The sequence below is a fragment of the Astatotilapia calliptera genome, chromosome 13 (genome assembly GCF_900246225.1).
Source record: "Astatotilapia calliptera chromosome 13, fAstCal1.2, whole genome shotgun sequence".
Taxonomy (NCBI): domain Eukaryota; kingdom Metazoa; phylum Chordata; class Actinopteri; order Cichliformes; family Cichlidae; genus Astatotilapia; species Astatotilapia calliptera.
Window position 1 is genome coordinate 30,621,970 of NC_039314.1, and position 72,089 is coordinate 30,694,058.

A 72,089-nucleotide genomic window follows, 5' to 3' on the forward strand; every position below is an offset into this window, starting at 1 on the left:
TGGATGTCTGGAGTTTTGATCTCCTCCATACCTGCTTCATACCCTGGAGGACGGGGCTGTGGCCCCCCCACACTCCCTAGCAGATCATTACATGAAGGAACCTTTGGAATGCAAGCATGCTGATCCACACAGGTATGCACACAGGTGTACACACGGGTATTCACAGACGCGGACTACACCTTTCTTGGCTGCTGCCTCAAAGCACATTGTGCGCTGTCTATCTTGCGTGCTGCACAATATCGTTTATTATTTAGTATCTACTGATATCTACTGCTAGCTAGTTTATTGTGATTGTCCCGTTTTTTTTATTATGTTGCTCTTTGCTGTTTGCTTTCTCTTCTGTTTTTTTTCTCCATACAGGTGATCCAGGTGTTTTGTTTGGGGTTTTTTTTTCCTCTCTTCCCCCCCTTCTCACCGTCTCTTCTCCCCTTTGGTTTTCTTTCTCTCCCTCTCTTTCTTTCATTCTTTCTCCCTGTCCTATCCCCCAGTCATGTCTGTCCCGTTTGTAGCAACTGAAAATAAAACAAATTCATAATTATAATAAAGGTCAATCAAATGGACCAATATGGCAAGGCCATGATGATCCACTTGGTAAAATAAATCCGCTTGGCATCTTTCTTGGCCTTAAGACAACAATTCTGATGCTAAAGATCCAAACGGGACACAAAAAAAGAAAAAAAAAATTGTAACATAAAATCAGACTAAATGTTTATTTCTTTAGATTGATAAATATAAAAAACATATTTGTTAACTTTAAGCGTAAAGAGAGAAACTATCTGTATTTCTTAATTGTAAATGGCACCAAATTGTATTCAAACTGAGCCACACTTATGGAGCTCCACAGTTCTCTTCCTGGTGTTTTGTTGACATCTCCTGATGTCCCCATGTCACAGAAACAGGCTCTGTGTTTTGTCTTATATGCATCCACAGCTGTGCCACCAGTTTACTCACATGGACTCTACGAACCAATCAGAAGCTTCTTCAGCTCAGAATGGAATCGTCTGGAGTTTCTTATTAATTAACAAACTTAGTGTATATGTACTCCTAAACTGGATCCTATGGATCAGGGCTGACGGGAACTCTCAAAGTGTAATCAGATTACTGTGAAATTATGGTTCCAGCTCCACAGAGGACCACGCTTTGTAGATTTAATCACCTTCTAGTGCCACCCTCTGCTGTGATTAGCAGAGCTGCCTCTAATAAACATTGTACACTCAAATCTACCTCAATCGTTACAATAAACGTTCAGTGATAATAAATAGAAGCTCTGTCTCTCTTTATTCTGACATTTAACTAATTCAAAAGATGTTTCAATATTTATCTAAAACAAAAGTTTACTCTAAATTGATGTTGTGCAGTAAAAATGTTTTATGTTTTCTCCCTAAAGTGTAAATATCTGGTTACAAATGTGAATATCCTGCTGTGTACTGAAACCCCTCTTGGGCTACGTCCACACGTACACGGGTATTTTTGAAAACGGAGATTTTCCGCTTCCGTTTAAAAAAATAATCCCGTCCACACGTAAAGGCAGAAATGAAGGAAAACGCTGCTAGGAACATGCCAAAGCAGCAGGTGGCGCTAGATTCCTAACTGTGTAGAAATGTTGGCCAATCAGAAGTCGGCGGGAAAAAGTAAACAAAGCTGGGGCATAGAAGCAGAACCGTGTGGAGGGACAGTAACTGTGTGTATATGTAAGCATTTAAACACTGCAGAGAGTAGAATTAACAGTAACAGTATTGTAGAAATTCATTTCACCGAAACAATAACGCGGCGCAGTGTGACGTCAAAAAAGGCGCACATCTTTGACGCTGCGTTTTCTCCATTTTTCTCGTCCACACGTAAATGCAAAAACTGAGTTTTAGAAAATATCCACTCTGCCCGGAGTTTTTAAAAATCTCCGTTTTCAGTGACCAAAAACGCCGTTTACGTGTGGACGAAAGGTTCAAACACATAGAAAAATCTGCGTTTTCAAAAATACCCGTGTACGTGTGGACGTAGCCTTGTTTTGCATAGAAATATACTGAACAACATACAAAGCATAATATATAAAATAACATTTACCTGAGTTTTTTCTTTGAAAGAAGCCTCTCATGTCCATTCTTATCTTTCAGTGCATAACTGAAACCGATTTAGTCGGGAGGGTAAGAACTGAGAATATGAAATAAACACACGTAAGCTAAGACTCTAAAAAAAATAGCATTTGTTCGGCTTTTCATTTCGCCATTTGTTGATTCACTTGAAGAGCAAGTAACGTAATATTAGTCTAGTGATCAGTGTGATATCAATCTTTCGTGATGCACCGTCATATTTACATTATTTGTACGGTATGAATGATTTGCTTTGGTACCTGCTCAAACTTAAGCTCTCCTTAGTATGGCTGGCTCCGTCTCTCCAACAGCGCACTCACAGGCAGCAGCTGCCCCGCCCCCTCACTCAGTCGCTTAGTGCCTGAGCTCGGATCATACCAATATCAGGGGGGGATTCACGCACAGTCGTAAATTCCCACAGTGTGCACTATGTGCTTCGAATATTGTGTGTACTTTTTGTTTTATACAGTTGTCAGCCAGACATCTAACTATGAAAAAAATTACACTCCAAAAGACCCCGGGCTTAAGCCCAGTAAGCCACCCCCACGCTCCGCCCTGCTGGGAACCAGTTACCAAGAGACAAGTCAGAAACAGATAGAAGACAAAAACCTAGAGCAGAAGCTAAGTAGGACTGAGGGACCATGACACTGCCTGCTTATAGAGTCCACCTATTGGTTCTTGCTAGTGATGGTGTGATGAAGCCCTGTGAATGTGCCGAATCTTTCCAGCCAAACTCCAACTTACAACGCCTCCATCTCACCTGCACCCGTTTTGCACACACCCTACAGTAAAATGGAAAATGACAAAGTTCACAGGTTGGGGTCAAATGCCAATCATACATATTCTCTCCTCTGTAATATGCTTTGTCAATATTTTTGATATTTATAATTGAGTGATTTGTATATATTAGTGCTATTTCTTGAATTTGTAAACTCTGCAATATGTTGTATTGTGTTGTAGGAACTGTAACCCACACAATTTCCTTAGGGACTAATAATGTGATCTGATTCTGATTCCTGATACTGAATCGAGCAGATCACACAAAGACCTGTTTGACAGCTCATTTGGATGTACTGACATCTACTGGTTATTCGAAGTACAGCAGCCCTGTTGTGATAATACATGGCTGTGTCCCAATTCAGAGACCGCACGCTTGACGTACGCATTTTCACCGCCATGCGACGACGGCTGTCTCAATTCGAAGTGTACTTCGAATGCGTATATATAATATAATATAATATATATATATATATTATATTATATTATATTATATATATATATTATATTATATTATATTATATATATATATTATATTATATATATATATAATATAATATAATATATATATATATTATATATATATATTATATTATATTATATATATATATATATATATAATATAATATAATATATATTATATATTATATTATATTATATATATATATATATATATATATATATTATATAATATAATATATATATATATATATTATATAATATAATATATATATATATATAATATAATATATATATATTATATTATATTATATATATATATATATATATATATATATATATATATATAATATAATATATATATATATATATATATATATATATATATATATATATATATATATATATATGCACTAGGGCTGCCACAAACAATTATTTTGATAGTCAACTAGTCACCGATTATTTTTGCGATTAGTCGACTAATCAGATCATCCATTGGACGTACAGCGTACAGCTTATTGCACCAGCAGCATCTGCTCTTATATAACTATCATTAGCTTACAGCTTGAAGTGTTTGTGCTAACTAAAAATAAAGACAAGATGGTAGTTTATTAATTTTTAATGAAATTTGCAGATTGTTTCGGTGAAGTTTAATAAACTCCTTGCTTTCTAAAATATAACAGGACACCGGAGTAAATTCTGGAGCATCTCACACTTCTGATAATCAGCTGTCTGCTTGACGTTTATTCAGCTGTGTAAAAACTATAACTTTAATCTCAGCCAAACCGATTTACTCAGGAACAAATAAAATACTAAAAAAAGCCAAACAATAACATTGTTAAGTTATCTAAGTGACTCATATATCATGTTTAACCTGAGTAGCAAAAGACGGCGGTGGGTTTGAAAACGATTTGCCGGGAGTCCGGTGTTCTCACGGCTCTAGTGACCTAGCCCCCGGCTAGCTATCGAGCTAGTGGGTAACAGACGTCTCCGAAAACGTCGGAGCGCTTTTGAAAATATGCGGTGTCCTGATAAACTGAGCAGATATTTGAGGTTTACACAGCTACATTCTCGCCTGAAAATATGTTAAACGTTTATTTTGTGACCCAGAAAGAATAATAAGAGTAACATTAAAACTAACTAGCTGCCGCCATTGTTGGAAACTGAGCTGGGCTGCGCTATGAATTCTGGGACACAGCTTCTTCTTCTTCGGGGTTTAACGGCAGCTGGCATCCTTGTACATGTAGTGCTGCCATCTTCTGTTTCAGTCCGTTATTACACTCTTAAATCCTGCTACTCATTCCTGCGTCCTTTGTGATCTTACAAAGCTTCAAACGTAGGACTGGGTATCGTCACTGATTTCTAGAATCGATTCAATTCCGATTCACAAGGTCCCGAATCGATTCGATCCACGATTCGATTTAATTCGATTTAATTCGATTCGATTCGATTTAAATCTGGGAAATTTTGACAGTCAGAAATATTATAATTCAGATCAGTACATTTACATATTTTTGTATCTATAAAAAGGAAGCTGACACTTGCAAGACTTTATCAAAGGTGTGAGCATCACAGCAGAGGCTTTTGTGTCAAAGTAGCTGAAGATAAAACACAGAAAAACATGAAGGTGATTTTCCTGGCCTGGATTTTATAAAAATTTTCTGCAGTACATCAAAAACGAAAGAAAACCATTAATCAACATATGAACATCACCTCTGAAGTTACAGCGGTTTTATTAGAGACATGGCTAAGCATTTTGCATTTTGAATAATATTAAAAAGTTTAAATTTGTTCAGTATTGAACAGCAGAAATGAGGTTTTCTTTTCGGAAGAATGTAAAAGGGAAAAAAACAGCGGCTGACAGCCTGTAAGCTACGGTAGACTTGTGTAACAAGCAAGCGAATAATGAAGAAAGGGAAACTGTTCGAGAGAGAGAGAGAGAGAGAGAGAGGGTGGGGGGGGGAGGGAGAGAAGTACAGAGAGAGAGAGCTGTGCATCGCGGTGGAAGCAAAACAGTAAAAGTCAGAGTGAATTCATGACGATGTTTATGTGAAGCGTTTGGATCTTCTTCTGCTGCTGGTTCGGTCAATATTGTTTGGAGAGAGATCAAACTAACAGCTTTAGAATCAGCGCATAAAGGGCGTGAACACAAAGCGCCGACAGATCAGAGTCAGCGAGCTGTCGGCTTTCAGCCCCGACCGTGAGAAAGGCGACATCTCACTGATTCTGATCCGCTGTGTGTTTAAGTCTATGTGCAGAATCCGTGTTCCTGCTCTCATTTACTGTCTTAACTGTTTGGTGGTTCTTGAAATTTTGTGAGATGTCACCAGAGATTCTGGCATTTCGGGCAAAATAAATTTATATTAAAAAAATCGATTCAGGATTTTAATGAATCGATTTTACGTTATCCAAGCCAGAATCGATTTTAATCGATGAATCGATTATAAAAACCCACCCCTATTCAAACGATGCGTCGACTATTAAATTCGTCGTCGACGATTTTAATAGTCGACGTAATCGTGACTAGTCGACTAATCGTGGCAGCCCTAATATGCACACAAGGGCAGCACGGTGGCACGGTGGTTAGCACTGTTGCTGCACAGCAAGAAGGTCCTGAGTTCAATTCCAACACCAGGCCGGGGTCTTCCTGTGTGGAGTTTGCATGTTCTCCCCGTGTTTGCGTGGGTTCCCTCCGGGTACTCCGGCTTCCTCCCACCGTCCAAAGACATGCAGCTTGTGGGGATAGGTTAATTGCTTAATCCAAATTGTCACTAGGTGTGAGTGTGAATGGTTGTCTGTCCTTGTGTGTTAGCCCTGCGACAGACTGGCGACCTGTCCAGGGTGTACCCCGCCTTTCGCCCTATGACAGCTGGGATAGGCTCCAGCGCCCCCCGCGACCCTGAAAAGGAGAAGCGGAAGCGAATGGATGGATGGATGCACACATAAAACCTGAGATAATGAATTTTCATCAGCTTCACTGAAGCTTCAGGTATTCTAGATCTTTGGGTTATTTAACTCTCCATATGTGAATGAAAAGCAGATATTTTGTTAAGGCTTGAACACACATTTGATTGTGTTATTGAAATTTTCTTTAAATGTATATGATAAAAAAGACGAGGATTGTTGGCCCCTGGATGCTTTTTTCCACATGCAAACAGAGCAAGTGTGGGTACAGGTGCACAGTTCTGTTAATGGGGTCACACTATTTCAGCAGTCAGAAGGTAGTAATAGGCCAAGATAAGCAGCAGTGCTTAAATATATTTTTAAAATGTGTAAATGTTCATAATTTTGGCATTGTTTACATTGTTTACAAGAATGGTTTTTTCAGTTAGACTGGACTAGCAGACACTTCTTTTCTGACCACTAGAGGTCAGCAGGGAGTTAGATTTGTGTTTTTGAGGGTGAATAAAAAATCCAGTGCCTTGGATTCTTTTGTCTTTCCTACAGTTTAGATATGTTAGTAGCATAATTTTCTTATTACTGTACAATGCTGCTGGAACATGACAGTCAACTATGCTTGGTAATGAAAACACAGAAAGCACAGTGGTATAGGACTTCATTTATGTAGTTATCTTTTGACAATTCACAACTTTTAGACTTATGTACACATTTTCATGTATTTAAACTGTTTCACTTTCTGTATAAATTATATTTTAGCAGACTTTGCAAAACAATTCAACCAGCACAGCGTAATGACACAGTCTAAAATATCAGGACCAACTTGAGAAAACATCATGTTTAACATCAGGTAATATACAAATGGAACAAATGGTGACATTTAACAACATGCAGTTTGTTATTTGGATTTCTTAGATTGTGACTTACTGACTACAAAAGATTAAAAAAAGATGTATTTCTGTCATGTACTGTGTGTGGTACTGTGCACAACCCGTTTCTTACAGGCTGTTGTGTCTACAAGCTCTTGTTTCCTACTGAAAGGAAGACAGTTTATTCTGTGCATGTCCGATTTCATTTCACTCATGCTGGCTAAAAAGCCAATTTACAGAATTTACCACCCAAACTGTCTGCAGTAAGCATCTTTTAAAATATACATAAAAGTGCAGTAGCAGTAACAGTATCCACAGCATCTGAGGTTTTTCATGATCAAAGAAATAACAATTTGTTTAATATTTATTATTTCTATAAAGCTGGGTCAATCTCATCCTCTCATGTTTTCTTTGTCCCAACAAAGATCTTATCTAATTAATTGCTTCCCATTCCACATGCTAATGCTGACTAAACAGAATATGAACTTGTCAGTTGTAAGAAACTAACAACCTAAACAACCATCAGCTGCTTAAACCCAAAAAATGTAAAATGACACACAAAAGGGACAAACAGCTGGTGTCTGAGCTCCTTCTGGGACAATTATTTTTTCACTTGTATTTTGGTTAAGTGTAGAACCCAAAATGACTGGTTACAGTGAGGAGAGAAATGAAGTTTACCTTTCAGAAGAATTACTAGCTGGGCTTTATTTGAAAATGACCTGTTTTTCCATGACCCCAGAGGTCATTTGTATTTTAGTTTTTCATGAATATACTTTCCCTTCCACAGACAACATAATTAAAACGGTTATTATTTTTTTAAGTACAGTTGTGGTTACAATTTCTTGCAGTTGTGCACATCACTGCTAACATTTTTCATAGCACCGTACTCACCAAGATAATCAAGGTTGAAATCATGACTGACATAAAAACATATTTATTTGCTGGGTCGAGATAGAACAAGGGCACTTACCTAATGTACCTCAGGGAAACTGAAACTAGTATTTTAGTGTAGAACAACCATTGAAACTCTGTATAACACTCTCGTCTATTTTCTTACCCAATTATCAAACTAGGGTTGTTGGGAGTTACAGTCCGTTCCATAGGCAGATCTGGTCCATTACAGCAGGCCAAAGAGGAAATGGGTTTTTCAAATGTAATGACATTTGTCTTAAGTCTGCGTACCATACAGGTTGATTGTTTCCAACCTGTCTGGCTGTTTCACTATATGTATAGTCCTGTGATGTCACCATGCTCCCAGAGTAATACTTTTGAATTAGCACCCATGAAGTAAATTTTCTTACAAATCTTGGATATAAATATTCAGTTGACAGAATAACTTCACTCAGCTATAGCACACTGGGTACAGGTGAGGTGTTGTTTTGTTACAATGTACATACCAAAGGAATGAATTGGCTGTGAAGTCTGAGTTAAGGTACAGACAAAGAGCTGTCAAACTCCACCGAAGCATGTTCTAGACCACCGTAGCCATTCAGCTTCCGCAGCTTTAGCTGGTCAACATGGATCAGACTCTGGGTCTCTAAGACTGCTTCTTTCTTCGAGAACATCTGGCTGATTTCCATGAAGGTCTTGTTTTTGGTCTCTGGGATCACAATGTAGACATAGACGGCAACAGATGCACAAATGGTGGCAAACACTAAATAACAGTAAGCTCCGGCTGACATCTGGTGGTTGGTGTTGCAGGTAAATGGAAGAAAGAAAGAAAAGGACAATTGGTTTTAAATCAAAGGTGACCCATGTCACTTTGAGTAAACTGACATTGTGTATGTCAGAATAGGTAGTTACTCTTACACTCTGACGTTTCCTTGGACTACAGGGAGTAAGAAACTGAGAAGGATTTCTGAGGCATTCACAGTGATATATCGACTTGAGGGAGATAAAACAAAGCGTAACACTGCATTACTCCCATTATGCAAACTGAGCATTAGTTCTGAAGTCGAGCTCAGCCAGCAGCACATCAGCTCACGACTGCACCGGTGTCCTTCTGTCTTCATTTAGCAGGATCGATGTAGGCGAAGCACTTTGAAACCTAGAACTACCCCGGTCTCCTCCACATGCTGTTAGTGGCTTCACCAGTATCCTGTCTGCTGTCACTGACAGCTGCTCTATTCCATCCTGTGTGCTCCCCCTGATTTAACAGCTCCCTGACTTTATGCTTTTAATAGATTCCTTAAGAATCTATTAAAAGCATAAAGACCTAAACTGGATCCTGGATAAGTGGGTACTCGAGGACTACATCAATCAGTTCTCTGCATACTACGTTTGTAAAGAAATCCACGACCGTGTATAGCTTCTACCTGTAAGAATGGGAAGACGAATCCCACAGTGAAGTTGGACAACCAGTTGAGTGAGCCTCCTATGATGTAGGCTGCAGGTCGGTGAGATTGTTTAAACAACTCTGCCGTGACCAGAAACGGCACTCCAGCTGCAACAGGAAAAAGACAGGACTTACCAAACATCAGTCACACATTGCTGTTGGATGCTCTCGCAGCGATTTCATAGTGTTCACAAGTCATTTAGTCTCACATTTGAGACAATTTATAAGTAACAAACACAATCTGACTCTTTTGGTCTCTAGTTCCAAAGTTCTTCATCCTATAGCCCCAATTATTGATCAGGATAAGGCACTTTGTCCACCTTACATCCATATGCAGCTTTATAACATGCACCTGGATGAAGCCGGAGCATCCAGAGGAAACACAGAGATAACAGATAGTTTTTATTACAAAACTAATGTGCAGATTAACAGGGTGTGTGCAAGCAATTATATTATTTATGTTCATGATTTTATAATACATGTTCATTTATCATCTCTCGTACCAATACAGCCTTTGGGCCTAAAAATCCGCATATGGACACGAGAAACGTGTCAAAGAATGCATATCATTAATATTTAACTGTTATAGTCAGTAAAAACGGCTTTATTTGTCTCTCTTACAGAAGGTCCTAGAACCTAGAGTCAAATATACAGTCAGGGAACTTCAAATTAGAACATTTGAATGCATATCACTTTTATAAATAATTGCATTTATTAAACTTTTAAATGTCTGAATAAATGAAAATGTAACTAGAGCTGCAGTACAAAAGATTTTCAGAGACAAATTAGAGACAAATTTTTAAAGGCATGACCTGCAGAGGGTGCTGTTCAACCACTACACAGAGCAACCCAAACCTCCTGCAACTCACAGGTTACAAAAGAATAACATCACACATCAGCTGCAATCAGAGCAGACTACACTCACCTGTTTACTACTCTAGAAACTATTGTCATCCACCTGTACAAAAGCTTAAATTACATTCTGGTTTATATAACTCTTAAAACTCTTTTAGCAGCAATCAGTGATAGTCTGTTTATCTGAGATCATGCACGAGTCTCTAAACACACTATTGTTCATGGCTCTGCCCAGCAATAGTTCACATATAACCCATCCACAAATCCTGGCTAGTAAAAGATTCCAGTTTCCAAACACACGCGTTTAAATGGATATTAAACATACCAAAAATTCCAAAGGTTTCTAAAACATGTGGGAAAAAGAAAATCGTTTCGCCTGTAGCTGTATGAATGCCATGCCTGCTGACATAATGTTGTCTACTTGATATTAACCCTCTCCAGGCAGGCGTTGCCGATTTCCAACAGTTAAAAACTAACAACCTGATTACCCCACATACATATTTTATGAGTTTCTTTTACCACTGCAGGACTTGGTTGTGCATTAGCAACAAAAAACTTGAGCCTGAGAGGGTTAAAACCATTTAATCACTGTCAAATATGAAATGGGCAGCAGTTAGATTTTTGCAGGCAGCCACCGCTTTGATGCATCAACTAGTTTGTTTTTTGGCTCTTATGTTTTTATTTTTTCGTTTTTTGCTTCTGTCGACATCATGTGATAACCACAACAAAATAATACTTTGAACAGGTAAATCTGTTAATAGTTGTCATTTAAATGAACCAGTCCTTTAACATGCAGTATAAAGCAACTTGCCTGGGCCAATACAGAAGCCAGCAATAATGCCCACCACACAGCAGACACTGATGTAGCGCATGAATGACAAATGAGCCTGCAATGAGAACAAACAGCAGAACATTGAAGAAGTCTGACAGTATTTATGTAGCTTCTCTAAGCGAAAATGAGTCTTTTTGTTAAACACTGCTTTAAATATGTATTCTCTCTCTCACACACACACACACACACACACACACACACACACACACACACACACACACACACACACACACACACACACACACACACACACACACTTACCTGTAAAATGAGGGCCAGTGTTATCCCAGTACTGCAGATACCCATCATAGCAAAACCCCCAATCATGAGAGGCCTGCGGCCCAGCTTCTCTATAGTAAAACACTCAACAAGGAGAGACAGATGCTTTATTAGACACTACTGAGTGGAACACATGTGTTTGTGTTTCGACTCAAGGTGTGTTTACACCAACTTAGCATACAAAATGAGAAGCACTAGCCTAGCTCACCTTAGAAATACAGAGTCAATGGGCTAATGATGATGTTTAAAATAGCAGTTTGGATGGTCGTTAGGTGTGTCGCAATACTAGAGTTTCACATTTGATGCTAATATACAGGATACTTTGGTACCATAGGGGGGAAAATGACGACAACAACAAAAAAACATGCTGTTGCTGATCAGGGCTTCGTTCCTTTTGCTGGAAGCTGAATGTTAGGACTTGGAATGATGTCACTCCTCAGTTAACCAAATGTCAGAAGCAGCATGAAAGAACTTGTGGAGCCAATCATCCATTTGCACCACTGTGACAATCTGTTTTTGTTCCAACTTAAATGCAACATCATTTGAGTTGTTAAGGAACCTATGGCGTTATTTTTGTGCCACTATTCTGAGCGCATGTAAAAAATGTTTGCAGGTGCAAGTTTTGCATTTTGAGGAGAAATTTACTTTGAGCGAAGAAAAACTAAATTTGAATGAACAAAATTCATTGCTGCGTGCAAAAAGTGTATTGCAGTGTTTGCTATTATCCACACACACACACAACAGCAGCCCCTCTCGCTCAGTTTTTGCATTTGCGCTCGCTCACAACGTGTTTCTCGCGCTCTCAACATTTCTGCCCGTGTGCGCTCAACTTTCTGTACACCGTTATATTTGTGCCACAAAACCAGCCAATCACAGACTTGGATGCAAAAAAATCTGATTGGCTGTTTCCAGCAAACATCCGCTGATACTAGAAAGTAATATTAAATCAATTCTAACAACAGCTGATCAAGCTTAAACGTGCTGCTGTTGTTTAGCGCGACATCCGCTGGTTTCCTCTTTCTGGCGCAAAGTGGGCGATAAACAAGAGAGACGGGACTTGTGATCTTTGATCAGTTTCATGACTGAAGTAACAACAGGAGAGGGAGGGGAGAGAATGAGAGAAGAAGAAACAGCTGTGCAGCAAAAACACAGAATAACTCCAGCTTTGTGTCTTTTTCATTGTAGCTGAAGTACCACACAAACTGTTCCTCTTCCCCTCAATACGGATGTGTTAATCAGTGTTGGTCAAGTTACTTGAAAAAAGTAATCAGTAACTAATTACTGATTACTTCCCCCAGAAAGTAATCCAGTTACTTTACTGATTACTTATTTTCAAAAGTAATTAATTACTTAGTTACTTAGTTACTTTTTAAAAACACGATTTACAACCTGAGTAGCTGATAAAGTGATAGATCTTTCAGCCCAATTCTACTTTTTCTGCATAATCCATCATACAAAATGTAATCAAATGGAAAAGTCTCTTTTTAAAACTTGTTTTATTAGTTTTAATCTTTTAACTTTATGCATCAAGCAAAAATTTAATTATCTGCAACATTCTCTGACTGGAAGAAATTAGTTTAACATTTAACAGCGGTCCTGTTGCTCTATTTTCACCTGTAAAGCAGGAGTGGGGTAGGCGGAGGTTTACCCTGGTACAGGTGTGCCGCGGTCAGTGGAAGAATCCGTGAGTTTCTCTGTGAGTTTCCCATTACGTCGTAGCTACTCGGTGCTTGTTGGAAGTTTAGGGGTTTTTTGCTGTAAAAAGAAGTTTTCTTCCCACGCACAGCGGACACTAATGTTTTTGTCACTTTTTATGGAATCAATTCAATTCAATTCAATTCAATTTTATTTATATAGCGCCAAATCACAACAAAAGTCGCCTCAAGGCGCTTCATAGATACAGAGAAAAACCCAACAATCATATGACCCCCTATGAGCAAGCACTTTGGCGACAGTGGGAAGGAAAAACTCCCTTTTAACAGGAAGAAACCTCCGGCAGAACCAGGCTCAGGGAGGGGCGGCCATCTGCTGCGACCGGTTGGGGTGAGAGAAGGAAGACAGGATAAAGACATGCTGTGGAAGAGAGACAGAGGTTAATAACAGATATGATTCAATGCAGAGAGGTCTATTAATACATAGTGAGTGAGAAAGGTGACTGGAAAGGAAAAACTCAATGCATCATGGGAATCGCCCGGCAGCCTACATCTATTGCAGCATAACAAAGGGAGGATTCAGGGTCACCTGGTCCAGCCCTAACTATATGCTTTAGCAAAAAGGAAAGTTTTAAGCCTAATCTTAAAAGTAGAGATAGTGTCTGTCTCCCGAATCCAAACTGGAAGCTGGTTCCACAGAAGAGGGGCCTGAAAACTGAAGGCTCTCCCTCCCATTCTACTTTTAAATACTCTAGGAACAACAAGTAGGCCTGCAGAGCGAGAGCGGAGCGCTCTAATAGGGTGATATGGTACTACAAGGTCATTAAGATAAGATGGGGCCTGATTATTTAAGACCTTGTATGTGAGGAGCAGGATTTTGAATTCAATTCTGGATTTAACAGGAAGCCAATGAAGGGAAGCCAAAACAGGAGAAATATGCTCTCTCTTTCTAGTCCCTGTCAGGACTCTTGCTGCAGCATTTTGGATTAGCTGAAGGCTTTTCAGTGAGTTTTTTGGACATCCTGATAATAATGAATTGCAGTCGTCCAGCCTGGAAGTAATAAATGCATGAACTAGTTTTTCCGCGTCACTCTGAGACAGGATATTTCTAATTTTAGAGATGTTGCGCAAATGGAAGAAAGCAGTCTTACATATTTGTTTAATATGTGCGTTGAAGGACATGTCCTGGTCAAAAATGACTCCAAGGTTCCTCACCGCGTTACTGGAGGCCAAGGTAATGCCATCCAGAGTAAGAATCTGATTAGATACCATATTTCTAAGATTTTCAGGGCCGAGTACAATAACCTCAGTTTTATCTGAATTAAGAAGCAGAAAGTTAGCGGCCATCCAGGTCTTTATGTCTTTAAGACATTCCTGCAGTTTAACTAATTGGTGTGTGTTATCTGGCTTCATGGACAGATAGAGCTGGGTGTCATCTGCATAGCAGTGAAAATGTATGCTATGTCTTCTAATGATACTGCCTAAGGGAAGCATGTATAATGTAAACAGAATTGGTCCTAGCACTGAACCCTGTGGAACTCCATAATTAACCTCAGTGTGTGAAGAGGACTCTCCATTTACATGCACGAATTGGAGTCTATTAGATAGATATGATACAAACCACTGCAGCGCAGTACCTGTAATACCTACAGCATGTTCTAATCGCTCTAATAGGATATTATGATCAACAGTATCGAACGCTGCACTGAGGTCTAGCAGGACAAGCACAGAGATGAGTCCACTGTCAGAGGCCATAAGAAGATCATTTGTAACCTTCACTAAAGCTGTTTCTGTGCTGTGCTGAGCTCTGAAACCTGACTGAAACTCTTCAAATAAACCATTCCTCTGCAGATGATCCGTTAGCTGTTTGACAACTACTCTTTCAAGGATGTTTGATATGAAAGGAAGGTTGGAGATTGGCCTATAATTAGCTAAGACTGCTGGGTCTAGAGATGCTTTTTAAGTAAAGGTTTAACTACAGCCAGCTTGAAGGCCTGTGGTACATAGCCGATTATTAGAGATAGGTTGATCATATTTAAGATCGAAGAATTAATTAATGGCAGGACTTCTTTGAGCAGTTTTGTAGGAATGGGGTCTAAAAGACACGTTGATGGTTTGGAGGAAGTAATTATTGAAGTTAACTCAGAAAGATCAATTGGAGAAAAAGAGTCTAACTTAATATCAATGGTACTAAGAGTAGCTGTAGATAATATTACATCTGTGGGATGATTATTGGTAATTTTTTCTCTAATGATAAAAATTTTATTTGTGAAGAAGTTCATGAAGTCATTACTAGTTAACGTTAAAGGGATGGTTGGCTCAAAAGAGCTCTGACTTTTTGTCAGCCTGGCTACAGAGCTGAAGAGAAACCTAGGGTTGTTCTTATTTTCTTCAATCAGTGATGAATAGTAAGATGTTCTGGCTTTGCGGAGGGCTTTCTTATAAAGCAGCAAACTATTTCTCCAGGCTAAATGATGATCCTCTAGATTTGTGACACGCCATTTCCTCTCCAGATTACGAGTCATCTGCTTTAGGGTACGTGTTTCAGAATTATACCACGGAGTCAGGTACTTCTGATTTGAGGCCTTAGTTTTCACAGGAGCTACAGTATCCAGAGTCGTACGCAGTGAGGAGGTGAAATTATTAACAAGATAATCGACCTCTGTTGGGGTAGCGTTCAGATAGCTGCTCTGCTCTGTGTTGGTACAGGGCATTGGAGATGATAACAGTGGGTGGATTATATTCTTAAACTTAGTTACAGTGCTTTCAGAAAGACATCTACTTTGATAAAGTCTACTCTCCACCGCTGTGTAATCAATTATTGTAAATGTAAATGTTATCAGGAAATGATCAGACAGGAGAGGGTTTTCAGGAAACACTGTTAAATGTTCAGTTTCTATGCCATATGTTAAAACAAGATCTAGAGTGTGATTAAAGTGGTGGGTGGGTTCTTTTACATTTTGAGAGAAACCAATTGAGTCTAATAACAGATTAAATGCCATGTTGAGGCTGTCATTTTTAGCATCTACATGGATGTTAAAATCACCCACAATAATTATTTTATCTGAGCTCAGAACTAAATCAGATAAAAGGTCTGAGAAATCAGACAGAAACTCTGTGTAAGGCCCAGGTGGACGATAGATGATAACAAGTAAGACTGGTTTCTGAGTTTCACAGCTGGGGTGGACGAGGCTAAGCATCAGGCTTTCAAATGAATTAAAAGTCTGTCTGGGTCTTTCATTAATTAACAGGCTGGTGTGAAAAACTGCTGCCACACCTCCCCCTCGGCCTGTGCTTCGAGATTTCTGGTAGTTAGAATGACTCGGGGGTGTTGATTCATTTAAACTAACATAATCATCCTGCTGCAACCAGGTTTCTGTAAGGCAGAGTAAATCAATTTGTTGATCAATTATTAAGTCATGTACTAACAGAGACTTGGAGGAGAGAGACCTAATATTTAATAATCCACATTTCACTGTTTTACTCTTTGGTTCAGATGTGGATACTGTATTGTTCTTTCTTTGTGATTGTTTATGTTTAAGTTGTTTGTTGCTGGTTTTTAGTTTGTTTTTTGTCTTTTTGGAAGCCGACACAGTCTCTATGGAGATGGGTTTTTGGGGGGGTAGCAGGAGGAGAGAAGCTGCAGAGAAGCGTGTAAGACTGCAAGTCTGCTTCCTGGTCCCAACTCTGGATAGTCATATTTTGGGGGGTTTAATAAATTTGTCCATATTTCTAGAAATGAGAGCTGCTCCATCCAAAGTGGGATGGATGCCGTCTCTCCTAACAAGACCAGGTTTCCTCCAGAAGGTTTGCCAATTATCTATGAAGCCCACATCGTTTCTGGGACACCACTCAGACAGCCAGCAATTTAAGGAGAACATGCGGCTAAACATGTCACTCCTGGTCTGATTGGGGAGGGGACCAGAGAAAACTACAGAGTCCGACATTGTTTTGGCAAAGTTGCACACCGATTCAATATTGATTTTAGTGACCTCCGATTGGCGTAACCGGGTGTCATTACTGCCGACGTGAATTATGATTTTACTGAATTTACGTTTACCCTTAGCCAGCAGTTTTAAATTTCCTTCAATGTCGCCTGCTCTGGCCCCTGGAAGACAATTGACTATGGTTGCCGGTGTCTCTAGCTTCACATGTCTGAGAACAGAATCGCCAATTACCAGAGTTTGACCCCCGGCGGGTGTGTCGCCGAGTGGGGAAAAACGGTTAGACACATGAACGGGTTGGTGGTGTACCTGGGGCTTCTGTTTAGGACTATGCTTCCTCCTCACCGTGACCCAGCCGCCCTGATTCCCCAGCTGCTTGGGACCTGCCGGGGAACAGCTAGCGGGGCCTACGCTATTTTCGGCTGCACCAGCTACAGGGGCCTGGCTAGCTGCGGGTGAATGAAGGGTGCGAAGCCGAGTCTCCAATTCAGTAATCCTGGCCTCCAGCGCTGCAAATATGCTACATTTGTTACAGATATCATTACTGCTAAAGGAGGCCGAGGAGTAACTAAACATCTGACACAATGAGCAAGAAAGTGCAGGAGGGACAGGTGAAGTAGCCATGGTGCTAATGAGTCGGCTACGAGCTAAGCTAGGCTAGCGAGACAGTACAGAGACAGTGAGTGAATACTTTGGCTATAAATTAGGTAGTGAGTACACAGAAAGTGTGCTTCGGAGGAAGCACGTGAAGATTATACTATGAAAGAAGAATGTATTTAAAAGTTGTTAATTAAATCGCTAAGCAAATAAGCTACTCAGAAACACCACTGTGTTTGAGCAGGAACAGGAAGTGATACTCTACCACAGAGCGAGCGAACACCAAGTGACAGCGCCAAACTCAATCAAACTCAAAGTAAGGTCAGTACTTCCACGCTTTAAACGCTGCACGCTCATACTCTCTCTGCACTCGATATGTGATCCATTGTTGATCTGCACACAGCTGTTGTCACGAACGGCGCACTCACTTACGTCACTGTCGTGAGACATTCTCACAAAAAATCACGGTTTTAGTAACGCAGTAACGCAGCGTTCCTACGGGAAAGTAACGGTAATCTAATTACCATTTTTGTAATAGTAATCCCTTACTTTACTCATTACTTGAAAAAAGTAATCAGATTACAGTAACGCGTTACTGCCCATCTCTGGTAATCACAGATTGTTCCCCAGGAGCCACTGTGATAGATTTAAACTCTTCCAGAGCAGCGAGTCGACCCAGACCCAGCTAATCTGATCTGAGGCTCTAACAGAAGAGAGAAGAGCGTGCACAGCATTTATGTCATGTTATTTACACCAAACTTTATCATTTAGACTCATTTTGTCAAACACGACTGTGCGGTCAGCTGGTGGGTAACAGGCATCTCCGAAAACGTCAGAGCACTTGTGCAAATATGTGATGTCCTGATGAATCGAGCAGATATTTGAAGTTTACACAGAAACATTCTCGCATGAAAATATCTTTAAAGTTTATTTTGTGACTCAGACAGAGTAATATTTCAAACTCCGCCACTCTGTGTTCCTCCGCGACTGCCTCGTTTGAGTTTTGGACAAATGCATTCTGGGATATTGCATTTCGTCATTTCGAGCTGATTGGAGACCAAAACAGCCAATCAGATTTTTTTGCATCCAAGTCTGTGATTGGCTGGTTTTGTGGTACAACTATAACGATGTACACAAAGAGTTGAACGCGCACAGGCAGAAATGTTGAGAGCGCGAGCAACACATTGCGAGCGCAAATACAAAAACTGAGCGAGAGGGGCTGCTGTTGTGTGTGTGTGTGGATAATAGCAAACACTGAAATACATTTTTTGCAGGCAGCAATGAAGTTTATTCGCTCAAATTCAGCTTTTCTTCGCTCAAAATAAATTTCTCCTCAAAATGCAACACTTGCACCTGCAAACATTTTTTACGTGCGCTCAGAATAGTGGCACAAAAATAACGTTGCTGGTAAACTTTTCTCAGACGTTTCCAGTTTCAGTTTTGGACATAAGACTTTTTAGACAACAAATATTAGTATTATGCTATCATGTGATGACTGTGTATTCGCATTAACATATGGGCAGTATGATAAACTTGCTTCCTTGCTTAGCACTGGTTAGCACCATTGCATGCACCAGTTTTTTGGAGCCATTCTGTATGGAGTCTTCATGCACTCCTACTTCCTTTCACAGGTCAGAGATGTGTTATGTTAATTGGTGATTCCAAATTTTCTGTTTCATATACATTACCTATAAAGGCCTATCAACAACTGGATTTTCACCATTTGACCATTTGTCTGATAAATACTTGCAGCAGCATTTGCAGTGTTGTTGTCAGCTACTGTTCATGTGTTCAGCTTTGCGCCACCTTGTCTGCTGCAATGCAGTGTGAGTCAGTGTGTGTCAACTGGAGGACGATGGTGCTGTTGCTATCGACACTGTTGCAAACTAGTACCTAATGTGATGGACTGATTCTTATATAGTGTTTTTCTGATAAACTCGAGCACTCAAAATATTTTGCAACAATGGAAACAGCTAGGCAAGGTGTTTCTCTCAGCTTAGCTTAAAGGAGGGAAGCAGGCCCCAAAATCACTTCCTGATTTCAGTTCTGTACATGATGAATATCTGTTTTTGTGGAAATAAAATGCAATACAACACTAATACAAAGGTAACATCAACTGCTATATAATTGCATGAATTCTAATTTGTATGCTTACCCCAATGAGTCCAGCAATGATCTCTATAATTCCTGTTCCTGCTGTGGTATACTGGATCTCTGGAGCTGGAATTCCAGCATTTTCAAAGATGCTGTTGGTGTAGAACCATATCTGTGGTGAAAGAGAAATGCAGGTAAATATCTGACAGTCAGTCAAGGTGTGATTGAAATGCTCACTTCCATATTTAATACAGTGGGTTAAAGACAAGTATTGCATAAAGTGTATGGAATATTTCTACATACACTGAACAAAAATATTAACGCAAACTTTTGTTTTTGCTCCCATTTTCCATGAGCTGAACTTAAAGATCTGAAACATTTTCTACAAACACAAAGGAGCCATGACTGTCAAATATTGTTCACAAATCTGTCTAAATCTGTGTTAGTGAGAACTTCTCGTTCGCCGAGATCATCCATCCCACCTCACAGGTGTGCTGATTGGACAGCATGAATATCGCACAGGTGTGCCTGAGACTGCCCACAATAAAAGCCCACTCTGAAATATGCAGTTTGATCAAACAGCACAATGCTACAGATGTCGCAGCTTTTGAGGGAGCGTGCCATTGGCATGCTGACTGCACGAATGTCAACCAGAACTGTTGCCTGTGAAATGAACGTTCATTTCTCTGCCATAAGCCGTCTTCAAAGGTGTTTCAGAGAATTTGGCCGTACATCAACCGGCCTCACAATCGCAGACCACATGTAACCACACCAGTCCAGGACCTCCACATCCAGCATGTTCACCTCCAGGATGGTCGACCAGGTGGAGACCAGCCACCCAGACAGCTGCAGCAACAATCGGTTTGCATAACCAAAGAATTTCTGCAAAAACTGTCAGAAACCGTCTCAGGGAAGCTCATCTGCATGCTCGTGGTCCTCATCGGAGTCTGGACCTGACTGCAGTTTGTCACTTTAACCACCTTGTGTCAGGTTTCAGTTAACGGACTCAGGCGCAGACCGGGACTCCTTACAGGATTTACAGATTTTATTTACACAACGACACCAGGTGATGCTATTTACAAAGTGCTGGAGGGAGGGGAGGGGGGTCCAGGGCTCCGGGGTATGTGAGGGAAAAGACGGGAATCTGACGCCCTCCAAAGGCTCTCTCTTCACTCCCCACACTGGGGAAACACCATCCACTCACTCGTCCACGGGATGACAGGCCGGCTGGGAAAGGTCCGGGATAGATCTGTACACAGAGATTATAGTTAGAGGCGAACAGACGGAACGAACTCACAGATCCTTATTTACAATCTACTGAGCGACTGACGCTGATAACTCAACGATCCAGCGACGAGTGACACAGTGCTGCTGTCTTAAATCGGCCTTGTGATTATCCCGATAGGCAGCAGGTGCGTGGGCCAGGGGCGGGAGCCCATAATGAGCATCACCCCGGCAGGGGAGAGAGAGAGAGAGAAAACATGTTGCCTAATACAGAATCAGCTGGTGAGGCACAGGGACCATGACACCTTGAGTGGGCGAATGCTCTCATTTGATGGCGTCTGCCACGTTGGAGAGGTGTTTTGATGACAGATGTTTTTACTGTGCAGGGCAGATGGCAGACAGCTTGTGTGGCGTTGTGTGGATGAGCAGTTTGCTGACGTCAGCGTTGTGGATTGAGTGGCCCATGGTGGCGGTGGGGTTATCATTTATCCATGACCATAAGCTCATGTTACAGCATGATAATGCACGACCCCATATTGCAAGGATCTGTACACAACTCCTTGGAAGCTGAAAACATCCCAGTTCTTGCATGGCCAGCATACTCACCAGACATGTTTGGGACGCTCGGCTCGGCGTATACGACAGCGTGTTCCAGTTCCTGCCAATATTCAGCAACTTTGCACAAGTATTGAAGAGGAGTGGACCCACAATCAACAACCTGATCAACTCTATGCCCAATGCACACCATTTACCTCACACAGGCAACACATCTCCATTGGATGTGTTGCACCAGATACTGACTGGTTTTGCGACATCTGTAGCATTGTGCTGTGTGATCATACTGCATATTTCAGAGTGGGCTTTTATTGTGGGCAGTCTCAGGCACACCTGTGCGATATTCATGCTGTCCAATCAGCACCTTGACATGCCACACCTGTGAGGTGGGATGGATGATCTCGGCGAACGACAGATAACACAGATTTAGACAGATTTGTGAACTATATTTGACAGTCATGGCTCCTTTGTGTTTGTAGAAAATGTTTCAGATCTTTAAGTTCAGCTCATGGAAAATGGGAGCAAAAACAAAAGTGTTGCATTTATATTTTTGTTCAGTGTAAATCCCTAACAGTTTTGGTCTTTATTATTTTACAAAAAATTAACAGATGGAGATCTGGAGTTTATTCTTTAGTGTTGAAGTTCTATTTATTAGCTCTTCATTTAGAAAACATGTTAAAAGTGGCCAAATCACCAAAAATGTAAACAAATGATGATGAATGCACTTCAGCAGCAATAAGTGTCATGGAAAACTACAGTAATCCTTCCTTGGTTAAGTAAAACCCCTCTACAACATCAAGAGCACTCTTAAGAAGGTTGGCATGTCATTGTCAAACTAACACCTTGATGCATGTAAATACAGAAGGTTTACAAGGTGCAAAACACTGGTCACACTCAAGAGGATACTTTACTAAAAAATATAACTAAAAGAGCCTGCACGGTTCTTGAAAAAAAATCTTTGGACAGATAAAATCAAGATTGGCTTATACAAGAATGATGGGAATGGTATGGAGAAAGAAAAGAACAGCGCATGACCTGATATACACCACATCGTGTTTTAAACATGGTGGAGGCAATATGGTGGCATGGGCATGCTGAGACGAGTAGCAGGGGGAACTCTGAAGCGTAAATAGCTACACTGCTCAGATTCAGCAAAATGTTGCAGATCTGTTTGGACAGCACTTCACAGCACAGGGATAATGTTTGTGGCACTGTCCCTTTGCTTTGAAGAAGCAACCCAATAGTTTCTCAAAGTAAAGACACAGGATATTGTTCAGGTAAATAGGTCACCTGATCTCAACCAAGTAGAGGATGCTTTTCAGTGACTTAAAAAACACGACTTAAGGCAGAAAGTCATCTTTACTGTCTACAGTAAAGGCACTACATCAGTCATTTTGTTGAAGAAAAGCAAATGACAAAAGTAGTCCGTGCAGTCAACTTGTTGTATTTTTTTTTGTGTGGTTTATTAAAGAAAGGAAATTGGTCATTTTGATTAAAATTATATATATATTATTAGGTTAATAATAATAATAATGATAATAATTTCTTAATAATAACGTCTGCTACAGAACTGCAATACAGTGCACAGAGAAACTCCAAGGGCTAAATCTCAGAGTTCTTGTTTTCAGTTCATAAATGTAAAATTAAAAAACAAAACTGAATATTTAGCTTTGAAAGAGTCACCAGAAAAAACACTAACAGGAAAAAGAACATTGCAGTATGTTTTAGCTTTAGCTGCTGAACAAACCACGAAACCTCTGGAAAAATGTTGCTTGGACAGATGAGACCAAAGTGAAGATATGTGACAATAATGCACAATACACAGCAAAAACACCTCATAGTGCTTTGTAGCCACAAGACCCAGGCACTTTGTAGTCACTGAGTAATCCATAGGCTTGTCTGAATACCAGAGTATTGTAGAGTCAAAGGTGAAGTCATCTGTCCAACAGCTAAAGCTTGGCCAAAACTGAACAAACTAACAGGAAAATAATCTCAACAGCAAATCTAAAACAGGACGGCTGAAAATGAAAAGAATCGAGGTGTTGCTATTGCAATAACACAACTTTTTCAGCTAATATTTTAAAATAAGTATCATGTGATATATCACATTTTTGTTCATCGGAAGTTGTATTTACCTTATTTAAGTCCTTTAAGACCAGATTATGACTTATTATGATTATTATTTTATTAGAACTGGAATTTGCTTGTAAAAAAAAAAAGGCAAAGCAGGCCATTAAGGTTATAATGACAATGGTTTTTAACTTTTTTTTCTTTAAAAAATAAAATAAACATAATTCAACAACAAAAAAATCAACACTATTAACCATATAACCATTAACCTTTTTTTTATATGTAAATTTTTATGTAAATTATTGACTCTCCTCAATTGTGCAGTTATTTACCTCTTTTTTTTAAACTTTTTTTAGAAGAAGTACACACACACACACACAAACACACACACACACACAACATATATACAAGGCATTTACCACTCTGATATCTTTTTTTTTAACATTGGTGACCATTCATCCAGAGACCGTTTTTAACTTTAGTCTTTCAGCAGTTTTTTCCACGACATAGACGGCCGTCAGACAGTTTTTTCACTCCTTCATTAAGATCACATTAAAATACATTACTAAATTAAAATACCTCCCCTCTGTAAACCTTTACCTTATCGTTGTAGAGGGGTATGTGTGTCCCTGGGATCCCAGGGGGAAGCTTGCTGGTGGGCGTTTTGCCCCCTGGTAGGTATCCCATGGGAAATTGGTCTTGGGTGAGAGACCAGACAAAGAGCGATTCAGAAAACCCTATGAGAGCCTTAAGGGAACAGTTCACACTGCCCAGGATGGGGTTACCGCGACCAGGGCACTGCCATGGAGCCAGGCCTGGGGGAGGGTGAGCACCTAGTGGCCGGGCCTTAGTCCATGGAGCCTGGCTGAGTGCAGCCCAAAGATGGGGCATGAGATCACACTCCTGTAGGTCCATCACCTGCAGGAGGCACCGTAGGAGTCAGGCGCAGTGTGTGTTGGGAGTCGGACAAAGGCAGAGACCCTGGCGGACCAAAACCCAGCTTCAGAGGTTGGCAATGGGGACATAAAACCTGAAGGGGAAGGACCTGAACTAGTGTGAGAGGTGACAGATTGAGAGGTACTGGCTAGATATACTGTAGTTGGGCTCACCTCAACATAGAGCTTGGGCTCTGGAACCAATCTCCTGGAGAGTGGGATGGCTGGTTGAGGGTGCTCCACCTGGGGACTTCTTACTGGGAAACTTCAGTGCTCATGTGGGCAATGACAGTGAAAGCTGGAGGGTTGTGATTGGGAGGAACCAACCAGTCGTACCTGATTCTTTGCACAGTTCTCTTCTGCAAACCACAGTTTGTCCATACTGCACACCATGGTCAAACAGAAAAGTGTCCATAAGTGTACATGGGACCAGACCTCCCTGGGCCGTACGTGGAGGATCAGCCATGGCTGCATGTTCTGGAGGCTTGGGTGAAGTGAGAGACTGAGCTGTCAGCTGATCACCACTTGGTGGTGAGTTGGATTAGGTGGCCAGTGGAGGACACTGGACAGACCTGGTGCACCCAAACATATATGGAGGGTGTTCTGAGAACTCCTAGCAGAGGCCCATGAGATCATCAACTCTCACCTCCGGCAGAGCTTTGACAGGATTCAGAGAATGAGGACACTGAGTGTCAATGGACCCTGTTCAGCCCCATTCCTGAGGCTGTTGCACTGAACTGTGACTATAAGCTGGTTGGTGCTTGTTGTGGTGGTAACCCCCGAAGCAGCAGAAATTACATGCTTACTCACAGCAAAGTGGCTTTTCCTGGGCTTTCTCTCCTGCAATTGCTTTGCAATGTCTAATTAGTTCTTGGTATTTAAGAACCAGCTGTTTTCCACCAGATCCTTGTCACCATCATGGTGACCGTGATTCACAGTTTATGTTTTTTGCTCCGTAGTACTCTGTTCTCATTCATTCCCTTGTTCCTTAGCAATTCCAAGCTCACTAACATGCATTCCTTGTAAAGTTTGAAGAGCACTGTCAGTTTAACTTAACTGAGTCAAACTGATAGCTGCCACTGCTTTAAAAACAAGGACACACCTGCTTTCCCACTTTCCACTGAACCACTCACCTTTCCTCTTGATTTCTGCCCATTCGCTGTAAACCTTCTGAAACATACTGTAAATCATGCAAGATACTGTCTCCAGTTTCACCATGGCCACAGTTAACTTCTCCTTTCATCTCCTACAGACACTCAGCTCTGCTCTGCAGATTGAGTTTTTTGGACAGAGAGGACAGATGGTTTGAAAGAGGAGTGAAAGAAGCATCTATGTCCACTGTGAGCGACCATCTTTGAACAGAGGCGGGGGTTTACGACACCAACTCTCTGCCATCTATAATCCAGTTTTGAGATCCCTCCCCAGACGCCTTAACGCCCACTCACATCCTGGGCCATCTGACCTCAGGAATTCACATGATAAGGTGGGGCCAGGTTTCACAATGAGCTCACCCGAAACTCTGGCTGATTGGGACCCACACCCAGTTTCCCACCTTGGCTCAGGCGATTAGAGGATCATCAGGGGTCCTTTTGTCCCTCTGTGGGGGGAAACTCCCACTAGGTTTATATCTGGGACTCTCCACCATTTGACCTTAGAACTGAAGAAGCTTCTCGGATGAGAGGTGAAACGTCTTCAAGCAACTTAAAGAAGTCCAGACGCTTTTCTTTGCAAGCTCCTTTGACTACGATGACCTGGATGACTGAGAACCTTCACAGACATACTGAGTTTTCTGTTTTCCAGCCTGAAAGTTCAGAGTTTTGTCTTGTGCAGGTTCACTCATTCACATCTTGGCGTTTACAGAGCCTGTGCCTGAGTCTGCCAACTTAAAGACTGTTAATTGTGCTCTTGGAACAGTCCTCTCAAAAATATATATTTTTTGTGTGAGCTGTGTGGAGGCTTTTGCTTCTCCCAGAGTCGAGTGCCCCACTAATCCCTGTCTGAGCCTGGGGCAGAGGTCTCCATGCAGCCAGCAGACTCTATGCTGTCAGCGTGTGAGTGCGAGCGCTTCAGCGCCAGAGCCCGTTCCACATGGTCTCCACATTCCAAAGATTCCTCAGTCTGGGTCATTGCAGTCCCAGACTTCAGTGGACTCCACACTGCCATGAATCCACCCAATGGCAAGGGTTAAATGCCTTCCGCGTAAGATGAAAAAAGCAGACAGGACTACTGGGAAGTCAGCAAAGAGAGATGGCAAAGGAAAAAGTTTATGGGGAATTGTATGTGAGGCTGGACACAAAGAATAACAAAAGGATTTCTATTCAGTGGCTAGAGAGGGAGAGGTCAAGCTGGGTGTGCAGCAGGTCAGGGTAACACTGATTACATGGAAATGTACAAATGAGTACTTTGAAGATCTGATTATGAAAATGATGAAGACAGAGAGGAGAAGGAAGTGCAGAGGATTAGGGCAGCTAGGAAGAGGATGGAGGTCAAGCAGAAATCTGCACGGAGTATTATTTAATTCAATTACATTTCTATTAATTCAAATCAGAACAGCAGTCGCCTCATGGTGATATTTAGATATATACTGTATTTATATTGTAAAGTAAAGAACCTAAAATAATACAGAGAAAAGAGTGAATGCCAAGACATGATGTTCACAAATAACACTGTGATATGTAGAGTAGGAAGCAGGTAGAAGAGAGCGAGTCAGTAGAAGTAATAAATAACACATGAAAATGACAGAGAGACAGGTGTAACAGTGTAGATGTAACATCATGTTGGGGCTGGTCCTAACAGCAGTAGCTGCTTCAGGCTCTATTTGTGAAGAGCACATTAACTAAATAACAATGGTAGTAAGATAGTACTGCTGGGATGTCTTCTAACTAGCTAACATGAGCCTCATGAGTCATTTGACTTACTGCATTTTAAAAAAGGATTTTGTTGAGTGTTTAATGTTTTTTGTGTAAAACCTTTTTTTGTTTGAACAATTAAATGATGGATGAATAATAACGTATTTAGAAATATTTATTTAGAATTACACATATTATTTATTATTCGTTAAATTCTCACATGATTAATTTAATGTCTCACTCCACAAATTACGTTAAAAAGTCATTTGTAAATGAGTTTCATATTTTATATTCATATTTAACTGCAGACTTGCTGATCCATTCATAACATGCTTTATTTCAATGTGCGTGACTCTCTTGCTCCTCCATGCTTTAACACCTCAGCAGCTGTAAAAATGCAAAAAGGTTGATTTCTGCTACAACATCTACACGTGTGTATAACTATTTACTGTTCTTACAGCGTCGATGCCAGACAGCTGCATGCCAATGTTGATGACCACCACACTCAGCACCTGCCATCGGACCGTGTCATCCAGCATCAGTTTCCATACTGACAGTGTTTCCACTGAGAACAGGGAGCGCTGCTCCTCCTGCATCTCTTCAATCTCAGCCTGGATGTTACATTTAGCTCTGTACCACTTCAGAGCTAAGAGAAAAGAGTAGCGTGGTTATAGTGCATCGTTTAAAAATACACACACACCACATATACTTACCAATATATATATATATATATATATATATATATATATATATATATATATATATAGGGCTCAGAGAGGGCTCAGAGAAGAGCTCGAGAGGATGTGGAGGGTGAAGGTAACGGTGGTCCCCGTGGTAATCGGAGCACTAGGTGCGGTGACTCCCAAGCTAGGCGAGTGGCTCCAGCAGATCCCGGGAATAACATCGGAGATCTCTGTCCAGAAGAGCGCAGTCCTGGGAACAGCTAAGATACTGCGCAGGACCCTCAAGCTCCCAGGCCTCTGGTAGAGGACCCGAGCTTGAAGGATAAACCGCCCGCAGGGGCGTGCTGGGTGTTTTTTTTTTTTTATATATATATATATAGTGAACTGGGGAGGAGGACTGTGGTCTGAGAGAAACTCCCTGGATTTATGAGATTTACATATAAATAAAAAAATAACAATGTTTCTGTAATGATTGCAGACAGCTTTTGAACTCCTCTGGGTTTCCACCTCAACACCTGAGAACACTGGACTTTCCCTGGCCTCAGTCAAACCTAGAAATAAAATCTTGTTCCCTGCGACTCTGACTTCCTCATCAACATGCATGTTGCATTTCCTGTTTATTAGTGGAGTATTGGTGATCTGAATCTTATAAAACAACGACAGCTGCACCTTTCAACCTGCCTGTATGTCTGAGTCACATGTTCTAACAGTTGTGTGAGATTTTTGGTTGAGAAGTCTACGACACGTAACACTGGCTGGTTTTTAACATCTTTTTTTTGATAAATAATATATACTGTAGCTAGGGCTGGATCAGGTGATGCTGAATCTTCTGTTACTTATGCTTCGAGGGGCTTCTTATTACATCACATGACTAACCAGTGTGTGTGTGAATGGGTGGATGACAGGTTGTGTAAAGCGCTTTGGGGTCCTTAGGGACTAGAAAAGCGCTATACAAATACAGGCCATTTACCAGGCCATAACATGCGTCAACGTTTTCGAAAGTCTCCGTTTTCACTGTCCACACTGCGACGCGAAAGCACCGTTTTCAAATGCGTGTGTTTTCGAGAGCGTTTTCCAAACGCTGCGTTTTCCTTGAGCAAAAACGGCTTCTCAGTGTGGACGGGCGGCCAAAACGGAGAGAAAACGTGTGGACGTAGCCTTCGTGTCATCTGCCCGTTGGTGAAGCGATTGGCCAGAAATGCAGTATTTGACATATTTGTTAGGGTTCATCACACCATCACTATCATGTGATTGTAGCTGCTACCTGAGCATCCCTCTCTGGCACGCCGGCTGCTGTACGTACCCGGGGCTTCGGTCACCTGACCTTCCTAGCTGTTACAGGTCACATCCATGCCGCTGCTACTTCAGTCTGAATATGGTTGTTGATTGAGGCTGCTGGTCCTTTTGTTGTGATTGCCTGCAGATTATTTTCTCAGAAGCGTTTCCTCCATGGATTACTGGTATGTTCTTATTTTGTCCAATGAATTTAATTACTTTACTGGGGAGTAAACAGGTGAGTTTATAGGTCGTAGCTGCAGAAGCATATCGTTGGCCGTTTTTTATCTGGGACTCGAGCAGAGCAATTTGATTGGTATATACTTTTGTCATTTTTACCTTGAATGCAAATTTTACTACATATTGCAGGATGTTTGGGCCTCGGTGGGAGGCTCAGGCACAACCCACTGGATCTCTGTGGTGACCCAGAATGTTTAAGTCTTTGTAATCCCTCTTTTACGATTAGTTGATTTTGTGTTTTCTGTGGTATGCAGCTACTTTTGCACCCCTGGTTTAAGCTGCACCTTAGTGAGAGCTCATGTAAAGGTTGATGATTCTTCGGACTTCATCATCATCTGGCATCCCCACTAATAAGCCACAACTCTGAATCAATTACCAGTGTAGATGCAATTAAATTAACAACTTTTATTTGATGTCTGTTTTTTACGTAGCTGGCAATAAACTATTTATTTTACACCCTGAACCACATTTCTGTCCGAAGCATAACAGACCTGAGTGCCTACTAGCATAGTTTGAACTAGATATTCCCAGGGTGGCATTTTGTGGTGTCCTTGTGATTGTAAAGCTTTTAAGCTCCCAGTCACCACACCACCGTCTCAGTGTGTGTGAATGTGCCGTGCTCATTGGTTTCTTTTCCTCATCACACCCCCTGGCCACACTAACAAAGTGGAGCTTACATTATCACGGCTTCATCATCACTGGTGTCCAGTTCCAGCCTTCCACACTGTCAAACAGTCACACAGGTACCTTAGAGCTTTGTGAAAATTTCCTGGCTGTAGATTTTAATCAAGACTGGTTGCCTTTTCTCAGTTTTAAATACACATGTTACTTGTTTAAAACTGCGAGACCACCTCAATCCAGGATTAAAACTGACTGGTGAAAAGGAGGCTTTCTTTTCTTTTGAGCTTCTCTCTCTGTCATGGAGGTACACGAAGCTTTAAAGCTTTTGGTCTTGATAAACTTGATCCTTATTTTCTTAAAGTTGAGCCACTAACTGATATTTATAATCTTACCCCCATGAACAACAAGATTCCTGACATATGGAAAAATAGTTTTAAATACATAATTTTAATCTCATATATTCAGATTTTTTTTCTCAGAATATAGCACCCCTGTCCCAGCTCCATCTTTTTTAAATCAGGTCAGCATCTATTGCAGATCATTACTATAATACAATCAGTTCTACAGCTTTCTTTAAGCTGTCACACAAGCTGCTGAAGCACAGTAAAGAAATCAATGTCTCCACTGAACACTTCTGTAAGTCTAACCCTTCCTACAGACACGGTGCCGCTGTTTCATCCTCCAACCTAAATAATGTTGCACTAAAAGCAAACTGACCTCTGATGGTAGCGTGGATGTTGTGCTTCTCAATCAGCAGGTACCTAGGACTCTCTGGGAACCATGGCAACAACATCAGCTGGATGAAAGTGGGCACAGCAATCACTGAAAGAAAGAGGGGCCAGTGCTCCTCCTACAACAGTAACACAACAGTTATGCTTACCAACAGTAAGTGCTGAGAAAAACACCAGCAATAATTCATTAATAGCAACATTTTGGTTTGGCAACAAATCAGTCACAAGCCTTTGAACATGGGGGGACTACGTATAACATTGTCTTTGGTTCCTAAACAGCTTTTAGAGCACATTTTGTAAAACCTTCTGAATGTTTGAAATTGAAAGTCTTCAATCACATCTTGACTGTTTGATTTAAAGTATACTGTTAGCAGTGTATGCTACAGTCCAGTCCGCACGCAGGTTGCTTGACTACCTTTCCTAGAAGCTCGTGTAGACCGAGGATTTGGGCAACAAAAACTCCAGTTCCAATGAAGATGCTCGGCACAAGGCCAAGGAAACCTCTCAAGTTCTTTGGTGCTATCTCACCCAAGTACATTGGTACCACACTTAGAGAGATGCCTGCAAGAATAAGAGCAAAGAAGAAGCTTGTTATGATATTACTCTGATTCACTTTTAAACATTAATTTAATTGAAAATAAAGTATATAAAGAGTTGGGAATGAGGATGTGTTTATTACAGAAGAGGATTAGGGCCACTGGGGAAAAAAGAGTTTTTTATCACGGTGCTTTGCCAATATTTCTTCCTCTGCACACAGGGAATGGCCTTCCTCAGACTGGTGTGTGTGTGTGTGTGTGTGTGTGTGTGTGTGTGTGTGTGTGTGTGTGTGTGTGTGTGTGTGTGTGTGTGTGTGTGTGTGTGTACCTGAGTGGATTCCTGTGATGAAACGGCCAATGATGATCATCTCAGGTGACCCACATATCCTGCTAAAGCCCATGAGTAAAGCAGCAATAAACACCAACACTGTTGTGTTTACCACTGTCCCCTTCCTGAAAGTACACGTACAAAGCACATAAAAGTAAGTGACCCAGAGGTTTATGAAACAGCAAGGGCAATAATGGAAACCCCATCCCCTGATACACACAGTCATAACCAACCCAGGATCATTGCAAAATGTTTAATAGACACACCGGTTCACTGCGTCGGTTTCACACTTTGCCTCTCAAAAGCATGAAATGGACATGCATGCAGAAGCTGCAGTAATAGCAGAGGGAGACACTTCATTTATTCAATAATATAGGAATGTGTGTAAACAGGCATTGTTAGCACATGCTCGTGTAAATACATATTAGCTGCCCAGCTATTCTGGCAGTTCAGGACTCAGGAAGGTAGTGAATTTTGTTCACTGCTGATTTCTTGGTTTTAAGTAGCTTTCTCTGCTGGAAATGCAACTCCTGCATGTGTGTTCACTTTGTCAGGGTTCCTGGGTCGTTGACGCTGCATTTTCAGTTCATGTTCACTGTTTGTTTTCCTCATGTTCCATTTCTGGATTCATTATGTTCAGCCGTGTACTCACCGGTCTCTCATCATCATCCTCGTGAGTCACTGCATTTAAACCCTCAGTTTATCTCGGTTCAGCGTCAGTGTTGCTGTTAGGTTGTCGCCATATGCTCAGTTCATTCAGTCAGCCAGTCATTTCCTGTTCGTTCAATAAACACCAGCTTTCACCGCGAGTCCTGCATTTGGGTCATCTCTTCCTCTCCTCCACACACGAAACTCCCGACACATTTCATGCTTTGGATAGTGTGAAATGAACACGGTGGACCGGCGTGACTATTTCACGCTGATATCGGGTTGACACACATGCAAAAAGCTGTTTAAGTCCCAAATAGCCACAAACTTTGCTCATACGCTGTGATTAACCATAAATCTGAAGAATGTGAATGAATGTGAAGAAATTGATCAGCTTATAAATATGATTTTATTTTCATTTAAATGTAGACTGACAGGAATGTGGAAAAAAGGAGAAATGTGTCACCAACCCATCATCAGAGATGGGCAGTAACGCGTAATCCGATTACTTTTTTCAAGTAACGAGTAAAGTAAGGGATTACTATTGCAAAAACAGTAATTAGATTACCGTTACTTTCCCGTAGGAATGCTGTGTTACTGCGTTACTAAAACCGTGATTTTTTGTGAGAATGTCTCATGACAGTGACGTAAGCGAGTGCGACGTTCGTGACAACAGCTGTGTGCAGATCAACAATGGATCCTATATCGAGTGCAGAGAGAGTATGAGCGTGCAGCGTTTAAAGCGTGGAAGTACTGACCTTACTTTGAGTTTGATTCCATAAAAAGTGACAAAAACATTAGTGTCCGCTGTGCGTGGGAAGAAAACTTCTTTTTACAGCGAAAAAACCCCTAAACTTCCAACAAGCACCGAGTAGCTACGACGTAATGGGAAACTCACAGAGAAACTCGCGGATTCTTCCACTGACCGCGGCACACCTGCACCAGGGTAAACCTCCGCCAGGTATTATGGTGTTTTTAAAATAGTTTTGGGGGGATTTTTTAAGGAATTATATTGTATGTTGCATATATGAAATTTCAGCCCACACATACCTGGACGGTGCTAATGCGTTAACGAGCTAACAGTGCTAATGCGTTGATGCCGTGCAGTCCCGCGCACGGGGCGATCCGCGCTAACTCGCTAATGGAGATTTGCCGCGTTAATGCGGTTATGGCGTTAACGTCATTTTAACAAGATTAACACTGACAGCACTACTTATCATATGTACAGTAGAAACTGTTGTATACTTCTCAGTAATTAAGTTTCAAAAAAAATGAAGACGAATGTTTTACCTGCCATAGCGTGTGACCAGCATCCCCACAATGAGTGAGCCCAGCAGACCTCCAACCGCAAATACAGACACAGTCAGAGAGTACATGAGGGTCAGGGTCTCCTCACTGAGTCCTGTTCCATTGCGTCGCACCACTGTCTTGTTGTAGAAGTCCTTGATGTACTGACAGTGTGAGGAAGAGCACAAATAGGATGCATTTAAATAACAGACATACAAATAAGATCAAATAAGAATAGAAACAAAAAAGTATGAAAGAAAGACATGCATCCACCCATCCATTCATCCATGACCTGTACAGCGTCGACATCCTTCCAGCTGCTGTCTGCTGATCTCCCGCTCCCCTCACTCGTGAACAAGACCCAAAGATATTTAAAGTCCTCGCGTTAGGCAGTCACTTGCCCCTGACCCGGAGTGGGCACTCTACCCTTTTCCGGCTGAGGGCAATGGCCTCTCCACCACTGATGAGAGCACGTTGGCATAAGAATTAAAACCTCTTCTTTCACTTTGAAACAAAGAGCCCTGACACAGCTGAGGCGCTTCCACCAGCCACTGCTCTCTCGTCTTCCAGGAACACCAGGTGAGGCAGGTGCTGAAAGCTGTGAACAGGAAAGCTGCTGGGCTGGACGGAGTACTTGGTAAAGAACTTTGTGCCTACGCTGACCAGCCAGAGGGAGTCCTGACCAGGATGTTTAACCTCTCACTGTCACAGTCCACTATCTCTCCACAACCATCATTCCTGTGCCAAAGTCATCTGCTCCAAAGTGCTCAGTGACTACACACCCACTGCCTTAATGTGTGTAGTCATGAAATGTTTGGAGAGGCTTATGCTGCTATCCGGTCGTTAATTCTGACGTCACTAGCCATGTCTGGGTCTAAACTCCGCTGCAGGTCCATATATCAAACGATCACTATGGCATTACTGAGAGTTGAAAAACTGTCTAAAGTCTTTCATCTTTAATAAAATGATCAGCGTTCTGCTCTACCAGGGGTAACAATTGAGTTTAACATCCAGGCATCCATGAAAACAGAATTTATGACATTTAACGGAGTTAGAAGTTAGCAGGGAGTTAGCTCGCTAGCTCGCTAGCTTCTATCTAAATACAATATAGCATGTCCTGACTGCGGGGTTTTGGAAACAAATTAAAACGTACAGCTCTGCTATCACTTCCAGCATAAATGAAGACCAAAAACTAAACAGCAGTGACGTTTGTAGGGTTACTGAAGTTGGGCTAGCTGGTATATAATGATGTGCTACGTGACCACTAGCGACACAGCTATGTTAGCATAATATAAACAAGCTAACTTTTTTTCCACTCGATAAAAGTTACCGTGAGTGTTCTCGGTGGTCAGGAACAAATGTAATCGCATGGCAGGATGCTGTAAAAGGACCAAACTTCAGCCAGGAGAACAACTGAGATAATCCATCCACAATACGAGGTTAGTCATTCATATACTGCTGCATGGGCTGGGCTGTAGTTACATCCTAAGGTTTTAAAAACTGAGCTTAAATAAATGATTAGCGGTAATAAAAGCCGAGGGAGGTCAACAGTGATCACTGACTGTTTTAGGAGCTTTTTGAGATTAAATAGAAGAAAATACAAAACATTAAACATGTTAACAACACAAAAGCCATATTAAACGCAGACTACTTTAGGCCCGGAAGTAGGATTCGTCACGTCATCACTTAACGACCGGATACATAAAGGCCTGTCTTCCACATAACCGGGACTCAGGGTAAAGTCAAATGGACAGGGGACACCATTCCCACAGCCCTGCACACATTCCAGAGCTTTTGTTGTATCTCTTTTTTTAGGTTAATCTTTTTGTTTATAGTAATCCTGCATTTTAATTTCTATTAGCTTTACTGTCTAGTTTCTGTTCGTGATTATTATGTGTATTGTGTTTTTTCCTTTAGCGTATCCTGCCTTCAGTGTTTCCCTGTTACCCTGTTGGTGTTCCCTGTTTAGTTATTTCCTGATAGTCATGTGTTCTTATGAATTGCATTCAGTTTTTGTCCCATTTGATTAGTCATAGCTGTGTCTCATCACTGCCTATTTTAGACTTTAGTTTGTCTGAATAAAAATGAATAAATAAATTCTATTACTGGCTGCCATTGCACAGTCTGCTCACGTAAATATTTTTTTGGGAAAAGGTTTTTAAGGTCAGATTTTGTTACAGAAATAAAAATCATTTTAGAGCAGCTTGCTAAAGGTGGCCCAAAACGTTCCAAGACCCCCTCAATATACTGAGGTGGTGTGGGATCATATTGACAACAAATGTTTGAGAACTATTCATGAAGTCTAAAAGAAATTACAAGAAAGCTTCCCAAAGGGTTCAGGCTGTGTTAAAGAACAAACGGGGGTAATACCAAATATTGAATCAAGCTTATCAGAACTGAACAGTTTTTGCCTTGGATACTGTATTTCTGTGTATATTTGTACATTTCAATAAATAAATGCACAAATTTTCCATTTTCCATGCAAAATATAAGGAATCTATACATGTGTGAATTCATCAGATTCCTAAATACAATTCAGTAAAAAAAACCTGTGTTTGTATCATGTGGCTTCGACATCATGGTTACATAAGAGCAAGACAGACCTTCAGTTTTCACTCTGATATTTTGGAATTAAAGCCACAAGTCTTGTCTGACCTAAACCTCCTGATCATCAGTTTACATGTGCCAGCACGTGTTAGCGCTAACTTCAGTTTCCCCTGAACCATGTGTCACGTGCCGGGAAAACTGACAGACACATGCTGCTACTCGAGCATGAGCATGAGCAGCGTGCCTGGTTTTTCAACAAAGAAGATCATTTTTATTTGAGATTTTCATTACCCCCGTGTGAACTGAGACCAGCCATGGACCAGCATTTTCAAACCGAATATTTACTTGTAACAGATACGAAAAGATCTCTCATGACTAGCAAGAGCACTCAAAGACCAAACTCCTTTGGGTTTCCTGATGATCATTATTATCAGATATATTTTTCAGTCAGTAAAAGCAGCAGTTTATTTTGTGAGAAATATACAGATATCAGGTGCCAGCACCTACCCCTTTATGTGAACATTTATATTACTACATTCAGATAACTTTAGCTTGAGCAAGCAAGGTAACAGACCGAAGCTTCCTCTTCTTGACAGAGCTAACCACTGTTAGCTCAGATTCTTGGTTCTAACCCCAGCTGGGTTTATTCTCCTTTGGACCCTGACTTTTTTCCAAATGCTTACATTTTTGAATATCTAGTTTGTGTGTTTACATCAAGTTGAACAGTGCTGAATTAGCAAAACCAATCAGCTGCTATTATATTTATATTTATATTTATTTCACCTCTCTTAATGTGACTATCCAGAGACCAGGAAACAGCTTCTCTCCTCCTGTTACCCCCCCCCAAATAATTTAAACACTAAAAAACCCCACAAAGAAAGAACAATATATTATCCACAACTGCACTAAAGAATAAAGCAGTGAAATGTGAATTAATAAACATTAGCTCTCTCTCTTCTAAGTCCCTGTTAGTCCCTGTGAATTAGCAATTATTTGCAAATTGATTTACGCTGCCTTCCAGAAACCTGGTTACAGCAGGATGATTATGTTAGTTTAAACGAATCAACACCCCCGAGTCATTCTGATTGTCAGCTTCCTCAAAGCACAGGCCGAGTCTCTGATTTCTCAGACTTTTTATCTGATTTAGTTCTGAGCTCAGATAAAATAATTATTGTGGGTGATTTTAACATCCATGTAGATGCTAAAAATGACAGCCTCAACATGGCATTTAATCTGTTATTAGACTCAATTGGCTTCTCTCAAAATGTAAAAGAACCCACCCACCACTTTAATCACACTATACAGGGTGGGCCGTTTCTATGGACACACCGTAATAACATGGGAATGGTTGGTGATGTTAAAGTCCTGTTTGTGGCACATTAGTATATGTGAGGGGCAAACTCCTCAAGATGGGCGGTGACCATGGTGGCCATTTAGAAGTCGGCCATCTTGGATACAACTTTTGTTTTTTCAATAGGAAGAGGGTCATGTGACACATCACACTTATTGGTAATGTCACAAGAAAAACAATGGTGTGCTTGGTTTCAACGTAACTTTATATAACATAACATTTACATTCACAATAATTGATTACACAGCAGTGGGGAGTAGACTTTATCACAGTAGATGTCTTCAATTAATTCATGCTTGAGTCTTAAATATGATCAACCTTTCTCTGTTAATGGGTTGTACCACAGGCCTTTACACGCAGTAATTAAACCTTTACTTAAAAAGGCATTACTTGACCCAGTTTCTTAGCTAATTTAAAGCCACTCTCTAATCTGACTTTTGTCTGAAGATTTCTTGAAGGACAAGGTGTAAAACAGCAAACTGATCATCTGCAGAGAAATGCTTTATTTAAAGAGTCTCAGTCAGATGAAAGGCTACCAATGATCTTCTTATGGCCTATGTTTCTGAACAAAATCATTTTTAACTGCGCTGCTAATGTTCTTATATACAATACAAAATTGAAATTAAAACATACATTTAATTTATTGCTGGATGTTGTGATGCCCAACAATTATTGCAATGCAAATATTTCACGCAGAGATCACTCCTCGGGCTCGCTACTTGAAACTATTGGAAATCTTCACTGTTCACGTTTTCCAAATAAATGAACAGTTATAGTGGTAACGATCCCAGTCACATCTGCTTTCTTGGTGGAAAGCATTACTCAAGCTATCTGCCACTAATCTTAGTATATCTTTAGTATATCACCTTTGCGAATTATTTTAATACTCTGGTTCCAAACCTTTGCACTGTGAAAGAGACACAAATCCAACAACTGGTACATATCCCACAAATAAGTGTCCAGGCTGAACTATTTCTTCAATGATTTGGTTAGCTCGTTATACGTACAAAAGCTCTATGTGCTTACAGGTAGGAGAGGATTAACCTTCAAATTCAACCTGGTCTTAATGAGCGACAACGGATTCACAACAGATTCTTTCTTCACACATCAGCCACCACAGAAGCCAACGACTTCCACACCCAAATATTCTCTCTATCCTATCACTGTGATTGTAACGTATGAAGTATTTACAAAACACTGGGAAAATAAAAAGAAGAGGACCGTTTTCATAACAAACTTTATCACAATGTTAAAATGAGGGACTTCTGCTTTTCTAATTTTTGTGCTTGTTGTTCAGCTGCCAAGTTTAATTTGAATTTTATTGAAATGATCGTTGCTTATTAATGATGGTGAGTCTTTCTACAAACAAGCAGCAAAGCCCCATCTCTGCATGTCTGGAAATCTTTCTTAGTGAATGCCATTGATGTGTTTTGACCTTTAATAAAAAATAATCACTGATAAAATCCTGTTTTCAGAATTATGCAGTTCAGAGTGTGTTATTACAACTGTTCTTAATACATCTGCATTTTTAACAGAGTGTAACTTAAACATGTACAGAAGTAATTTCGACTTGATAGGATGACTTAACAGTCAGATGCCAGAACATACCTCTTCAATTTATTTAGATCCGCTGAGTCGGAGAAACAGTTTTCATGAAAACTGCGACATCAGAGTATGAGTCTTATTTTTATCTCGGGGTAACTGTGAGGGCACGTGCTCCCCTCCCTCAGACAAACTGTCGTTTTCAACAGAAAACACCAAAAATATATATATATATTTTTTTACAAAATACCAATACTTTGTGTTTCAATAAAGAAAGAATTCCAAGTGCACCAATCACACATTTACACATAAATAAGCTAACCAATCAGCAGTTAAGGGGGTTGTACTGGCTGACTGGTTAAACCCAATGGTTGTACCACAGCCCAAATGGACTGAACCACTACAGATTTAAAGGGGAAATGGTCCCAAACTTAGTTAAATATCAAAAGTGCACAGAAAAATGCAAACAAGTTAAAATTACACACAGCAATCACAGGAGCTATAAATAAAATGAATAAGAAAAATCTTTGTCCTTTTCCATCTTGGAAGCTGTGCCAGAAATGTTTGGATATCTATGTTGGCCGAAAGCGGCAACTTTGAGTGGCTGTATGATTAATCGATATTACTGGGACTACAAACTTAAACACACTGAAACCACAAAGCTTCCAAAACCAAATTCCTGGCCAGTAGATCATGCAGATTCATATGCAAGATCTGGCCATGCAAAATATAACGGCTGTTATAAACAAATGCACTTCAATAAGTTACTTTCCAGATGTGCGTGTGTGTGTGTGTGTGTGTGTGTGTGTGTGTGTGTGTGTGTGTGTGTGTGTGTGTCTTACCACAGCAGGGGAGTTTACCACAGCCAGATTGTACCCATAAAGCATAGAGCTCCCAAAGGAGGTAAGGAATGCCACTGCCAGCAAAGAGGCAGTGAGGTGCTGCAGACAGAGCAGGAGAGACACATGCAGAATATGATGGTGAGCTCACAGCTTCTTAAAGTTAAGACAAAACATTTTATACGCTGTGTGAATAAAAAAATCAGTTAAGTTTTAAGTTGTCATTTTTTCACCAACATTCATAAATCTCTGATTGTATGTCACATAAGAAAGTTGGCATGTTTGTGTAAAGCAATCAGATTAAAAACATCTTAAAAACAAGTCTTTCACACACACTTTCTTTATATTTAGCTCTAATGAGTCAGACTTTCTTGTACTTTCTGGAAGTCTTTCAGTGCTTTTCTTTGGACACCGGCTACTTTTTATTCATTTTCAGTGCACTCATTGCACCTGACTATCTTTTAGAGGACTGTGTGACTCTTAAGCTATTTAACACTGACTCTTGAATCGCTCAAGCACTGATAAGGCACCAAGCCTTTCCAAGAGAATGAACTGGTGTGTCTATACGTAACAGACAACTCACCAAATTACTCATTTAAAATTGTATCTTCAGACTCTGTGTTTCTATATCATGTTGTAAAAATATATATATAATGTATTACTGTCAGTTTGACAGGCATACAATTGTACTGTTGCACCAACAGCAGTTAAATGAAAATATTGATAATAATGATAATATTGCAAACGACAGATGCAGCACCAGAGAGATGCATTTGATCCATCTACTGTTCACCAAAGCTTGCTAAATTACACAAGAATAGACCTGAACATCAGTGCGATGGGTCTTATGGAGCGATCAGGTGCAAAAGTAGGTACGAGGTACAACAGATTGTCTACAACCATGTCTATAACATGATGCCGTGGCTCCTTTGAAGTTCACTGTTACTGAAGCAGTATAGGGTTATCTTAACAACAAATAGAAAAATAGTCTGGAAACATGGAAAGAAGAGCTTTGGACTGTTCTTCAAGAAGCTTTTGTGTTTTGACTCCTGGCTCCACCTGCTGCCGCACGGTGCTACATGACAAAAAGGGTTCAGACTGTGTTGAAAAATAAAGGTGGTTATTCCAAATATTATCTTTCAAGCTGTTTTTCCCTGTACATTGTATTTCCATGTATCCTGACACATGCTTCAATCAACCACCATACCTTTCCCATTTTCCTAGCAAAATATTAAGAAATGAACAGTAGCTTATACACAATACTACAGTATTGTGTGTAAGTCTTAACAAGATGTACAAAATCTAAATATCTGCAAATGTCTTTAACTGTATATGAACTTAACACAAAAAGTAAAGGAATTTGTGTTTAGTTAATTATCTTGTTGTAACAATAGCTATAGGCAATAAAACACATGTTTCAAAAACCTGCTTATTTCCCTTTAAATACAGCCACATTTGTAAGGACGATGACAATGTTTGAATTATGACCACCAGCCATAATAAATGGTTCGCTTTTGGTCAAAAATCCTGATTTTCCTTTGTCTGTGTTTGGGTCCCTAAAGCTTTATTTGGTGTAATATAGAAATAAAATTAAAAACAGATTCTTACAGCTGAGAGTTTTCATTGATTTTTTACGAATGTACGCGACAAATTAAATTCAGAATGCTTTCTGTTCAGTTATTAAGCTCGACCCACTGAAAACATTATTTTGTTTACTCAGTTTCCAAAAATGAGTAAATCTTGTGTCATTTATTTTTAAAAAAATAGCGATTTCTTTTTACGCAATAAATTTGTTTCAACTTTCAACCTCACTTAAATAATAACACTAAATAAATTATAAATAAGAAAGCAGAGGCCTCTTCTCGGTATGTCCAGCACAGGATGGGATCAGTCAGTTGATAGTTCTGCTTCTGTTTAGTGCCCGTCTGTCTGGACTTACCGAAGTGATTTTCCCCGACGGTGGAATTAAAACCTCCTCAGCCATTTAAGAAACGTGTCAGCTGGTCCCAAAAAGTAAAAAGAAAAATATGATTTCTCTACACTGCAAAGAATCTCATCTCCTTCGCAGCAGATGTGGTCAAACAGGCTCTCAACCACAGACTGAAGTATTCCAGGCTTTTTCTCCAATGAGCAGTCTGTTTGCCCCCAGTAACAAACCCACATCGTATCATCACATGATGGAGAGCAGCGTGACACAGTTGGAGAAAAGCCTGCTGGAAGCAATTAGCTCTAAGTCAATTCACTAAGAAAGAAATCGATGCTAGAGAGAGGGAAAGAAGAGGAGTAACAGAAAGGGAACACCAAGTCAAACAGGTTCCACATGTGAGACAAGACAGACGTCAAGAATGAAGGCAAAGAGGAAAGAGAAGATGAGAGACCGTTTAAGACAACACGCTTTCCAAAATAAACTCTGTGATCTGCAGTGCACGGCGTATATACTTATCGTGTCAGTAAAAGAGAACTGTCGGTATTTCTTCTGCATTTATAGGAACCACCACACAGTGAGACTGTTAATCTTTGAGTGCATTTGTCCTCAGTGAACCTTCCACCCCGCCCTACCCCCTGTAATCACAGTCATCATGTGCTCATAATTTTGGTTGTAGTTGAAAGAAGAGGGGCAGTGTTTACTGTGACCGTGAACAATCACCTGCTTTGCATTACACATTTCTTAATCCTGTGACTTTACCTCTATTGCTGTTCCTTGAAAAGCTGGTTTTGTTCTAAAATCCAGCCTCCTGGCACACACGAACTCTACTGCACTCATTAACTGCGATACCGCTAGATATCTCTGAAATTTGCCCGAAAGTTAAAAGAAGTTTTTTTTTGTGGTGTTGGATTAATAATAATAATAATGGATTGCATTTATATAGCGCTTTTCGGGGCCCTCAAAGCGCTTTACAATGCCACTATTCATTCACTCTCACATTCACACACTGGTGGAGGCAGCTACAGGTGTAGCCACAGCTGCCCTGGGGTGCACTGACAGAGGCGAGGCTGCCATATCGCGCCATCGGCCCCTCTGGCCAACACCAGTAGGCGGTAGGTGAAGTGTCTTGCCCAAGGACACAACGACCGAGACTGTCTGAGCCGGGGCTCAAACCGGCAACCTTCCGATTACAAGACGAACACCCAACTCTTGAGCCACGATCGCCCTAGGAAGGATTCGGAAGGATTCAGAAGAATTCGGCTTACTGTACTTTTGTACCTGCATGTTGGTGCAAGCTCTAGGTTACATTAGAACAGAAGGCATAGTAGAAATAAGGTTTGAGACAAAGAATTGCAGAATTATGAAGGTTATATGTGCCAATTTCTGTCCTTTTTAAAACATGCAAAGGCCGAACAGTGTTCTTCAAGTACAACACAAGTCTTCATGCTGTTTTAGTGCTTAAACAGAACTAAAAGTACACGTTAGGTGTGTTTGTAGGACAACACACATCCAGAACAGCATTACCACTTTTTGCTTTTGGCAGATTAGTCCTACATGAAAATCATTTTTAGAAGACAAATATAGAAGAAGACATAAAGTCTGCATTCATTTTTGACTCCTCCTGGAAACTTTTTTCATGACACGTGGAAATTCATTTAGTATTTTTAGCCCATTATTTATTTTATTTTATTTATTTCAGGTTTAGCTGGCCACACTGTCAGGTACTAAAACTACTTGAACAGTGTTAGCTAAGGGACTGTAGTTTTAGCTAAAACACACCTTTTCACCGTGGTAACCACTAAGATTACCACAGTGATTAGAAACTCATTTTCAACCCTTTCAGTACCAACTGTGACTCCTCCAGCTGACACACAACTTCACACCTCACCAACTGCTGAGTATTTAACATTCATTCAATTTTAGTTAACACTACACAGAACTTTAGGTTGAAAAGGTCAGTAAGGCTCCTGTTTCAAAAACACTGAAGTATTAAACAGTTGCCATAAATGTTAACCTGCTAGCACACATGGTAACATGAGCTATTACCTGACGATAGCAGCCATCTGTTGTAAGTAGCAGCTAAGAGACCGTAGAGAGATGAATAATTATGGCGGCCTGAGCAGGTGGCAGATGTAATATTGAGTACATTGTGGACACACAGAGAACAGACGGTTGCTTGCTGCACACAGCAGCAGAGGAACTCCAGTTGAACCGAGCAGAGAGTCCAGACTGTGGGAACGACACTCTGGGCGAGTAAATCTGGAGCAGACGAATCAGATGGCTTTCGGGCCTGAAGAGCTGAGTACGTGGAGGGGTGCAGACTAAGCAGAATGCAGCTGAATGCAGGATGAGAGAGAGGCTCCAGTCATTTTTGATTTTGTTGTAACCACCTGTGTGTTTATCATAACTAATACAACACTTTATCCAAAGTTCATTTTTAGCTTTTCCAAAATGCTCTTCTTCGATCATCAATCAATTTCAATTTATTTATAAGCACATTTAAAAACAACAGGTTGACCAAAGTGCTGTACAAAGTAGAACAAACAAACAAAAAGAAAACCTCAGCCACAATAATTAATTTGAATCCATAATTGAATTATGTAGCCGTGTTAGATACCGTGCTCTTTGTTTAGGTTTTACTTTCACAAACTGTAATGACATTACCCAAATATTTTGTAAAATCAATAAAACCATTAAACTTCATTTTCATTACTTATTTCATCCAATCGAACTCATAATTGGAAAAGAGAAATGTTGAAATTTAACAAGTTACCTTTTGCACTTCTTTGCCATTACTTCTGTTGTTTTAGGACAGGGTCAGATCTTCCCCGTGTGTGTGTGTAGATTGCTTTCCTGGGTATCTGTACTGAGTTTAGAGTCTCAGCATTACTATAACGACCCCGGTAAGCACAAATTAGAAGGACATTTTTAGTAAACTAGGAAAACCCTCCAGCAAAGCTTTTGCAAGCAGTTGACATGGGAACATTTTTTATTTGAAAAGTCAGACATGCTAGGAGGATTAATACTAACAATCTACCAAGAAATCAAAGTCTCTCAAATTTCACTAGCAATTAAATTCCTTGAGAAAAGCATTAAAGCAGCTATGTTTGCCTCTGTATGTGAAAAATACAAAAACACTTCAGAAAGGACCGTAAGTCATAAAAACTACTGATGCAGTGAATAATAACCAAAACGGGATGACAGGCACATGCTCCAAGCTGTGCTAGGCATGTGACACTTATCTAAACCAGAGAGACTGCAAACATCAATCGAGACCAGATAACACTCGATAAGGACAACAGAGCTGTGTGAGGGAAAGCACAACAGACTAAATAAACTGTGAAAAGCAGTAAGACTCTCAATTCAGTATTTTAATTCCTAATTTGAAATTTGAGTTAATGCAAATTAAAAAATGAATGAAATGAAGTTTTTTTAATAAAATGTTGGGCTACTTTAACTCAACAAAGACACAAAGTCTCCAGAACTCCAGAAGCAAGAAATGTCAAACTAATTTTACACTGTGGACACAAACAGCCTGCTTTGATCTGAAGTGGGCCAAACTAGTGAAACTAGTGAAAAACAACAACAACTTTAGTGTTGAGAAGTAATGACACATTTAATGTCAGGGTGTGGTGTGTGGCAAGCAGAATAGGGCCCAAGTGCAGGACTCGCAGACAACAACATAATGAAATGAATCAAAGGTGACGGCTTTAATGCTGTCACTCTGAAACCTGAAAAGAAATACAAAAACACTGAAACTAAGATCTACGAACTGGGAAACTATTCATAGGATCATTGTAATACATAAAACAATTTTAACAAACTTTCAAGTCAATTTTATTTATACAGCAGCAAGTCACTCAGAGACAGGATATTTCTAACTTTAGAGATGCTGCACAAATGGAAGAAAGCGGTCTGACATATTTGTTTAATATGTGCGTTGAAGGACATGTCCTGGTCAAACATGACTCCAAGGTTGATAAGGTGGGGCCAGGTTTCACAATGAGCTCACCCGAAACTCTGGCTGATTGGGACCCACACCCAGTTTCACACCTTGGCTCAGGGGATTAGAGGATTATCAGGGGGTCCTTTTGTCCCTCTGTGGGGGGAAACTCCCACTGAGTTTAAATCTGGGACTCTCCACCATTTGACCTTAGAACTGAAGAAGCTTCTCGGATGAGAGGTGAAACGTCTTCAAGCAACTTAAAGAAGTCCAGACGCTTTTCTTTGCAAGCTCCTTTGATTGTAGCCAATGCAATTTACCCAACAGTCGCTTACTCGCTTTCTTGTTATGATGGAAACGACTGCTTTTCACTTGGCTTGTAGGATCTGCTTTTATCTGATTTTATGTACTAATGGTTTATCTCTAGGTAAGCTAATTTCAAACTGATATTACTTTTGCCTGGAATAATAAAAGGGAACACTGTTTAACACAGTCGTTTGACACACGTAAGTTCTGCCACACAATCATCTCCATCACAGCACAGTTTTAGGTAAAATTCATCAAACATCACTATCTGTATTTATATGTTTCTACATTCACCATGTTGCCAAACGTATTCGCTTGTTGTCCTTCAAACGCGTTTGAGCTTGAGTGACATCCCATTCTTAACCAACAGGGTTTCATATGATGCTGGTCCACCTTTTGCAGCTTGAACCCTTCTAGGAAGCTTTTCCACGAGGATTAGTGTGTGTGTTTATGGAAATATTTGACCACTCTTCCAGAAGCACATTTTGTGAGCTCAGACACTGGATGACCTGACTTGCAGTCTCCAGCCCTAATTCATCCCAAAGATGTGCTGTCGGGTTGAGGGGGGGACTCTGCAGGCCTCTGCAGTTCTTCCACTACAGGCTCGGTCATCCCTGTGATCTTTATGACCTTGCTTTGTGCAATGGTGGTCACTGGAACAGGAAGAAGCCGTCACCAAACTGTTCCCACAAAGTGAGGCGCATCAAGCGTTAATAGCAGGTTTCACAGGAACTAATGGCCTGAGCTCAACTCACTAAAAATGACACCAGACCATAATCACCTCTCCACCAAACTTTACACTTGGCACAGTGCAGTTAGACATGCGCCTTTCTCTCAGCAACTGTCAAACCCAGACTCATCTATCGGCTTTCCAGTCAAAGAAGCATCATTACTCACTCCAGAGAACATGTCTCCACTTCTGCATCCAACATTTTGCATCATTCTTGGTGATTCAAGGCTTGGATGCAGATGATTGGCCATGAAAACTCATTCCACGAGGCTCTCTGTGCACTGTTCAGAAGCTAAGTTTGGAGGTCTGTAGTGATTGACTCTGCAGAAAGTTGGCAACCTCTGCAGACTATGCACCTCAGCATCCACTGACCCTGCTGTGGCTGAGTTGTTGACATCCAGTGTGTTATAATACCACTAACAATTGTCTGCTGAATATTTAGTAATAAGGAAATTTCACGATTAGACTTGTTGCACAGGTGGCATTGTCACGGCGGGGTACGCCGATGTGTTGTGAGCAGGACCCAGAAGCAGATACTGAGAGAAGAGTTGCAGGTGAACAAAAGGCGAGGCTTTATTTTGGCTGAAAGCAGCAAAAACCATGAAAACTAGACAAACTATGAAGAAAAGTGTGAATGCAATGAGAAACTATGAAAACTGTGGCAAGAATAACAGACGACCTGACAATGAAACACAAAAAACAGAGGACTTAAATACACAGGAGGTGATCAGGGGAAGTGGGAACACATGGGGAAACAGCTGACACACGTGGATGTACATGGCTGACAACTATACTTAAGTACGCTGATGTATTTAAAAGATTCTCATTTGGTAGTCAGAGGCCCAAAGGTACAGTGGACACGTGTGACCTTCGTCACTCATCCAAGTGACGAAACGTTTCTCCCACAAAACGCTACGTCCAGATGAACACAATCAACATGTAGCCTCGGGGGGCTGGCCAGGCAGACACAGGGAGCATGACAGATGTCTTTAATGATGGTGACATTGTCGACATGTCATCTGATGTACACGAGTACAGTAGTTTTGTGAATTTAAGGAGCTTGGAAAAAAAGGTGACTGGTATTCTTCTAGGTCCTGAGATGAAAACTGATTCCAGTTTGTGCACTGGAAGCGGTCCTATAGGTGTGAAGTTGCTTTTCAGGACGTTTGCTGTTTGCTGGATTGGAGTTAGAAAGGTGACAGGTGCTCTAAAGGTTTGAGCTCCAGATGTTTTTTTTAGGTGACCGTGGCTCAGGGGGTTGGGAATCGCAGGTTCAATCCCGGCTCGATCCCTGGGCTCTCTGTCCTGGTCGTTGTGTCCTTGGGCAAGACACTTTACCCTACTTGCCTACTGGTGTTGGCCAGAGGGGCCGATGGCGCGATATGGCAGCCTCGCTTCTGTCAGTCTGCTCCAGGGCAGCTGTGGCTACACCTGTAGCTGCCTCCACCAGTGTGTGAATGTGAGAGTGAATGAATAGTGGCATTGTAAAGCGCTTTGGGTGCCTTGAAAAGCGCTATATAAATCCAATCCATTATTATTATTATTTTTGAATAGCCCCAGGTCTCATAAGATAATTGTTTAGCTTTACTCATGCATCTGCTTATGACAGGCCTGGTCACACGTGACACACTCCCATCTGTGTCTGACCAAACTACCCGAATCATATCCGCACAGCCGATCATCCCTCTGGTACGTCCAACCTAATATCAGCATCTGAGCTCATGGTTCAACAAACTGAACTGAACAGTGTTTGTGCTGCTGATCTAGTGATGATTAGTTAGCAAAACGTTCAACAATGGACAGAAGAAGTCTCCTTAAAAGCAAATGAGAATAGGTGAGGTGGAGAAGGACCTGCCTTTGTTTGTTGTTGCAGCAGACACAGGGCATGAGATGTGTCTCAGATACAAACTCAGCTCAGTGAATCGGAGGCCTTCAGTGCTTTTAAACAGATTATTGTTACAGGTCACACACACGTCCATTTTGTCATGTTTGCCTAATCAAAATATTCATCACTCATAACAAAGTTGTTAAGAACATCAGGAGGACAAGCGATCACTAAAGGGTAAGGTTGTTCAGGCTACGGGAGTCCTTGCATCTGCTGTTGTGGTGTGTAACATCACATCGCCTGCTAGTTTGATAGCTGCGTCTCTGTCATGGCTCCATGTGATGCTGTCCCCACCATCCTCCACTGTAGTCACAGCATAGGCCTTAGTTCCCTCAGACCATGTCCTGAGAGTCCTTCAGGTGCCTTTTTGCAAAACTCCTGGTGGGCTGTAATGTGCTTTTTACTGAGGAGTGACCAGGCCTGACTGGTGTTGCAGAAATAGATGTCTTTCTGGAAGGTTGTCCTCTTGCCACAGAGTAATGCTCATCAGAATTACTACCTGGTTCACTTTGCCCTTCCACCCTGATCCAGACCTACAGGCTCTTCTACTTCAGTCACTTGAGCTGGTCGTGTGGCCACTGAGGTTTGGCCATGAATAATCCTTTTGATTCCAAACGTCTTGCATTTACAGATGAAGAAGGCCACTGCGTCATACTGTAGAACTGTTTCTGTATCATTACCAAGATCTGTGCTTTGATAAGATCATATCTGATGTTGTGTTGGGCTCTTGAATAAAACTCCCGCTCAAGCGATAACATGGAGCAACAACAATCTTTCTTTAATACAGCTTACTCTCGTGCTGTTTTACATGCCACACACTTCCCGTTGAGTGGGTAAGTACTGCCACCTAGTGGCGCATGATGTACATCAGTATCGATTACACCACATCCCCCTTACTGAAGTTAGGCTGGTACATTCGTTTGCTCTTCAAACAAAACATAACTGCATAATATTTTTTTTCAATACAGACATACCCCAGCATTTCAGGAAACATAAACTTTGGTATTTTCATAAACACTTTCTCTTACACTCTTAACACAAGTTAAACCTTGTCCTTTTAAACATGCTATTCTCAAAAATGAAACTTAGCGTTTCGAAATACAACTTTTCCCTTTCCAAACAATCAGCTTCACAGATCAAGTCTTTTCGGTTTAATCACTTCTCTACAGACCAGGTTCTAACCACACCTGCTGTATGGGGTGCGCTTGGCTCAGAAACAGCCTCTACAGGGGTGGACTGGATCTGTTTTGCGTCGATTTGAGTCTCTGTTTGGGGGATCGGCACAAGATGACCGCAGTTCCTTCTGATTGTCCCTTGGGGTCCACTGATGATGTACGATGTATGATGAGAAGTTGAGCCGGGCTGTAGCCATTCACCAGTGCTGTTGTTCTGCATGCCAGCAATGCCTTGTATGGATCGCTGGCTTTCTTGAGGAGATTTTTGATGGTCTGGACGCCTCTCTCCACCTCGCCGTTGCTCTGCGGGTACCTGGGACTACTGGTGACATGCTCAAAACAGTAGTCCTTTGCAAAGTCTTTCATTTCTTGACATGCAAATCGTGGGCCATTATCGGTAATCAATGCTTCAGGTATTCCATGGCGTGCAAATATTAACTTTAAATGCACAATCACATTGGCTGAACGAGTTGGGCTGAATTGAGCAATCTCGACATATCTCGAGAAATAATCTACTACCAACAGATAGTTTTTGTCTTTTAGTGTGAACAAATCAGCTCCTACGTTCTGCCATGGCCTCTCAGGTAAACGTGTGGGCACAAGAGGTTCCCTCACGTTGACTCTCTCCTGTATGCACAGCCTGCACTTAAGGACAAGTTCACGGATCTGATTACTTAAGCCTGGCCACCACACTGCTTGTCGGGCACGTTCTCAGCACTTAACTACCCCTTGGTGACCCTCGTGTATTTTGTCCAAAACTGCATTTCGCATGTTTGCAGGTATGACCAACCTTGTGCCTCGCAGTAGTAGTCCATTGTGTACACTCAAAACTGCTCTTTCTGACCAGTAGTGTTTTACCACTCCCTGCAGCTGGTTCCTGTCAGGCCAGCCCTCTGCACAGAACTTCAGACTGTAGCTGCTCGCGGAGATCTGCAAGGTATTTGCTGCTAGTAGAAAGGCCCTCCAGCACTGCATCCACGTAAATATTGGTGTCCTCCATAAGATCATTGTCTCTGGGCATCACGCTGCCTGCCAGCGGTACCCGTGACAGCTTGTCGGCTGTGGTGAGGCTTTTGCCTGGAATGTGCCTTATAGTGTAAGAATACCTCATCAGGCGCATGCGGAATCTCTGTATCCGCGGTGGAAGCAAATCCAAGGCTTGCCCTCCAAGTAGGCTCACAAGTGGCTTATGGTCGGTCTCAGGCTCAAAGTGTAGCCCTAGAATAAAGTCACTGAATCTTTCACAGGCCCAGGTGAGCGCCAGCGCTTCTTTTTCCAGCTGAGCGTAGCGCTGCTCTGTGGCTGTCAATGATCGTGAGGCACACGCGACTGGTGACCACACGTCATTGTCTTTCTGTAGCAAAACTGCCCCCAACCTGTATGAAGAGGCATCTGTGGAGATCTTTTGGGGTTTGTTTGGGTCGTAAAGCTGCAGTACTGGAGCGGATGACAGTTCTCCTTTTAAACTGCTAAACGTGTTTTGTTGCTCGTGCCCTCAGTACCACGTTTTTATTTGAAAGCAAGTCTTTCAGTGGTTTGTCTTTTTTTCAGAAAGGTTTGGGCTGAATTTCCCCAGCTGGTTCACCATTCCTAAGAAGCTCCTAAGCTCACTCACGGTGCTTGGCTCTTTCATATTCTGCGCCGCACTATATTTGTCAGGGTCAGGACTCATGCCTTCAGATGACACAATGAGTCCTAATAATTTCACTGCTCTTTTGCCAAACTCACATTTTGACATGTTCAGGGTGACGCCCGCCTTCTCTGCACGGACGAGGACAGCGTGGAGTCTCATGTCGTGCTCCTCTCTCGTGGATCCCCAGACAGGGATGTCGTCCATGTGGCACACGACTCCCGCGAGGCCGGCTGTCACTTCCGTCACCACCATGTTTTGGAAATGCTCCGGTGCACTGGAAATACCAAATGGCAAACGACTGAAATTGTACCTACCAAAAGGCGTAATAAACGTGGTGAGGAGAGCAGATTCTTTGGCCAGCGGTATTTGCCAAAAGCCCGTGTTAGCATCGAGCTTGGAGAAATACTGCGCACCTGTGAGCATGCCTAGTGTTTGGTCTACAGAGGGGAGGATCTTTCACGACACACTGACTCATTTAACGGTGTCATGTCCACGCAGATGCGAACTTTCGCTTTGTCCTTTTTGGGGGCTACGTCCATGCCGCAACACCAGTCTGTTGCTCTTCCACAGGACTGCGTGTTTGAGAGAAACAGATAAAAAAGAACAATGTTTTTTAAAATGCAGAAATGTTTAAGCAGGCTTTTCAAGGCTTAATATCCTGAAAGTAATTTTCTTTGATCATTTTAAAAAGGGCTCAAGTTGGTTCAGTGATTTATGAAAAAAGCAGAAAAACATTGTCGTTTGTGGATTTTACGGCAGATTTTGTGCGTGTACATTTCTGTCCACGGAGGTGTCGAGGCGGGCACACGGGCCAAGTATTCAGAAGCTCCAGGAGAGGGCGGTGAAGTCATTCGGTGCAAAAGGAAACTGCAATAACAACAGAGAAGACCAGGAAGCAGCTGCAAAGATTTGCGCATGCGCCATACACTGTACCAAGTTAAAACTAGAAACGACGGTGAGTTGTTTGTCATTCTCTGCATAAAGTGTAAAACTGCGTTTTATCTTAACAGCGTCTGGTCTGTGAAGTTGTTGCGACTTGTGACTTTGTTCGAGGGCAGCTGGAGCTCTCAGTGCGTGGGCGCTCGGAGTGTGGTTACACGCCGTGCTGTCAGCTGCAGCATCGGAACTTACTCTGTAAGATGAAGCTGAACTTTACCGGAACCTGCCTTCTGCTCTTGTTTAAAATACGCATGTGCCGTTAACAGTCCAATCCACATGGCCTTAATAAACAGAGGAAGCCCCTAAACCCGAGTGGGTGATAGTGGAAAAGGGCTGTGAGAGAGGGTGTGGGTCATCATCAAAAAGTGAGATTTGAGGCGTTACGACGTTAAAGGACGTGAGGGGCCGTGGGTGTAACAGGGAGACGCCGAAGCGTCCTCGTTAATGCTCTCGGTGCGACGCAAAGAGCCAGCTGGGCTGTTTCAACGATTCGGTGTCTTTTCTTACAGAAACGTCAGTAACGGTTAAAGATGACGACCTCGTGGAGCGACCGTCTGCAGAACTTCGCTGCTCTTCCAGCCAACATGGACGGTGTGGCCATGAAGAAGTATCGTCGTGAAGCCCACCACAGGTAGATGGTAGTCTGTCCGCTGATGCTCATAAAATGTGCAGTTACACAGTGCTGCGTGAAAGTCTTGAGCCGCCTCTCCTTTAGCATAGTTTGCATGGAGAATGTGTGCAGTTGTAACAAGCTTGGAAGTCCACGTTGGAGTGAGCACCTGCATGCTTTCAGCTTTCCGGGCTTCGTTCCCGAGCTGTTCTCCTGATCCTGGCCGTCTTTGTTGTGTTCTGTCAGCATCACTCTGCTACAGGATGCTGTGTGTTGTTCTGTGCAGGTCTGCTTTTACCTCATTGTCCAGTGTTTTGGGACTGTGCTGAATGTATGTGTGAATTTTAAGATTGTTTGTGAGTGCTCTAAAGTTGCACACATTTGTTTGTGGAGCATATATTACACAACTGTAACCAGTATTCCAACCAGCGATGCTGGGGATGTTGATCACTTGCGAGTTATGAATGCAGAAAATCCACCCTCTGGCAACAGCTGCAGTTTTTAGCCGCCAACCTTCTGATTAGTTGATGATCTGCTGCCCCTCCTGAACTACAGCCACCCAACCCCAGGCCAGTTCTTGTATATATAGAATCCACAGCATGAACACAGTGTTTTAAACTATTCACAAAATGTGCTGACATCCACACATAAATTCAATACAGTTTGACTACATGTAAAAGTATTTTGCAAAGACCAGTTCTGCATTCCATGAGGGTACATCTGTCACCATCTTACAATATTGGGATTGTAGCCGTCCCCAACTCTCTGTGAATGGGACTCATGGCCATTGATTCAATTCAACTTTATTTACACAGCGCCAAATCACAACAACAGTCGCCTCAAGGAGCTTTATATCGTACAGTAGACCCTACTGTAATACATACAGAGGAAACCCAACAATCATATGACCCCCTATGAGCAGCACTTTGGCGACAGTGGGAAGGAAAAACTCCCTTTGAACAGGAAGAAACCTCCAGCAGAACCAGGTTCAGGGAGGGGCGGGGCCATCTGCTGTGATTGGTTGGGGTGAGAGAAGGAAGACAGGATAAAGACGTGCTGTGGAAGAGAGACAGAGGTTAATAACAAGTATGATTAAATGCAGAGAGGTCTGTTAATACATAGTGAGTGAAGAAGAAACACCCAGTGCATCATGGGAATCCCCGGCAGCCTACACCTATTGCAGCGTGCATCGAGATATCGGGTCGTTAGTACGCTGCTGCCCTTTTTATGTGTTTCATGCAGCTTTAGTGCCTGCAGACCAACAGACCAGATTTAGAAGATGGCGCCTGTGTTTGGCTTTGCTGACCTTTGACTTTGTTATTTTTACTCTGTTGTGTCATGACTTTAGCCATTTTTCTCTGTACCCAAATATTCAAGTTCGTACTTGCATGTTTGCTCAGAAGGCTGTGGACTGGGAGGATGCAGTGTCATCATTCTTTAATGACATCACATCGGGTCACATGGGTTTTAGACCTGCCCCTTCTTCTTTTGTCCAGTTTCCTCAAATATTTTGAAGATGGACACAGTGTCAAGTTACACTAAGTTTTAGCTGACTGGCTGAAACGTTCCTGTGAGAATGCTGGATGGAGTGAAATGGGTGAAAAGTGTTGTTCAAAATCACATTTAAGAAATGATCAAGTTGGGCTCCTTGGAAATAAAACGTAACGAAACTAGCACCGGCTCAAGACTTTTGCACAGTACAGTATTTCAGATTGGATATGTGATCAAAAAAAAAATGGACGTACATTTAAGCAGCTTAAAGAAACATGGCACATGAATTTTACGAGTGTACGGTGTCTTGGATGGGAATCCATTAGAGTTTAGTGATTCTGATTCCCTGATCAATATCACGCTCTCTCATTGGGTTCTTATTGGCTCTGCTTGGAGAGCCGCCGCCATTTCTGCAGCATATCAAAGACTTGAGTTGCATGCTGCGTGGTCAAATGTTTGTGCACGTTGGAGGTCTTTCCCGTCTTTGTTGTGCTCGGTGTTGGGTTTATTACGCAGAACACTAAAACGTAATGCAGCACATTGTTTAATTACTCCCAGGAGAAATGAATCCATTACACTGTCTCCCTAAAATGACACGAAACACGTAACATAATTACCACTGAACAGTACAAACCCCCCCCCCAATTTTTGCACATGTCGAGGAGCTTGTCAGGCTACATTTCACTGTGTGTTATACTTGTATAACTATGCATGTGACAAATAATAAAGAACCTTGAACCTAAGGCATGAACACAAAGCCAACAACAGTTTAAAGTGATCGTCACAGTGATTCTACATAAGAAACACGAACAGTAGAAACGAAGGTTGCAGCCTCATCCATTTGTTTCCCGTTCAAATTCAGGGCTGGTCGCTGGGCTGGGGCCACCGTCGCTCTCGGGTCCTTTTGTGTAATGGTCACATCCACACTGTGTCGCTGCTCTCTTCCTCTGGCACAAGAACTGAAATCAGCCGATTGTAACAGAGAGCACAGAGCAGCAGGGCGACAGCAGGGCCAGCCTGGCTCTTGTAATAAGGGGTTCTGTCTGACTTCAGGTTGTGCACTGCCCTACCAATCGTTACTCTGTCATTCATACCCAGTGCATACCATTCAGACATGTTCATGAAGAAAAAACACACCAGTGCTGTAACAGAGGCCTCGTCCTGTTGGCTGCGGTCAGCTGTGAGCTAATACAGGAAGGATCTAGTCTTTGCAAAAGAGGAAAAAAGGGAAACAGAAGTGGACGTCTTACAGAAATCTACGGCTGCAGCAGTTCTCTTGACTCATTCTTTAAATATCCAAAGCATCAAAGTGACAGTATTACTGCAGGGTCTACCTTACAATATAAAGCACCTTGAGGCGACTGTTGTATAAATAACATTGAATTGAATAGTTATGGTTAATTATTCAAATAAATAATGGTTGAGCATAATAACTATGATTTTTAAGGCCTTTAAAAATCATAATTATAACTTATACATATGGACTATTAACCTTACTGTAGATTCACAGTTCAATTACTGTCACCTCAGATTAAAAACATGCATATCGGTCTGATCAGTTTGTCATTATCCTGAGTCTCTGTCTCCTAGCACAGCTGCTGTAGCATCGGGGGTTTGCTAGAGTTGGTGTCGGTTTTGTTGAGGCGCTCTCAGCCAGGCAGGAACTCGGATGGAAAACGTACAAGTTCAAAGGAAAGTCCTTAATCAGCTCTTGTTTTCCACTTTATCATTTAGTCAAAGCTCAACCTGTGATATCACTCTGGCATGACCGAAGGATAAGAACAAGCAACCAAAATGAAATAAGACTGTTTCTTCTCATTCATTCTAACCAAACAAAACACTGACTCGTCTCAGATGTGTCACTTATAAAGCCACAGACCCGGGCTTTGTTATATTGCTACTCAGATGTATTCAGAACTGTATTAAAATGTCAGCTGTGCCTGTTTCTTGTATGTTCATAATTTTAAACGAATAGTAGGTAATGAAGGCAGATCTAATTACTTTTGTTAAGAGATAAAACGACTGTCTGCAGTCAGAGAGCAGCAGGAGTGGTAATATTAGCACTTCTGTGGTAATACTGCGTGTATTTTCTATTACAAAGCTTTCCAAAGGATCTGGCTCAAAACCATCCTGCAATGAGGTATGCCGTCCTATTGTTACTGAAACTGTGAATGGTGACGACGTTACTTTTGAGTTGTGATGTCTGTGATGTGGTTTGACCTTCCATGAAGCTCTCAGCTCATGGAGCTCCATAATATTAATGATTGGGATTTCTCACTGTGAAGAGAGCAGCTCTCATTGTGGGTTCTTGGATTTGCATTTCTCTTCTTTCTCCATCTGCCCTTTTATCCTTTTATTCCATTATTATACATCAGATGAACTAAAATCCAAAATTACAGGTTATTGTCAGTTCCAAAATTGTCTTCTGTCGTTATTTCGCAGTGTGCCAAATGTTTTTAGCAGATGAAACGTCTCGACTGCAGAGAGGCCAGTTCTGTACTTTCTGCTGCCGTGCTGGTATAGCTGTACTTTGCAATTTAGCATTGTCATGTCTAAATATGCGACACCTGAAGAAGATGTCTACTTCAATAAATCACTTAAAGCACTTATCGAAGTAGACATCTTCTTCAGTAGACATCATCTTCGAAGTAGACATCTTCTTCAGGTGTCACTTAATCACTTAAAGCACTTTCTACTACAAGTAGAATCCAGTCACACATTGGTACGGCCCTTCATCTGTGCTTTTTTTAAAGATTTGTTTTGGCTTTATTGGACAGAGAAAGTTAAGACTGAGGAAGACATGAGGCAAAGGGCCGCAGGTCGAATTCGAAGCCGGCCGCGCTCAGCCATGCGGCATGTTCATCCAACTGAGCTAAACTGGTGCCCTGCTTAAGCACTTTTAACTTGAATCTACATGCGCACTAATAAATTGTGGGTTCAGTAGTTTTATTTCAGTAGATTTGCATGTTATTGCATTCTGTTTTCTCTTTATGTTTTCAATTTCCCCAAACTTTTGACGTTGGGTTTGAATCTCCATCCTTTAATCTTTACGTCTTTTATTCTTTCCGTATACACATTTATTTGGATTTGGATGCTGCTTCATGGAAAATGTTGTCAAGTCTTTCAGATTTTTCCCATTCCTGCTTGGATAATACCTGAAACATCCAATTTTCACGTTCCGCAAGTAGAAAAATCCAAGATTTCATTTGGGATTGTTGAAAATAGTTGATGGCAATGTGCATGAGTTTGGTTCTCTGTTGTGAGCTCCCACTGGCTCATCTATTAAACTGCAGTTTGTGGCTGGTTAGCTGAAGCCAGCCTGTGTGATATGAGTGGCTTCCATGTGCTAAAGTCATATGTTGCCTTTATACAACATGTTGGTGTTAGAACATTCTGGTAACAGTGTTACCAACAAACTGCAAATGGCAAAAATCAACTGGAAACACTGGATCTGGTACATCTGGATTTCTGCTGTAGCTCAGGTCACATTATCAGTTCAGTGAGGACGATATGAGCTCACACATTTGTCTGCTGTTTGGGTATTTGGTGACTAATCTGAGCTTTACATTACTTCCACTTCTCACACTGTAAAGCTCATCGCTGACATCGCTGGTCCAATCATCTTCCTGCTCGCCTTCTTCAGGCCAGTCAGCCTCTACTCTGCATGTTCACTGCTTACCCGTCATTCTCCCTTGCAGATGCCTTCATGCAACCAACTCCGTCCCGTTTCCGCCTCTCCCATGTTACTCAGGCTCATTCAAGCCTCCATCTTTATCTGCACCACCTGTGTGTAGACTCTGGGGGGTCCTGCCCTAATTCTTATAACCGCTGGGATTCCATTCTGTGATGGGCCATCAGTCTAATGGCCACATAGCTTCATTTTTACATCGTGGGAAACTCCCCCTACTGTCAGTGTAGAGAAGTTACATATTTACCAGTTTGTCTACATGATAAAGAAAAAGCAGCTGTGACAAAGACAGAAAACAGTCAGCACGACTCTTTGGACTTAAACTGTAAGAACCAGTTAATGGACTGGTTCTTGTTAATGGACTGGTTCTTATAACGCTTTTCTACTCTGAGCACTCGAACACAACCTGCCTCATTTACCCAGGAACGTTTTCTGTGCTCTTTCTATGTGACTGCTTTCTGGCTAACATTCATTCTCCTATGGATGCATCGGAAAGCCGGGTTATTATCTTGCCCAAGGATATTTGGCATGCAGACTGGCACAGATGGGAAATGAACCACCAACCGTCCAGTTAGTACTACCTAAGCTACAGCCACCACGCTAGCTCACTGCTCAGACTGTCCAGGTTTTTTTGGTTTGTTTTTTTTAACTGATTTCGTAAAAACAGAGGGGCAGAAATTTCTGCAGTTGAAAGTCAAAACGGAGACTTTTCTCTCGTGTAATTGTTCGTTGCATAATGACTTTGTGTAGTACGATTGGCAGTAAGGGATGTTTTCATTAGAAAGTAGTTGGGCATAGAAGAAATAATTGAATGGGTGAGTGAGGCTTGCAGTATAAAGTGCTTTAAATGCTCGAGTAGAGTATAAAAGTTTTTATATAAGAAATAGTCTGATGACATTTTTCTGACCCCTGACCTTGAGGCCGAGGTCACTGAGATTCAAACTCATCTCAGATTTGTGGTAGATACACGTATGATGTTAATTTGAAAGTCCTGCATCACATTACCTGCCCAGCAAGGTGACATCATCAGCCTTTTCCAGCTGATGGTAATAACAAGCGTGAGTTTTATCTGAGGGACTGAAGCTCGGCCTGCATCGTGCATTAAGACTTTGCACTGTTCTGTAGTTTCTGTCCTTGCAGACTGATTTGTTGACTGTTTACTGTGGTCTGGGTGTGTGTTGTGGGAAAAGTAAGCAGTGTTGTTTCATTTGAGTTTTAGATTTCATTACACTTTCATCTGCCGTGCAGTCGCTGACCGAACGATTCTCCTGTTTCAGAGTGTTTGTTAATCGAAGCCTGGCCATGGAAAAGATCAAGTGTTTTGGTTTTGATATGGATTACACTCTTGCAGGTGAGTGAGTCTTTTCTTTAATGTAAATTCCACTTATTTATTTTAGGTCATCCTCCTTAACTCCACATATATGTGTGCAGCGGTGGTATCCCAAACTGTTTGGACAAATATGTCGACCATCAACGATGGTGGGAGAGAATCAAAGAGAAACTGGCTTCTTCTGTGTTTATCTGTCTGACACACTCGACCCAACAAACAAATACAAAATTAAACAAAAAGTTAAAAATCAAAATGTCTCTTCCAGTGATCTTAAAAACGCTGTATTATAGCTATATTAATACTGAAACAAACAAGAAAAGAAGGTCAGATATTCCCTCCAAACAAAACGTAGAAATTCTTTGACAGAAAAACGAGCATGTTTTAGCCGCGTGAGTCACAGTATTAGCTGCGGTAAGCTGAGCACAGCAGGATGGTGGACACGTACATGCTCGTGCAAGTCAGCCGTGCTCGAGTCCTTTGCTGGCACCGTGCGTCTGCACCGCTTTGGTTACATCCTCAGGTTTCTCTCTTTCATCCAGTTTAAAGTTAAAGAATTCCCAAATTGGCGACTTTGTATTTTTTGGCAGCTAGTTCCTCCATGTTTGGACTTCTTCTGTGTTCTAAACAGTCCGTGCATGATCACGTTGCCCCGCCCATCAGAAAGTGGCCTGCGTGAATATATCGCCTATCGTCAGAAGAATATTACAGAATGTTATCAGCTGTAAACAAAAGCCCTCCCTGCACCTAAATCTGCTGTCAGAGAACACGACTGATTTAAAGCACCGAGCTGAAGGAACTTCCTAGATAATGCCATCATCTACGTCTACCTTAATTACGTGATTATTTAAATATTTAGACAAAACCTATGACGGTAGGAACCTGAAATGTTCCTTTTTTTGCATTTTCTGTATATCAGTCTGTGAAGTTAACTTTTAGAATTCACATTATAAAATAATAACAGAATATTAAGTGGAAATATCCACCCCCACCCAGCCACAGGAACCGCTACGTTTTATGTAGAGTTTAAATAAATATGATCCCTAAAAACGTTGCCAAAGCACAAATGTGTTTGTTTGAATTTATGGGCATCAAGCATGCAGTGTGCTCGTGGGAGATATGACCGCGATGCAGAAGAAGACCTTGCTAGCTTGTTGTTTAAACGATAGACGACACAGTTTGGTTTTGTTTGGACCGCTGTATGAATAAGACTCTTTCCATGGTGGAAACAATGACATCCGTTACTGGAAGGATTGTTGTGAACCTGAGCTTGTCTCTCTGCTTTTTTAGTGTATAAATCTCCTGAATATGAGTCCCTGGGCTTCGACTTGACAGTGGAGCGCCTGGTATCCATTGGATATCCACAGGAGCTGCTGAACTTTGTCTACGATCCCTCCTTCCCCACCAGGTAGGTTCACAGATCCCAGCTTTATTATTTCACTTCACCATTGCACCGAATGGTGAATGTCAAGTGTTTATGTTTTCACCTATTTCCGTGCTTCACAGAGGTCTGGTGTTCGACACAATGTATGGGAACCTGCTCAAAGTTGATGCCTATGGAAACATTCTGGTGTGTGTGCATGGGTTCAACTTCTTGAAGGGGTAAGGTCCATTACTCCCACTTTGCTTTAAACTGGGCAATTATACAAACCTGTGTCTTTAAATTCAGCTTAGGTGATAAAAACTGTTGAAACTTGACTGTCCTGTCAAGCGCCGCTCAGAGGAAGTGCTGCATGCCGGTGTTTCTTCAGAGCACGAAACCTTTCGCTGGTGTTCACCAGTACGTTCACTGGTTAAGCCTGTTGGGGGGATTGTTGACGTTGTCGTTGTGCTTTCGAGGACGTGATTGTGGATCAGGTCAATATTTCTCTACTTCAGCAACCAATGAATTTTTCTGTGCTGAACGTCAAAACTCAAATACAGGTGCTGTGGACATCTTCCAAGTACAGCTGAGGCAGGCAGGAGTTTGATTACAGATTCTAGTATGATGGTGCTGCTGAGCTAAAGCACCCAGAAGCCATTCAGTTCTTTAGCAGCTTAATTGTGGCTAAAACGCCGCTACACTGGTTTATCTGTGTGTCTGGCTCATGAGCTGCACATCTGGGTGAGCTACAGACCGAAGAACTGAGCACACTGGATTTAATCTGCCAGCAGTTTTCTACCTGTGACTGACTTCTTGGACTCATCCCTGTATTCCTGACATCTTCCCATGCTGTGTGCCACACTTGCATCATGTTAACAAGCATGCTGGTTTCAGTGTAGAGTTTGGACCGCTGCAGAGGGAGATAATAATGTTGTGAGGTTTGTATGCTTGTATTTATATTTGCTACTTCTTGGTTACTATTTCTGCTCAGACCTGACATCAGAGAGATGTACCCGAACAAATTCATCCAGCGTGGAGACACAGACCGCTTCTATATCCTCAACACTCTCTTTAACCTCCCCGGTAAGTAAGCAAAGCAACTCTGGAAGTTTTCTGATCTTAAAATTCAAACCTGAGCCTGATGCAGTCTGTACAAAAAGGATATAATAAAACAAAACATGCATGTCTGCAGAAAGACTACATGTGCTTTATCAACCTGGGAAAGGCCTTTAACTGTGGGCCAGCTGTCAGCCAGCTGTTGTATACCATTTACATACAGCTGTGGTGAGAGCTGGGTTTGCATTGGCAGCATTAATGGGGACTCTGTAGGTCGGGTTCATCGGTGGTAGCACGTTGGCGCTACATGCTAAAGATGGGACTGCCTGTTTTAACCACAGGGAGCATCTGTTGTCAGTCTGTCAGAGGCAGTGTCGAAAATATAACACGTGTCGGGCTTGTGTGGAGAAGAGTAGAGGTATGACCGTCTATGGTGTCAGCTTCTTAGGCACAAACAAAATCCCGTTGACATGCTGGATTGAGCAAATATATTTAGCAATATCAGTAGATTGTCTAATCCAAAGAGAAGCAACCACAACGGAAATCTGGAGTTTTCTGATGGTGCTCAGGAAGTGATTTCATTAAGTGGATTTTTTGGTGTCACTCCATTTCTAATCTTTTTTTTTCTTTAGAATATTTTCTCATGAACAATCATTGCTTTGTCTAAAATATTATAATCCAAAGTTTCAATTTATATCCAATGATTGCTGTTTAATTTGAGCTTATATGGCAAATCTTTTTTTTAAATCTAAAGACTCATCATAGTGATAGTGTGAGGAAGCTCGCGCTGGAGCACTGACACCTGCTGGTCATTCGATGTACTGCATCATGTGCTCACATGTTTGTGATCCTCAGAATCACCTCAGGTCCAGTTCACACAAAAACAAATTCTTGCATCTTTAACAACCTAAATAAAAAGGTCGGTTTTAAAGCTTTCAGTACATGCAGATTTTTATAAATACCCCAATAAATTCATTGCAGTAAATGTTTATGTAATGATTCAAAAACAAATAAAAGCAAAGCAAAAATAACCAAAAACAGTTTGTTACACTTGTGCATAATGTTAGTGCAAGGACAAGGGCGTTTACTGTCACAAGTGACCTCAGGAATCAACCCTGCAGACTGAGGATCAGCTGTACACTGCTTGATCCAGTCTATGACGCGTGAGTCAAACCCAAACGTATGCAGAGCTGCTGATGGGATTTGCAGTTCTTTCTCTGTATGCAAAGAAAGATGTTCAGTAGCGTTGGCTGAGTGTACCTTTGATGCTGACATGAGTGAGAGTGAGCGGTGGCTGGATGGGAGGGTAGGATCTTCGCTTGTGTTAAGAAGCAGAGTTGATGTTTAGAGCGGCCTCCTCTCCATCTGTCGTGTTGTTTACACCTTTGTCTGTCTCTGACTCCTGTTGGGACTGCTGCTGCTCCTCCTGCACTAGTGTCAGCAACAGCGACCGTTGGTGACGGCTTTGTTTGAGATGGTGCAGCCGCTCACACGTCAGTAAATGTGATTTCATTTCTGTCTCTCACGTTTACTTTGCCCTTTTGTTTGTCCATCTTTATCAGCCTCTTGTTCCACATCAGACTCTGCTCAGTGTGTAACGACACCAGACCCGATGACAGTTTGATTAACTCACACGGTTGCTGTTACAAACACTGCAGCTCGCAGCGCCACACAAACACCACCACAGACAGACGGCTGTTTATGCTGTCGAGCGTGATTGCAGATGCCGAGCACGTGCGTCCGTCAGCATCCAACACTCCATTAGTTTAACCACACTGAGCTTTGTTGCAGGGAAGAAACGAGGCTACAGGCTGTTGACTGGTTACAGGCAGATATTACTTTGAACAGGACGCCCACATCCACAGCTCCCTCACACACTCAGCCAAAGAAAGAGGGATGGTCGTGTTAATTTATAGAAAACTGTAGACGTGAAACAACTAATACGAGTTCTAAATACGGCTGTGAGGAACATTATTAAACAGTATGTGAGTGAGTTTGGTCTTTGCTGGTGTCACCGCCCTCGCACCAGTGCACCACTCACCGCCCTCGCACCAGTGCACCACTCACCGCCCTCGCACCAGTGCACCACTCACCGCCCTCGCACCAGTGCACCACTCACGCCCTCGCACCAGTGCACCACTCACGCCCTCGCACCAGTGCACCACTCACCGCCCTCGCACCAGTGCACCACTCACCGCCCTCGCACCAGTGCACCACTCACGCCCTCGCACCAGTGCACCACTCACGCCCTCGCACCAGTGCACCACTCACCGCCCTCGCACCAGTGCACCACTCACCGCCCTCGCACCAGTGCACCACTCACGCCCTCGCACCAGTGCACCACTCACCGCCCTCGCACCAGTGCACCACTCACGCCCTCGCACCAGTGCACCACTCACCGCCCTCGCACCAGTGCACCACTCACCGCCCTCGCCACGACTACTTGTTAGCTGGGCTTTTTTCCTGCAGCAGACTCGGGTTGTGTGCAGGATTTCAGCTCATGACTCAGGCAGTTCATAAACTCCAAGCCCAGAGCTCGTCGCTCAGGACAGCTCAGAGTAGAGATGCAGGTATTTATCCTGAATGTCTCCGGAGTGAGGTCATTAGGGCGTGTCCGCCTGGGAGGAGGCCCCAGGGCAGACCTGAGCCACACTGGAGTGATTACAGCTCCCGGCTGCCTTTGACGGCTGGGAGAACTAGAGCAGGGGGCTTTGCCTGGGTTGCTGCCTGTGACCCGTGCCCAGGTATCCTGCAGAAATGAACAATGACTGCTGTGTTTCTGCTGGTTTTGGTTTGTTTTTCCAATGAACGGGTGCAGACTCACTCTCCCTTTCCTCAGAAACCTACCTCTTTGCCTGCCTGGTGGATTTCTTCAATAACTGCTCCAGATACTCCAGGTACTGTAGGCTGAGTGATTCAGGCAGCGAGGGGCAGCCGCTCCTCTGATGATGATCTGTTAATGACTGATATTGCTGTAGTGTTTCATCTTCATAGTATTCTTTGAGAAACATGGAAACGCTGTAAACATAATGTGTCCCTGTAGCTGTGAGACTGGATTCAAAGACGGGGACCTCTTCATGTCCTACAAGAGCATGTTCCAGGATGTCCGAGATGCTGTGGACTGGGTTCACTTCAAGGTAGAGACTCCTGTGTCCTAGTTCCACGTCCTTCAGTCCCTGCTTGGTCCATGAATGTCCTCAGTAACCTGATTTACTGTCACAGGGCTCCTTGAAAGAAAAAACCGTTGAAAACCTGGAGAAGTACGTGGTGAAGGACGTAAGTGGAGCAGCTCCGATTCTACAGAGTGAAGCTGTGGTGGTGGTGACACATATTGTTGAGAAATGTATAAATGAAATGATTTTAATGATTCAGTTTTTGATGTGTTTGTAGCCGAAGCTTCCTCTGCTCCTGAGTCGCATGAATGAAGTCTCCAAAGTGTTTTTGGTCACCAACAGTGATTATAAGTACACACAGGTAAAGCTCACAACAATAAACAGCTGTTTTCATCTTCTTCTGTAGAAAACCTCAGAATGAAGAAGTCTGACGGCTGCATGAACAACATCATCGAATTAGTGCATCATTTATTAACTATTAAACTAGTCTTTTTTCCTTTACAGTTTAACTATAGGTCAGGCTTATCTCCAACCTTTTAATCTCAGAGATTAGTAGAAAAATCTCTACTACAGAGAAATCGATGCTGGATGACAAACACCAATTAGTTAAACCACAAGAATTGTATTCAGCCCGAAAACCTTAGAAACAGGGTGTCTAACCAGACACTTCCTGGGATTAGCTTTGTCTCCAGTAACTGTGAGGAAGCTCCCGCTGAAGCACTGACACCTGCTGGTCATTCGATGTACTGCAGCCCGACTATGAGGCGGCTTCGACCTGGATGCTCATCGTAAACAAACATGAGTGTCTGCTTTCTCTGTAATTAGAACCTCAGAGTGACGCTGAAAATGTTTTCAACTCTGAGCACGCTCGCTGCTGCTGCCATGGAGATGCTGCCACCACCAGTTTCCCTGCAGGATGTTTACCAGTGTTGGTGTTTGTCACTAAACTGGAGAAGCTTTTTGTCCCTTTCAGAGCTTTCAGTGCAGTTTGACTCCCAGCAGGCTGAGGGAAGAAGCCTTGTAGGCTGTGCCTAATACATGAAGCACTGCTAAGATGCTTCCAGCAGGTTCTCCCACCTCTGCAGAGGATTTGTTTTGTTAAAGTGATTTTTGGAGTCACCTTCTCGTCTAAGGACCTTCTTCTCCGGTTCATCAGTTTGACCGCAGAGCCAAACATCTTCAGCTTCACAGCTGTTGAAGCTGCTGTGGTCTTTAGATCCCCACAGTCTTTGACACTGTTTCCCTCTTCAGGGAGGGAGGGAGGAAGGAAGAGAGAGAGGGAGGAAGAGAGGGAGGGAGGGAGGAAGGAGGAAGGGAGGGAGGAAGGAGGAAGAGAGGGAGGGTGGAAGAGAGGGAGGGAGGAAGAGAGGGAGGGAGGGAGAGAGGGAGGGAGGGAGGGAGGAGGGAGGGAGGGAGGGAGGGAGGGAGGAGGGGGAGGAGGGAGGTAGGGAGGAGGGAGGAGAGAGGAGAGAGGGGGAGGGGAAGAGAGGGAGAGGGGGAGGGAGGAAGAGAGGGAGGGAGGAAGGGAGGAAGAGAGGGAGGGTGGAAGAGAGGGAGGGAGGGAGGAAGAGAGGGAGGAAGAGAGGGGGGGAGGAAGAGAGGGAGGGAGGGAGGAAGAGAGGGAGGGAGGAAGAGAGGGAGGGGGGAGGGAGGAAGAGAGGGAGGGAGGAAGGGAGGAAGAGAGGGAGGGTGGAAGAGAGGGAGGGAGGGAGGAAGAGAGGGAGGGAGGGAGGAAGAGAGGGAGGGAGGGAGGAAGAGAGGGAGGGAGGGAGGAAGAGAGGGAGGGAGGGAGAGAGGGAGGAAGGGAGGGAGGGAGGAAGAGAGGGAGGGAGGGAGGAAGAGAGGGAGGAAGAGAGGGAGGGAGGAAGGGAGGGAGGGTGGAAGAGAGGGAGGAAGGGAGGGAGGGAGGGTGGAAGAGAGGGAGGGAGGAAGGGAGGGAGAGAGGAAGAGAGGGAGGGAGAGGGGGAGGGAGGGAGAGAGAGAGGAAGAGAGGGAGGGAGGAAGAGAGGGAGGGAGGAAGGGAGGGAGGAAGAGAGGGGGGGAGGGAGGGAGGAAGAGAGGGAGGGAGGAAGAGAGGGAGGGAGGGAGGAAGAGAGGGAGGGAGAGAGGGAGGGAGGGAGAGAGAGAGGAAGAGAGGGAGGGAGGAAGGGAGGAAGAGAGGGAGGAAGAGAGGGAGGGGGGAGGGAGGGAGAGAGGAAGAGAGGGAGGGAGGGAGGGAGAGAGAGAGGAAGAGAGGGAGGGAGGGAGAGAGGAAGGGAGGGAGGGAGGGAGGAAGGGAGGGAGGGGGGAGGGAGGGTCGTCATTGTGGTGTGAAAATGGAAAATTTCAAACATGATTGATGAAAAAACTCTTGTCTTACAGAAAATTATGAGCTACCTGTTTGACCTCCCTCATGGTCCGAAGGTAACACGGATGATTAAAGCTTACGTACACATTTGACCTACACGCTCAGACTGATGTGTTATTGTGTGTGTGGATGGCCTTGCAGCCGGGCACGCCCCACCAGCCCTGGCAGTCCTACTTCGACCTGATCCTGGTAGATGCCCGTAAGCCCGTCTTCTTCGGGGAAGGAACGGTGCTACGACAAGTCGACACTGTGAGTGTACTCGAGTGTAGCCGGCTGCGTTGTTGTTCTTTGATACGACTAGCATGATGACGAGTGCCGTTTCCAAAGTAACGTCCTGTGCTGTCACACGCTCGATGCATCTTCACCACACGACCGTTCCTGTGACGGTGCTGCAGTTAGAGCCACTCACCGGTGCCCGAGTGTACGCTTCCTCCCACACAGTTACACCAGCTGCTGAAATGTGGCTGATGACCTGCAGCTCACTCAGCACCAGGCCTGTGAAGACATGAGAGATGTGGTTTGGCCTGGGCTTCCTCTGTGAGCTTTGGGTTCTCATGTCAGGGGAAATTCTTCAAAGTACCTGTGATATTGAGCTTAACCCACAGATGATGTTCGCTGGCTGCCCGCTGATACTGAGCGAGAGCAGGAACTTTCATTTGCACAAAAGATAAGTTAGTAAATGCTGCTTATGTGACGTGTTGTCTTTCTTTCAGAGCACAGGACGGCTGAAGATCGGCACGTACACTGGACCTCTTCAGCACGGCATCGTTTACTCTGGAGGTAAATTTCAAAAACAGAGCTGTGCTGATGTTGGACAGGATCTGATGTTTAGATGTTCTGATCAGTCAGGACTTTGTCGTATTTACAGTCCTGACCTGTTTTTGAGTAAAGGGCTCGTTCCTTAATCCGTGACTCTCGCTGCATGATGTAAGAGGTTCGTCTCTGAAACAAACAGAGGTGATGTGCAAACATGTGTGAGCCGAGTCACAGCTCCAAACCTGAAGCTGATGGTTGTTCCTGGAAAGCTTGCGCTTACAACAGCTCAGTTTAATCAGACCGATGCTTTGTTGTAGAGTCAGGTTCTGTCGCTGTGGTTCGATGGCTGTCCTCGCTGGTTTCCATCATGCATCCAGTGCTGTGAACATTTTTGTACCCTCCTTCTGACCGATCCCTCTGATGCTCTGTAACCATCTGCAAACGTTTCGCCTTTTTTGGCTCAAATTGTAAATAATTCACATTCCAGGTGAGAAATGTTTTGAAATGATTGATTATGGTCATTTTAAGAAGTGTTTTTTCTGTCCTTGTTTTTGTGTCTCAGGTTCTTCAGACATCGTCTGTGACCTGCTGGGCGCTAAAGGAAAGGACATCGTCTACATCGGAGACCACATTTTTGGCGACATTCTCAAATCTAAGAAGCGTCAGGGTTGGAGGACGTTCCTGGTGATACCTGAGCTGGCCCAGGAGCTGCATGTGTGGACTGACAAGAGCTGTGAGTCTGGGCTCACACGTGTGCACATGCACATAAGAATAAGCATGTTTATCCTGTGGGCTACAGGCAGCACAGACGGAGAACTGTGTGTGTTTGATTCTTTCTTTTGTTTAAATCCGACACCGTTGCAAAGCCAGTTTGTTCCTGCCGAGGTCGATGTTGCAAAGTGTTTGTAGAGTCAAAGGTGAGACTGTGTAGAAACAAACTGCTCAGCTGCACCCGGGTCTCAAATTCACACATTCCCCGGTGCGTTGGTCACTCTGGCATGAACAAGTGTTCAGAGGGTGAAGGTCAGGAGTGTGGGCAGGCCGTTCCTCCTGCAGGTACAGATGAACTGCTGGGCGTGCGGGGGCAGAGGTGTGGTCACCTGGGATGACAGTTTGGTCCCAGACTATGGACACGTAGGTTTGCCACTGGCTCTTCTCTTCACATCCCTCTGCACTGAAATTGCCTCCAATCACGACAAACCTGTTTCCAGCGAGGGAGATGCTGCCGCCACCTGATGTTGCAGCAGTCGCTCCAGCATTCTCCACCTTTCAACCTACGATCCAGCTGCAGTAGGCAGAACTGAACTCATCACTGAACATAACGTTCTGCACATGTTCAGGTTTCAGTAAGTACATGTTGCCGACAGCGGCGCAAACAGGCAGCGAGGCCAGAACTGCAGCTCTGCGCAGATCAGATACCAGCTGACCGGTGCAGCAGGCGCCTCAGCGCCCGGGTACCGGAGGTTTAAACTGTGACAGGAAAGATTTGGTATGTTCATGGGTTCAGCTCACACACTCGTCTGCTGTCCGGCCCACAGATGCATTGTGCTTCCAAATGTGGCTCCGTGCACGGAAACATTCCCACAGTTTGATTGATTTCCAAGGAGCGTTGCTGCAACAAAGAAATAATCACAGTTCCCGTGCTAAGTATGTATGAGTGCAAGCTTTTATACAGTTTGTTCATTTAAACAAAATAATTACTGTTAATATTTAATTCATGTTAAATGTTGAGTAGGCAGCTCGGCACCACCTCAGCCCATCAGTCGTGCGCGTGCCTTTGAAGCATCGATGAGGCCGTGAGGAATGAAGTATTCTGATGTTTCAAACTGTAGATTCAGTGCCTGTGTCCATCGTTGGTGTGTGGTCTGTGGAATAGCTCAGCTGTACTACGTTACCTGTCTGTGGAAGTGTGAACAGTAAAGATTTCACTGATAACTCTGTGAAGGAAATAAACTGACACTGTTTTGTTTTCTAGCCTTATTTGAAGAACTTCAGTCACTGGACTGTTTTCTGGCAGAGTTTTACAAGTAAGGTTCTTCTTTTGTCTGATAAGCAATTTAAAAACAACAAGAAAACATGTTGTGGCCTCAGAGTTATATCTGCAACACTGATATTTACAGCAATACAGAAAGAAATGTTGAGTGTTTTACCACCGATCACAGCAAACAAGTATATTGATGACAGATGAACAAAGTGTGAGTCTGAGGCTACAAGCCTCCAGCAGCATTGTCTTGTAGTAGCAGCGGCACAGCATAAAATGCAAAGTTAAATATAAGAACCAGTGTAGGTAGCCTGGGAGGTTGGGCAGGTATCGAGCACAGATGTAACAAACCTAAATATATTATATTGCCTTTAACCAGGAATCATTTCGAGCTGTTAACAGAAAGATCAGTGCAGAAGCTTCAACCTTCAGCTGTGGAAACTACATTTCAAATGACTTGTCCTCAGGCACATGGACAGCAGCAGCAACGAGAGGCCTGATATCAGCTCCCTGCAGAGACGCATTAAGGTACAACTTCCTCTGAGGCTGGCTCAGCACAGCATCACTTCTGTTATCAAATGCATCAAATGTAAGTCGGTTCTTTTTCTAAAGACATGTTAAAGAAATGCAGCGTTTACAGAAACACAGGTATAAAGGTTTTTGCACCTACAGTTAATGTCCAGTAAAGTGAAGTGTATGAACAGTGACAGCATTGTTAGAATTTCCCTCTGTACGCTTCCCCACTGGATTTGTAATCCACCAGACGGAGGCATCAGTCTCAGCTCATTCACAGCAGCAGTCGCCTCAAGGTGCTTTATGTTGTAAGGTCGACCCTACAATAACACATACAGAGAAAAACCCAACAATCATATGACCCCCTGTGAGCAGCACTTTGGCGACAGTGGGAAGGAAAAACTCCCTTTTACCAGGAAGAAACCTCCAGCAGAACCAGGCTCAGGGAGGGGCGGGGCCATCTGCTGTGATTGGTTGGGGTGAGAGAAGGAAGACGGCATGCTGTGGAGGAAGCGCATCACTCAGTAGAGCTGGCCTGCTGGTCTTTAAAGCACAATGTTCCCTGGCTTAGCACGCTGTGTGTAGCTACGGTTGAGCATCGTAGTCTGGGCTGGCAGGTGAACTGAAGCGGTCTGTCAGTGGGATGGCCATGGGCCGGACCTGTTCCACAATCAGTCTCCTCAGTGTGTGGTGTGTGTCATTTAGGGTCATTTAAACGTGACCTTTTTTTGGCACAGGCACGAGGCATGACCTCTTTCACAGCACGGGAACCCTTTGTAGATTCATGCTCGCCCTGAAGATGTGATGCGACTGTGGAGTGGAGGTGTGGATCTATACAGCGTTCCACAAAGTTCCATAGTTTCCCAGTTCTCAATCAAAGTTTTCCTGTGGAACGCCCCCTGAACTAGGATTTAAAATCGGACAGGAGTTACAATCTAGTGAATCAGACACAGAAACAGGTGTCAAACTAAACCTGTGTATGTATGCAGAGCACTGAGCAGGCTCTGCTGCAGCCATGTTCTTAGGTGCAAAGACAGCAAGTATTATGGGATGTTGCTAGTGATACATGAATAGCTCTACCTTCATAAGAATCCTGTTTTTTCCTTGTTTTGCCAACTTTCCTGTTGGAACACACTTGAGTTGTGCACTATGGTGCAGAGTGCAGTTGGAGAAGGACACATTAAAAGGACTTTAACAAGAAGAAGAGGGACTGTGAGGTGGGGGAGGGAGAGAAGTGTTTATATGTATGCATGTATATACAGTGGATGCTAAAGTATTGGGCCCCTTGAACTTTCCCACATTTTGTCACATTACAGCCACAAACATGAATCAGTTTTATTGGACTTCCAGGTGAAAGACCAACACAA

General features: G+C 42.5%; 2 protein-coding genes across 3 annotated transcripts in view; one reads left to right on the forward strand and one right to left on the reverse strand.

Moving 5' to 3' along the window:
- Positions 1–6,862: 6,862 nt before the first annotated feature.
- On the reverse strand, positions 6,863–42,358 carry slc2a15a (solute carrier family 2 member 15a). The gene is made up of 12 exons (XM_026190335.1): positions 41,879–42,358; positions 39,943–40,041; positions 33,664–33,824; positions 31,726–31,850; positions 31,277–31,422; positions 30,848–30,980; positions 27,770–27,957; positions 19,740–19,850; positions 11,374–11,475; positions 11,092–11,167; positions 9,406–9,533; positions 6,863–8,772 (listed from the first exon to the last, which is right to left on the reverse strand). The coding sequence occupies exons 1-12, from the start codon at positions 41,921–41,923 to the stop codon at positions 8,518–8,520; spliced, it is 1,569 nt and encodes a 522-aa protein (XP_026046120.1). The 5' UTR covers positions 41,924–42,358; the 3' UTR covers positions 6,863–8,517.
- Positions 42,359–52,022: 9,664 nt separating this feature from the next.
- The window catches only part of nt5c2a (5'-nucleotidase, cytosolic IIa), a 23,743-nt gene continuing 3,676 nt past the window's right edge, over positions 52,023–72,089 (forward strand). The window contains exons 1-17 of one of the 2 annotated variants that reach the window (XM_026189539.1): positions 52,023–52,202; positions 52,298–52,493; positions 52,987–53,108; positions 59,544–59,617; positions 60,884–61,001; positions 61,100–61,195; positions 61,948–62,039; positions 64,852–64,909; positions 65,056–65,149; positions 65,235–65,288; positions 65,403–65,486; positions 67,487–67,528; positions 67,614–67,721; positions 68,186–68,252; positions 68,791–68,961; positions 70,204–70,255; positions 70,677–70,737. In XM_026189539.1, coding sequence (XP_026045324.1) covers positions 53,008–53,108; positions 59,544–59,617; positions 60,884–61,001; positions 61,100–61,195; positions 61,948–62,039; positions 64,852–64,909; positions 65,056–65,149; positions 65,235–65,288; positions 65,403–65,486; positions 67,487–67,528; positions 67,614–67,721; positions 68,186–68,252; positions 68,791–68,961; positions 70,204–70,255; positions 70,677–70,737 — 1,272 coding nt within the window. In that variant the 5' untranslated portion in view covers positions 52,023–52,202; positions 52,298–52,493; positions 52,987–53,007. Of the gene's footprint in view, positions 52,494–52,986; positions 53,109–59,543; positions 59,618–60,883; positions 61,002–61,099; positions 61,196–61,947; positions 62,040–64,851; positions 64,910–65,055; positions 65,150–65,234; positions 65,289–65,402; positions 65,487–67,486; positions 67,529–67,613; positions 67,722–68,185; positions 68,253–68,790; positions 68,962–70,203; positions 70,256–70,676; positions 70,738–72,089 lie in introns of both variants that reach the window. The other variant, XM_026189538.1, reaches the window with a different exon arrangement.

Coding starts and splice junctions, on each gene's coding strand:
- slc2a15a (XM_026190335.1), bottom strand. CDS start 41,923: ATGGCTGAGGAGGTTTTAATTCCACCGTCGGGGAAAATCACTTCG. Junction 11,476..19,739: donor TCATTGCTGGACTCATTGGG/GTAAGCATACAA, acceptor CTCCTTGTTGAG/TGTTTTACTATAGAGAAGCT. Junction 11,168..11,373: donor CACTGGCCCTCATTTTACAG/GTAAGTGTGTGT, acceptor TTCTCATTGCAG/GCTCATTTGTCATTCATGCG.